Source organism: Ptychodera flava, chromosome 7 (assembly GCF_041260155.1).
Source record: "Ptychodera flava strain L36383 chromosome 7, AS_Pfla_20210202, whole genome shotgun sequence".
NCBI lineage: Eukaryota > Metazoa > Hemichordata > Enteropneusta > Ptychoderidae > Ptychodera > Ptychodera flava.
The window spans coordinates 34934412-35006500 of NC_091934.1; the positions used below are offsets into that span (position 1 = coordinate 34934412).

General features: G+C 38.4%; 1 protein-coding gene and 1 long non-coding RNA gene across 3 annotated transcripts; both read right to left on the reverse strand.

Moving 5' to 3' along the window:
• Positions 1-373: 373 nt before the first annotated feature.
• Positions 374-8649, reverse strand: LOC139137397 (uncharacterized). Its single transcript, XR_011553379.1, has 4 exons — positions 7957-8649; positions 1904-2086; positions 971-1103; positions 374-443 (listed from the first exon to the last, which is right to left on the reverse strand). It is a non-coding gene; the product is annotated as an uncharacterized lncRNA (long non-coding RNA).
• A 3228-nt stretch (positions 8650-11877) lies between these two features.
• On the reverse strand, positions 11878-41608 carry LOC139137398 (TNF receptor-associated factor 2-like). Of its 2 annotated transcripts, XM_070705453.1 has the most exons (9): positions 41522-41608; positions 28666-28866; positions 24522-24843; positions 23543-23621; positions 22671-22769; positions 15112-15276; positions 14772-14846; positions 14567-14653; positions 11878-14066 (listed from the first exon to the last, which is right to left on the reverse strand). In XM_070705453.1, exons 3-9 carry the CDS (start codon positions 24755-24757, stop codon positions 13056-13058), a joined length of 1752 nt encoding a protein of 583 aa, XP_070561554.1. In that variant the 5' UTR covers positions 24758-24843; positions 28666-28866; positions 41522-41608; the 3' UTR covers positions 11878-13055. The 2 variants fall into 2 exon arrangements, with proteins under 2 accessions (XP_070561554.1, XP_070561553.1); XM_070705452.1 differs by lacking the exon at positions 41522-41608 and having other exon boundaries at positions 28666-29077.
• Between the last annotated feature and the right edge of the window lie 30481 nt (positions 41609-72089).

Consider the following 72089-nt stretch of genomic DNA (forward strand, 5'->3'; position numbering starts at 1 on the left):
GGCCAGTTCATGTGATAAACAGAATTTATACATACACTCTATAAGACATTTGTATTAAAAATTGCAATCATAATAGCAGCGCTGTCGGAGAAAATCAGAACTGTCAAATGCTTTCACTTTGCAACTTTATAAATTTGTATAAATTCTAGTCCAGTGAAAGGCTGACCAATAACCTTCTGTTTCCTTTAAATCCCAACCGCGCATGAAGTGCAAGTACGTTATCAAGTGCTATGACGTCACCCCCTTTGCATCTGAAACCCCACTGACACTTCCCACAATACTTCGCGAACGTGCTGCAACACCTCTTCCTCGACGTCACTTCCGTCGCCATAATACGTGTGGATAGGATACTTTTCGTCAGGTATTTCACATCACCCAAAGCGGATGATCCTTGAAATAACTTGCATGATGACCATTCAGTTGATTAAACCAGACCTCTTGCCCTGCAATAATTATGTTCGAAAACTGAGTAAATTTCGGACAGCAAGAAAAGATTCAATTGACGTCTTGAAAACAAGGAAGTCTTAGAAAGTTCATGATATGTTTAGATATATCAAGTGTGATACAGATCATTGTAGAGAATTAGTGCATACACATCAATGGAACCCTCCAGAGTGGTTCCAAAACTGATATTCTCCCTTCGAGAAAACGACGTGATCATCATAAATACGATGTAGTCCGAAATTTAGGTCTGTGATTTTTTCGACACGTCTTCCGATGGTTGCTATCTATTAAAAAAATAGAAATTGTCTTTCCAATGCAAAACATTTCTCTGTCGAGATATGTCTTCCTGTGGCAACCGGAACAAGTTGTGGAGTACATCATGACAGTGGCCGCACATTTATGTTAACTTTCTACAATCATGGTCACAAGTCAATAAAACGACTCGACAGCGGCAATTTAAGAGGTTTTTAAAATAAAAAAGTATTCTCTTAGTCTCTTGGCTAGCGTAAGAATAACTTCATGTCACCTGTTTTCGGATGAGTAATAAAAGCCGGAAGATTGTACCAGTAGGTGAGGGCGCCATCTGGCTCCCAACGATAAGCCCTTTCATGCTTATTCATGTACTTGTCAACATCTGCCTTGTCTTCAGTAAAAAATACCTAGATTAGAAACAAGATCACACAATGATACTATCACATGGCACGACACATAGCTCTCGAAAGCATGATTACTCAAACCCCCACCCCCAGATTTCAGTGTTTTTAATTTTGAGTAAAGTATTTGAAAGGATTTTAGAGGCGAGTTCTAAGTTTTCCCTCCCACATAATGGTACAAGTGTCCGAGGAAAAATTGAGACCCTGAAACAGTTTATCGGCACCCACAGAGAATTTTGAATTTGATCCATCATGTTCTCATAGTCGGCTAATGTTCACTAGCTAGCATTGTAGGAGAACTTTGCCGTTGTAATGACTAAAATGGAGACATTGTCAAACATTCGATATTGAATGTCATCAAATGCGGGTACGAAAGTTATCGAATCCAAAACCGGGCGGTGGGTGGGGTTCAAAAGTCGTAGAGTGTGACGTCGGTCTTAATTTAAGGCTTGTTTATTCATCCACTGTTCGAGACTTGGTATACTTGTTACAAGTCTGTAGGTATATAAATATCAAAATAGAATAAATTGAAATAATGTACTTCAGCAGATTGTCACATAAAGTGATAGGCTATTGTGAGCATTGTTTGGTGAACACGTTGGCCCACTTGGCCAGCCAGTAACTGCAGCCGAGAAAAGCCAGGCGACTTAGGATCAGTCTGGCGACTTGGTAGAATTTCGCCGCACCAGAGATACCGGAACGAATTGCTATTTGAGATTCTAGAAGTTGTCTATCGACGTGGTTGCAGGAAATTCATGGCTCTGATTTAGCCTTACGAAGTTGGTTGAAAATATGGTTGGACTTACATGTTGCCAGGGAAGATATGCACCAGGCTCCGCAGTGGGATGATGTCTACAGTACCTTGCCCACACTCTTCTCAATTTGTCTACGAGCCCTGGATCCAGTTTTGGTAATATCTTTCTACCGTCTGCGATTACACTCTCGCCTCCATGGTCGGGAAGAGGGGGTACGTCACAAAAGAAGAAAATCTGGTATTGAATGAGAGAAAGATTACTATGATATTGAACTTTTTCAACAGAGCGTTATCTTAGATTACAACTTTAGTTAGAATAAATGCCGTATTCCCAGTGCTATTTTAATCACTGCCGTGCATGCGTGCTAATTTTGTCATTTTAGCTCAGCGTACAGTTCCCAGGTTTTGTCAAATGGCAAGTCGACATTACAATAACTCACCGCGCCATATTACGACAGGGACTCTGCCTGAACCCTCGAAGGTCAGTGAGACAATATTCTGCCGAAATGAAAGTTGAGCCTATTTATAATATTAAATATGTGGAAAATCGACAGGTTTTCCATCACAGGGTAGGGTAACTTAAGGTAGAGACACACGTTAGATGATACTTATTTTAAACCTCACTTTTTCACAATAAATTCACTTTTAGACCCCACACATTATATATTTTCTGTTAGCCCTATATCTCAACATTATGAAAAATATGTTTATTTTCCGAAATCACAGTGTTTGTGACCATTTCTCTCAAAAATATGCGTTTTTGAGTTTTTTTACCTAAAAAAAATTAGGTGTTACAGGACTATGGCGACTTGAGATCTTTTAACAGAAATCAACAATGGAGTAGTCTGGGGAAAAAAACGGTGTCCCAGATTTTCGGTAAATTGATAGAACAAGAGAAATTCTTGCTGAAGTGAACAAAACCTGGTAATTTATTCAAAACCCAGAGTTGTTTACTTTCACACCTTATTGTGCTGAAACAAAAGGGAATAGAAAAATCTGGACAACCGTTTTAACCGAGACTACTCTATTGTCTACTCTATTATCTGATGCAAACTCTAACGACCACTGATAATTGATATTTTTACGTGTCCCCGCTGATACCTTAACAGTTTTCAAGCCCACCCCCTACATTACTTATTCACGAACCCAGGGTATAAACACCTTATCGGCCATAAATTGGCACCCTGGCAGTGTCTGATTGCCATAGCACTGTCTCTCTATCTCGACTGTGGCTATACTTATTGTGTGAGATGTAAACGTCCTCAGGTAATCCTTGGCATTTAAACACAATGACCCACACAAGAGTAAAAAGAGAGGCACACGTGTTTTTTCTGGGTTGAAAAAGGTAAAACCTAATTCCAATATTTTCCATATGTGAAAAACGACCTACATATTACAAAGAATTATGTAACACTGCGGGGCTCGATATTAGCGGTATAGGCTACCGTTTTGTGATGTTGGCAGTCCACTAAAGGTTACCACGAATTTTGCACCATCTTTACGCATTAGACACGTTCATTAGTATCGCTGATGGCCGTTTTCTCAACGGAGGTATGTGTAACCAACACTTTGAACAAAAATTGCATTGAAGATACAACACTTATACACACACTACATGTATCATTTCTGTAACACTAAACCACTACAGTGACCAATTAGGAAGGATGCTGATAAAACCAGATATTAACTGAAAATGCTTACGTCTTTCAGTATATATGTGTTTTGTATATGAATTTAAACTTTTGGCCACATGTTTCCAACTTAATTGAAAGTGTTGATCAACATCATGTGCAATATTCTCCTCAGAGTAATTCCAAAGAGTTCATTGAGTATATGAATATGTAATTAGCTGCAATAAAAAATACTAATTCCCATGACTCCTGTCATTATATCATCAGTAATATAGCCAGTGTAATTGCCTTTGATCAAGTCCTTCAAGCTGTAATTACAAAACTGTGAAAGCTCATTAGATATACAAATTATAAATTAGCTGACATTTATAATGCAGAATATCTTTCACTTATACATTATAATTGTCTCATCAATATACATAGCAAGTTTCATCAACTGTTTTTAGAGTCCTTCCGGTCTTATGTCACTATTTGGGAAAGTAAATTAAATATGCGAAGTAAAAATTTCTAAATATAAACCTGGCGCGGACACCAAGGGCTCAGTTCTATATTGTTAACACCTATTACCTGGTAATGAGGGCTATAGCGCCCGTTTATTACCCCGAGGGGCCGTATACTTACCAGAAACACATCGCTATTCCCCGACGCTGTAGGTCGAGGGGTAGAGCGATGCGTTTCTGGTAACACACGGCCACGGGGGTAATAAACGGGCGCTATAGCCCGAATAAAGACCATGTTATAGGTGTTTTATAACACGCCACACGCTCATGTTGGTATTATGTTGTAGTGTTAATGTGTTTTGATATTATGCACCGCAACAATCCATTTTGACAAGTTTACTTGGCGATATTTCCAAGCGGTTACAGTTGTACGTGGTACCACTTTCTTTCAAAAAATTTCTAAGTATACCTAGCAACATCCTTGGTTGCACTTGAATCATTTTCGTTGATGAGCTAGCTGTTCAAGTTTCAAAGCTGTTGGAATGCTTGAAAATCTGTTTTAGAGAGACGCTCGTCGCTCATCCCAGACGCACATCACGTTCTAGTCACCCGCCATTGTTGCAAAGCTGCAGGCGACACTACTGTCACGTGACCGAACACTTTTCCAAATTTGGTCAAAACTATTTCCCTTGGGAAACAGTTTTTCAAAAATACTCTCTGACGTCACTTTTGTCGATTTTGTTGGACGACTAGACGTATCTCGTTACGTGACGTATACTGGCGAATCGCTACACGAATGAGCATGTGGTGTGTTATAAACTACAACAAGGTTAATCATTTCGATGTCGGCCATTTGTGAGCTTGGCCAGTGCCCGCATCGGCATCTCGGGCAGTAAACTTGCTACAAATAGGGGTAGCATATGATTGTGTATTCTCGTAAATATACATCCAGTTTGAAATATTTGTTCCCAACTTTCTCCTTTTTTATTGTATAGGCACAGTCGCCTTTCTAAAATTCCGCTCTGCGCCTATGTGCCCCATAGACGTGTTTGATATATACGCCTGAGGCATATGTACACATGGGGCATGTAGGCATTTAATATAATATATTATTACACCTCACTCATTCAGCGTGCACTGCCATTGGTTAAACACGACTCACGTGACATGTAAAAGAACGTGATGATGCCCTCTGCGAATGTGTGATGCCCTTCTGCATTGGATATTACATGGATATACGTCATTTTACTTACTGCGCATCCTTGTCTGCGCAAAACAAATTGTCGTTTCGCTTGTTCGGGAACTTATGGCTGTGAACGTCATGCAGAGCTGTCACAGGCTCAGTTATACGATATTTTGAATGCAAGTAAACAGCAAACGAACGAAAATGGCAACAAGGAATGCAGTTTCTGTGTTCAGCGACCATGCAAACAACAAATTTGGATACGCCACCGAGGGAGATCGGCAAACTTTAGCGGCAACCCTAGAACTCGGCACTGACAACATTTTACGCTGAGGTCCGGACTCAAAGACGAACTGTACTCGAAGAAGTCTTTGTGTTTTTGTTTCTTTGCATGTTTGCTTGTTCGGTGTAATAAAAATAATAACACATGAGAGCTTAGGCAATATCACGATTTTTTGCCTGCCCTCGGGCTGGTGGTCATGATCGAAATATTGATGATGCCCTCGCCTACGGCTCGGGCATCATTATACACATATTGACTGGCCATGAGGGCAACAGCATACGTCTGTACCCCGAGGGACTGTGAGTCACCCCCAAAAACAGACTGTTTCCCGAGGCCGTAGGCCGAGGGAAACAGTCTGTTTTTGGGGTGACTCACAGGCCCGAGGGGTTAAAGACGTATGCTGTTGCCCTAATGGCCAGTCAATATGTTTTGTAACACACCTCATCCGTAGTCATACATAAGAACGTACCATACACAAAAGTTGTCGCATGTGAGCTATATGATGTAATATGTTGGAGTGGTTCAGCAGAAAAAAGTTTTTTGCCGACAGGGTCGCAATACTTCTGCAAAACGTTCAATGCCCTTTGATTATCGTCTTCGTTCGTTTCGAGTCCTTGTTTGAAACCAGAGCATTCAGTTCTTCTTCAGAAAGTAGGATAAACCGAGAAATTTCTCGACTATCGTTTCGCTCGTCCGCAGATGGCATCTTTGTTGACATTCCAGTTCGCGCATGCGCCAATGTTTTTTTGACGTCAGCGGGCATCATTTTTCGGAACTGATGCCTGGCAGGCAACAGTTCCGACAATGATGCCTGATGACGTCGTTTACGTGGATCAGCACAAAAAGAACGCATCCCACGTGACTGTCAATTGGCGAATTAGAACACAGACTGCGGATGAGGTGTGTTACAACAATAGTTCGATCATGACAACCACCCCTTGGGCAGGCAATAAATGGTGATATTGCCCTCGCTCTCAAGTGTTATTATTTAAAGCGTGCGTCTATGCGGGTCATCAAAAGGTAAACCCCGCCAAGGATAGCTACGGGCAACTGGGAGCGAAAATGGATCTCTACTACGACGACACAACTTATGTCGAATTTTGAACGGCAAAATAAACCAAGTGAGTGTAATTCAATAAAATGATCTACACCTGCCTGAACTCTGATTATTGCTCATTCGTTGACTTCTTTTGTGAACAAATCTCTTCGTTTACGTATTCGCTGATTTTTCCAAGGAGTACTCAAGATTTTCACTCTGACCGGCCGTCACGCTATTCACCTTCAAACGCTCGACGTCCTTATTAGCATATCAATAGAAGTCAAAGTACGCTGCTGGAGTGAAAATCTTGAGTTTCTATGCAAGTTTACATGTTATGTACTAAATGTTTTACAGAAAATGATGCGATACAAGCTTTCTGGCAGGCTGGGTATCCGCCTTTCAATATAAGGAGCTTGTAGGAAAATATACAAGGGCATTCACCTGATAAGGTTAGAATTTATTTTCTATGTGCTCAAAGGGTTAAAACTCCCTTGTGTCTCTGAAATACAACAATGTATGATATGGGTACGCTCCAATAAACTTGGCATAATTAATTGTAATTTGCATATGATTTCAATCGTTTACCAGCTCGCCATTTGACTTGAAGCAAAGTAAAAACACACTGACAAAACCTGTTTATTTCAGTCCCAGACAAGTTAGATATCGCTTAAAGACTTAAAGTTGGTGTGGACAACACGGTCCAGTGACGAAGATATCAACAATGCTATGTTGGTGAGTGTTCAATTCATAGGACGTGGTGTTCTTTAAGGAAGTTATAAAATTTGTGTTCACTTTTTATGCTAAAATGAAGCTCATGTTCATACTGTTCTGTTCGAGTTATTCTTTACACTATACAGTGCAAACATCTCTCTGTATAGAGCTTTTCTAATACTGTAATTGACAAGCAGAAGTTTATTTAATATTTTCAGCACGAACTTAATTATTCAGGGTCGAAGCTTGGTTATAGAGCCATATGGCACAGACTGATTAGAAAATACAACTTAAATGTTTCCAGGCAAGTTTGTATTGAAACAAATGTTAATGATCTTGAAATACTCACTACATAACCTTTCAACCTACCATTGTTTGGGTTTCATATAAAAAAATAGTAACAATTTATTTGTTATCATATTTATGGGCATGCTAAATTTCAAACTTTCATATTGATAAAAAGTGCAATTGAAAGTGTGTATTGACACTCTTTCAAAGTTACCTTGTGTTTTGATAACATGTACTATTTTCTTGTTACAATGAAATCTCTGAGGGATTCTGTGGCTTGCTAAACTGAGGATGTTTGACACAGATGGCGTTCAAGAAAGACAAAAAAACGTTTCAAACGTGTACTTTACAGATTCTGAAGCTTTGTAAGCTTTTGGATTTTCTTCTTTTCTCCTAACCAGTAACAAACATAGCTATGCCAGGTAGCCTTCACTGTAGGACATAGTTAACCTATGCCCCACCCCCAATATAAGTAAAACCAACTACCTGGCATTCGTTACTCCTGCACACCATATTTTGTCTGGTCTTACCTTTGCTGGGTAATGTTCCAAAAAGACATTTCGTTGTGGGGCGTCATGGTAATTTCAGGTGAGTCATCACTGGCGGTCAGTACACCTTGAAAGACTTCTTTCCTTACAGCAAATCCACCTTCATACCCTGTCAAGGTGTACCCCATATCTTGCATGAACTTCGAAAAGTGATCACCGCTATGCAAGGGTAGTCCGCGGAAGAGGAGAGCACCGTGGATGTGCAACTCGCGTTCTATGATTTCACGGGCATCCTTCGCAAAATCACTGATCGACGTCGAGTTTCCGGCCGAAGGCTTCACGCTGTACAACGCTGGAAAGTTGTCTCTTGGACTTTCTATGTAATCTGGAAATTTGCTTCCTGGTCGGAGAGCTCCTGGTAGCCATCTCCGACCTGCTAACCGCGCTGTTGTCTGGGTTGGAATATGAACTCTAGGAGTGTATTTGAATTTGGTAGTGTGCCTAGATATGGTGGAGGAGCATCGTGAGAAATATATCGCACGCGACGAAATCGACACATTACGGAAAACTGCTGAAACTAACAACATAGTGTAGCTCGCTGTCCAGCTTTTATAGCAGTCTAAAACGTGGCCGTGATATCGCAGCGGTACTTGTGGCGTATATCGAACGCGATCGGGTCATTGGGGTTATCGCCACATTCTCGTGGCAATGACCCCAATGACCCGATCGCGTTCGATATACGCCACAAGTACCGCTGCGAGCTGTCAGGCAATATCGAGGCGATGTTCTCAATTCAAAAAACATAGCCGCTTTCGATGACATTTGCCCCCTGACACAGATAGAGGGCTCTCATTATGCTACTCCACAAACTAACCATTACAAACATATATATATATATATATATATATATATATATATATATATATATATATATATATATATATATATAATATATATATATATATATATATGTTTTCATAGCACAATTAGATATTTATCATATCAATATCTGTAGCAAATATCACCAAATTTTGTGGCAGTAATTTCAGAGTTATATACCTAATTACAAAGTTTATTAGATATCCAAATGAACCCTTAATTAGCTTCACAAAATACTAAATGCTTTACAACACAGTCTGATATCTTTTGGGTTAGTATCTGCAGCAGATTTCATCACATTTGATGCATTATTTCGGAATTATATGACCAATTACAAAACTTCAAAATATATAAATGAGCTATCTATTAACTTCATGATGCTCAATGCTTCTCAATACAATGAGATATCTACCAGATCAAAATCTGTAGAACGTTTCATTAAATTTAATGCTGTGATTTCGGAGTCATATCACTAATTACAAATTTCATTAAATATGCAAATGAACCCTTAACTAACTTCACACTACTGGATGCTGTACATCACAGTTAGATATCTGGAGCATAAGCTTTCAAAGACGCGTACTCTCCTTCATCAGATGCAAGGATGGAATGAACAATTGAAGCAGAAAACAACAGAAATGCGTTTTCACTCTGGATTTTCTGTGGTTTTCTACTTCAGGTGTCCTTTCCCCTTGCATCTGATGCAACAGACACACGTCTTTGAAAGCTTATGTTGATCATAGCGTGCTACTAAATCCTACTTTTGCGATTAAAACGAAAAGGCGGTTTTCCTGGCGATCGAACCGATTACCTTTGAGTCTGCGCAGTAGTGAGTTAGTTTCTGCCGAATTCATGATTCCGGGTGAAACTCCCCTGTATAGCCTTTACCCATAGACCCTGGGTCTATGCTTCACCCCACTCATGGCGTTCACCTCACTAACGTTTCATTAAAAAAAATTACCTGATTTGCCCCACTAGCATATTCAGAAATGTGATGTGAACCAAGTCTAAGGACGAGACTTAAACTTGACTTTTTTCGAGAGCAGCGCAGCCAGCGGTAGAAATTGGGTAGGGGACCAGAGTGAATTGGGATTTTGGAAGAATTTTCCATGTTAGAGCGACCTCTATTGAGAATATTTGTAAAAAGATACTTCCAAAGTTCAGTTGTAAAATTGAATTCAGAATAGTATAAAGAAAGTAGTTTATTTTTGCAAAGATTGGACACCATAGTAGGGGGTAGCAGGTTGTGCGTAGTAAACCTGTGCATTGAAAGTAAATTTCGAATCACGGAACAAACGCTTTTCTCCTAGCTCGAAGCGATTGCTCTTCGCCATCCTCACACTTTATTATGGGTTCCTGACGATGCTATATGTAAAATGCATGCATGTTAATTGGCAGTAGCTTCAGGTCTAACCTGTGAAAAACACGAATAAATGTGCCTCTCTCTCTCTCTCTCTCTCTCTCTCCTCTCTCTCTCTCTCTCCTCTCATCTCTCTCTCTCTCTCTCTCTCTCTCTCTCTCTCTTTCTCTCACTCTTCGTAAAAACACACGATATGAAGTGAATCTTGTCAAACTCTTTTTTTGGGGTGTTTTGTTTTTTCTGTTTAGTTTGGTGGAATTTGTTCGATTTTGAACAAGATTACAGAATGGAGTTTCGCAATTAGAAAAAGGGCCTTAGTTTGTAGTAACGATCGTCCAAATCCATACTCGGGGACATTCGGCAGTATCTTGTGTATAAAACCTCTGACGTTTCCGATTTTTACAAAATTCGGAGTATAGATGCACCACTTCAAAACAAAATGAATTTGTTTGTCTCTACACTAGTAGTCATGACATAATCGTGTACACATTTCTAATGTAGAAACAGAGAAGCGCACGCACACACACACACACACCCCCCCACCACCCCCCCACACACATATAATATATATATATATATATATATATATATATATATATATATATATATAATATGTATAGCTAAATCCTGGTATTGATGATCACGTAAGTTTAAACAATCCTGGTACATCCAATTATCTCCTCCACATCTTCTTAGATGACTTAGAAATCAAAGAAAACACCGAAAGTATTGACTTAGCCTCATACTTATACATATTTTTAAAATGGACGGTATACAAAGCTCTATTACAGAAGGGGAGATTTCAATTTTGAAATCATAAACTTTCCCTTTTTATCAAGTAACACACCATATGCTGAAGCTTATGGTGTGTACATTTCACAGCTCCTTTTAGTAGAGTTTGTGCCTGATATCTGGGACGAATATACCTAATACTAGTCCCAGCTCATAGAAGACTTTCGAATGAGACAGCTTTATGGCATGAAACTGGCGAGGCAGGTATTCTCGGAAGTAGATTAGGGAAATCATTCATGTTCTATGGTAGATGTGAAGATATTGTTTTGAAATATGACTGATCTGTCTTAAATGATGCCTGACAGCATACCGACTTTCGCTCACAACCGTAATTTGGTAGCTTTACCGGATTACATGGCGTTGGGTAAATCTTGACTGGTGTAGCGCGCTAGTATGGTACGCTTACCCATTCCGGACGCCTCGTACCGCCCTTACGTACCCTTATTGACTTTGAATGAATCTGATTTATTGGATCTATTTTGATGTCCATTAAGTCAGTATAGGAATTTATTGAAAACTTTTTGCGGCAGCCTATACAGTCATGTAATGTGTAAATTTTCTTGCATCGCGCCTCGAATCACTGCTGCACACGTGAACCTTTGAGAGCAAACTGCATAATTATGAGACTTGAGATGTGCTGTCAAGACTGCCAACGCCCTTGAAACAGCTCCTATATGTGATGTATGGAATTATGAGCAAAAGATCTCAAAACGATCTGTCTGTGTTTCTATCAGAATATTTATGACAGACAATCATATTGAAATAAAAAGTAAAAAGAAAAATTGATCACGATTCGATTATTTTACATTAGCATCACTGCTCATTAGTTAGTACTTTAATTGTACACGCGAAGGATGCGGGAATCTTTTTGTATCAACTCACTAATTTATTTATAAAATCTAATTCCATAAGTGCCGATACGGGAAGACATCTGTTTTTACAAACCATGGCCCTAAATATAGGGCGCAAATTTATTCTCAAAACTTAATAGTTAAGACTACAATGATGAATTGAAGATTGGCGTCATGGCATAAACGATATCATATTTTGTCCATTTGAATACATTCAAGTATATAGAATGGAAAATTTAAAGTCTAAAAAACTATAACTGCTCCTTGAAGTGAAAGTAAAGGACTTGTAATCAGAATTTCTCTAGATCTGTAATCTGTTTATTGACGATAAAATGTTAAAAATACAGCAGGTAAGCATGTGATTGTCTATGACTGCCATCGTGTAAGGATTACAACCCTCGCGGTCATGGCAATATATTTGCGTATTTAAAATCTACAGACACAGCTATTCACGGACAAAGCACAAAAGTACAAAGCACAGAAGAACAAAACCACGAACAGTATCATTCTGTAGAATCCAGTCCAGATTCACAAATCGACCGGTAACTTTGCTATTGCTACTCTAAATGCGAAATTATTGTATCTTTTTTTAAACTGGTCTCTAAGTGAGTTCAGTAATAGATAGTATTTCGTTTTAATCTCATTTAAACATTTACTTGCAACATTCATGAACACAGAAATCCTAAAATCGCCAAGGAGACGCACAGCAAAACACACACACTTGACTTTGAAACAATTATTTTTCATAATTGTCACTTTTTTGTTTGTCTTTATGACAACGAAACACGATAGTACAAATGAGTCAAGTTCGCCGCATAACACTCGCGTTTTCTTGCGACATAAATCGTATGCTCCAGATGCAAGCCCAAACAGATGTATACGTTTACTTCCTACCATAAATAATTTTACAAGTCTTTGCCTTCCTACATGTTCTGTACATTCATTTTGAGGGAACTGTAAGAGAAACTACTTTTTTGTGAAAATTGTGAGTTCATTTTCCCAAAACGATTAGTTCATCAATAAGAAAGTAGAGATTATTTCAACTGTATTTCCGATCCGGAAATTTGTGCAGAGCGCCTTGATTATAGTGTTGATCCCAAAAGAGTGTTGACTTATATTAGTTCAAATGTGAAACTTGGAACCGTGACGACTGAGTCGCCTGAGAGAGGCGCATTGGCATCGTACATGTAATAATCATGGCAATTCTTGCACACTTTGTGTGCAAGAACTGTTTCCTAAGATTCAGGAATGTCAACATGTTACAAATCACTGGTATCAACGATAATTCGAAGGAAAGCGATGTCATCTTCTACATATGCGTGTTTACCATTCCTTAGAGTGTTCAGCGGCATGAAGAGAGGACATCCAGATGCTATGTTCATTTCGCTGGTTGGTCGTCTGAAAGAGCTTGAAGATTTATCAGGCCGGAACGCATCGACTAAATGTTCCTGGTTGTATTGGTCAATCCAAAGAAAGGTCACTTTCTGTCCGAATGGCCAACGCAAGATGCCATCGAATTCGCCCTTCATTATCGTAAAGAACAGCGACACATGGTTTCCTTTGCCAATACCATCGCCGTTCAGATATATGCGTGCGCACATCTTATATCCGAACCGACTTGTGAAGAAAGGAGGTGAATACAAGGATGTAGTCCTGCCAGATATCGCGTCTTGTGTCTTCCTTTCGAAATCTGTTATCTTCCAAGTCAATATACCATCATAGGAAGTCTTCTCCAATGACTGGATTCGCAGATCTTGTTCGGCCAAGCTCACGTCCTTGAGGGCAATTATGCGATCTTGAGCTTTTATTTTCCTTTCAAGGGCTTCTATGAGTTGCCAATTTCGTTTTACTTCCCTGTCCGCCGTCTCAATGGATGATGATGTTCTTTCAGTTTCAGTGTTCAACAGTGCTACAGTACCTTCGTATGTCGTCGCCTTGGTTTCCAGGACCGTAATATTATTTCTTAAACTGTCCATCCTACGCTCCATTTCATCAAATCGCCCGGGCGCTTCTCTTCTCTCTGTTGAAGATGACTGCAAGATCTGTGATTGTATCCCTTTAATCTCATCTTGTAGCTCAGCGACCCTATGCCTCAGAGAACCGACGGCCGTGCCCTGTTCACCTACCACCAAGGACATATCACCGATAGTTCTCCTATCTCCTTCGTGTTTACCAGCGGCAACTTGTAGGTTAGTAACGCCTTGAAGAAGAAATTCCATATGCGGATGAAGAGATTGGGTGTTATGTTCGTCTTGTCTGTCCTTGTCCACCTAAAATCACAAAGAAAAACTTCCGTGTTTGCTAGATCGTGACAGATTCAGAATTGAACGCTTCAATCGTCACACATAATATATAATATGTTGAGCCTGACCTTAAATAGTCTGACGCAAGGGAGAACTCGACCATATGAAATTTATTTTAAAAATTCACAAAAATTATTTTAAAAAAAGGTTTTACCGGCACTTTCTTATCGACCTCGATTTCATTCAAAGAGAACCAATTAGACGATTATGCCAGTATTCTCTATTCGGTATCGCAGTTGAAGTTAGGGAAGCGGTTACATGTAAAAGTATTAAAAAGTAAAACCTGTCGAAAGTTTAAGAATTCATTACCGCGGCAGAAAAATAGAGTTTTAGATGCAACTTTTGGAAAAATTAAAATGTATAAAAGAGAGAGAAAGAGAAAGGAAAGTGGAGAAACTTAAAGTTAGACTCTTGAACAGACAGACACGTTGGATAAAGGCAGGAGAAGACAGAATATTGATCCTTACGATTTCCTGGCAGCCGAGGTCATTGAACTTGCATAGTTGTCTCGTTCTTTTACAGTCACCGTCTCTCAAGTTGATGTGTTCTTCCAGCTGTGAAAATACAGAACACCATCACATAAACAGAACAATTCTAAATACATTTTTCAAAGGAAAAAAATGAAATTGCACGTAATACGTGTAAAGCTGTTAAAATCAATGAGAGACTTACCTTTCCTCTGAGAACGCCCTCATTGCAGAATTGACAATTCACTAATACACCAAGACATTCGTTTTTCAAGTGAATCTGGAAAAGGGCATTTGGGACAGAGAATTAGTTACTGCAACTGACAATAGAAACGTGGCTATAGTTGAAAGGTTATTCGAAAGCTAACTTTGTCTTATTTTGTGATCAATACTACCATTTTTCGATATCAATATAATATACCCGTATATTAATTAAGATACTACTCAGTCGCATAATGATGTGATGACAACAATGAATAATCAATACATACTGTAATTATTTTTTTTATCAACGGTAAACATGAATATTAAATTGTCATAGTTACCTCAAGAACTTTACAGACCATTCTGGCTGTACAATATTGACACAAAACAATTCGCATTTCACACTCCTGCTCAAGGTGGCGCTGTAGATCTCTTCGCTTTAGGCTCTGAGAACATCCCTGTTTGAAGCATTCGATGAGGGCGTGCTCGCAGATTTCCTCGTGTTCCTATGAGAGTGCGGAAGACAGCTTTCATGAATATTCGTCAAGGTTAAACACTTACTACTTTGATAATGCCACCAGGGACGTTCTTCATGGTTGTAATAATCATGTGACCTTGAAGTTCACATCTGTTCGAGACCATACACGAACATTTGAGGTTAGTTTCAATCAAATACGTCTTTCTAGTATGAGCTTAGCGGAAACGCAAGGAATATTAACACGACTGGAACGAAATTGGGATAATTGGATATTGAAGTAATGTCAGTTTAGTCTGCAAATGTACACTCATCTGCTTTCCTTTTTAAGTTATGCACTTGTTTTTATGATCAATTTGTAATATATATCAACATTCAGCTAAAGAGCGCCTAACACTTTGGAGAAATTTGAACAATGTGAAGATCAAATTCACCCAAATTTCTCCCAATCGCGTTTATTGTGTCGGATACTCAAGTTAATTTCAAAGGTATGGAATTTTTCATAATTGTGGATGATCAACCTTCACACAGGTAAAAATAAAATAATACCCGCTGGTTGGTGAATACCCCTACCCCGCAGTCTGACCGAAATATTTGTCAGAATTGCTGTTATATTGGGAACACAAGAAAGAAAGAGGATAGATTGCTACAACGGAGACACACTAGTGACGACATAATTGTGAAGAATATTTCTTAAGGCAATATTCAAAAAATAACATTTTGTTGCTCTTTGCTAATTGGAACATGTCTTTCCCTATAACACAAAAATAATTTAGGCGTCAAAAGATGGCCATCACGTATATTCTAAATAAAGTATATCGAAATAAGTCCATTCATGATTCGGAGAACTGACTGTGAAGTTTCCTTTCATTTGTTGATAAGCGATAGACGAAGCAAACGAGTAAAAAATATGCAATCTTTATGACTGTCTAGACATCGGAATGATAAGCGTCTAAAGGTAACTAATTTAAAAGAAAACGTAATGTTCATTCATTGAAGTTTCCATATTTACACTTCGGGGTAAATACGTTGTTAACCTTTAACCACATCCCCATCTGGAATTGAATTCACTTTCCGTAACAGATGTACATAATTTCCCACAACGATATTTATGGATATCCTGGCTCATCGCCATGCTAAAAGTATTTGAGTATGTACATTTGTTACGAGATAAATATCAATGCACCTTGGTGGGTTTCCGAAAATAACCAAAGCGTAGACAGACTCGCTCGATGATTAAGATAGAACACGCTTCAGTAACATGTTTTCGGACTCAAATTTCCCCGATAATTTTGACGTCTACCGGTAGTAGAGGCTCGTTAAAACCCCTTGGAATGAAAAAAGCTATCATTGCATTTTCCCGCATAGAGGTTATACACAGATAGCAACCATTTGAATTTGCATAAAAATGTGTCATTTTGGTTAATTACATCTCACGATATAGGGTGCCCTCTAGTGACACCTTAAGTGTTCAAGTTTGCCATTCTGCCTGTTTCCGTTCTGCGGGGCACTCGTCTTGTGTGCATCCTGTTTTTGCTACACTTATTTGCACGTATGGAATTTCATCTTTCTCTCAGTAGTGGCTTGCACTGTGGTTCGTCACTGCTGTTTTTCTTGTTTTGGTGGAGTCTTAATAAAGTACTTCCTTATTTACCGCCAGACACTGCAGACAGTTGTCTTGTACTTTGTGTTTGTGTATGTGTTGGGTGTAATTTATTATACATGTATGATTTCACATGCTATCAACGTTCCTGTTACGCACCTGCTCCTTATATTACAGTTTGTGTTAAACAATCTTTAGTTAACAACGCTTGTAATGCTCTGACATAGGTGCACATACATGCATACAAACAAGTACACATGGGATTATTTTAAAGGCACATGAGCTGCAAGTTTTGGCATTATTTTCATGATTTTATATATAGATTAAAATTAGTTCATAGAAATGTTCTTACTCAGATATGTTTACTCAAGTATAATTATCCACTCAGTAGGACTGCATGGGGAGGTTTCAGGAAGACAAACAATAAACGGGTGCCGCTCCCAAATATGGTTGCCTACGTACAACTACATGATAAACAGCGTAAATGGTGCATGTACACATTTGAATCTTTACATGGTGCAGCCGACTGAAAAGACGGGAAAGGAATTCACTCCTTTTTGACAAAAAATTTTTTCGTTTTCACATAACATGGTAAGATTTTGAAAATAGCGGCAAATTAAAAAAACAAAAATCTGTTCAATTTCTTGCACATTCTGACACAAGCAAATGCGAGGCATAGTTAATGACTATATTATTCAATTTGCAGATTGCAATGAATATCTGAGGAAATTGGAGGTTGGACAAATTTCGCAGAGTTGCAGCTCATGGGTCTTTAATTGCTCTATATCAATCAGCTGCGGCTTCACAGGACGCCTGCCATGTCAGACCAGGTGCCTGTGGTGGCAGGTCGTTAGCTCAGAAAAGATACTGGGGTACTTGGTTTGGTCCTATTTCATGAAAACTATAGACGATATTGTATATTACAATGTATCATTTTAAAGCCAAATAAATTGTCTTTCCAATGGCAGAATAAGCTAGGCTATGGTAAGCTCAGCAGATGACTTACAAGACGACACATTTAACAAAACACATGCGAGTCGGTAATACTATGACTTCACGGTACCCTTCAAAACATGCAAGTAACAGTCATTCAATCCAAATATTTTGTCTGTTAAAAGTCTAACTCATATTTTTGACGTGTCCCTGTACCAAATAAAATATATTTTATAAATAGCATCGCCTTTTGTAAAGTGTCTAGGAAAATAATTGGTAGAATTTGAGATTAGTTTTGACTGCAACTTCGACATAAAACTTTGGGGTATGGCGTAAGTTTTGGTCTCATTTCATGAAAACTGTAGAAGATATTGCATATTGCAATATATCATTTTAAAGAAAAGTAAATTAACTTTCTAATGATACCGCATATGCCTCGTTATGTTCAAAATAAGCTCAGCAGAAGACTTACAAGAAGACAGGTTTAACAAAAACGAATGTGATTCAGTAAACTGTGATTTTGCGAAACCCTACAAAATATGACTGTTACAGCTACAGGATCCCAATATTTTTTGTCAAAAGTTTATTTCAGGTTTCTAACATGTACCTGTAGCAAATAACACAAAGTTAATACACAGCATTGCCCTTTGTATTATGTCTAGGTAAATAATTGGTAGAATTTAGATTAGTTTTGACAGTAATTTGCGACATATGGGTATGGGGTAAGTTATGGCCCTATTTCATGAAAACTATAGAAGATATTGCACATACAATATGCTATTTTCAAGAAGAATAAATCACCTTTCTAATGATACCCCATAAGCCAGGTCATGTTAAACAGTAAGCTCAGCAGATGACGTACATGAAGACAGGTTTGACAAAAATCCATGTGGGTCACAAAATCGTGATTTTGCGGTACCCTTCAAAACATGACCGTATTTTGTCTGTTAAAATCCTATTTTTTATTCTAGGGATCCCAAGGCTTCTGAAAAATACAGTCCTGTGGGTGGGGGGGAGGTGCACGTAGACGTCCCCTCTAGCCCACGGCCTAATAGATTGTTAGTAATGCTTGCTGTATAAGTAAGACAAGGAGGCATAGACAATTTTCCAAATACGTCTTATCAAATTATTTATAAAAGAATATTTAAAAAGTAAATTATAAAAATAGACAGTCATCAACAATCTATTTACTTTACGGAGAAAATGGCAATATGACTATGTGGGCGCGTTTTAACGTCTTCTTTTTTAAGGCTGTGCATTAGTTCATTGCATAACAATAAAATGCCCATTCACGATATACCAATGTAGCAAAACTTGCAATGCAATTTTAGTGAGTAGAGACAATAACGCATTGTAAATACCCAATTTTGACATTTATTTCTCCTTCAGCACATTGCAATTAGTAAATAACATCCATAAATCTGTTTGATTTGCTTCATTGGGAGGAAACAATAGTTATCGTATTTTCTTCCGGTAAAAAATACTGAATTACCAGAAAAAATCGATTTAAAGTTATCCAATTCTATGACGTCATAATTTTTTCTAAACACTTATGCATTTTAGAAAGACCAGTATCTCAGCTTTCTAAAACCATAAGGTATATGGCATTTCAAGCCAGTTTACTTCATCAAGGAAAGAATGTTGTACCCCTACCCCTAGCTTTTGCACACCCCATACAGATACACGCAATTCAAAATTGACTCCAGAGAAGTAGTGCATAGTTAAATATCTGATGTTAACACTTTTTTTCTTGTTTAATATGTCGGAATAAATAATTTAAACACAAAAAGTTGTCAAAATTTTGCTTAATAAAAAGTAAATCACAATTGTTACATGGTATTTTGGGTAAAATATTTCAAAATTGTCTAAAAATTTCAATTAAAGTCGGCCTATTCTATGTACACAAATCAATTTTGCTAAAGTTGGTATTCATCAGAAAGAGCAGTAGCTGAGCTTCCAAAAATGTAAGGTTTGTGCTATTTCATGCTGGTTTACTCAGTTTAGGGGAGGATATAGTACCCCTACCCCGACCCATTTTTCCGCCATTTTTTTACGGTACATACAAATCAAAAACCAGTGCAGACAGGCAGTGCATCCCAAAATATCCAATGTTAACATCTTTTTTCTAGTTTAGCAGATCCCAAAGAACAAAAAAATACCCATGTAGTAGGTTTATGGGGGGTGGGTGCACGGTGGGCCCCTCCAGCCCACGGACTATTACATATAATTCCAAAGTACACAAAGACATGTGTAATGAGTCAATTAATTGTTAATTTGCATATCTAATACATTTTCATAAATGGGTGATTAATCATGAAATACAGACTCAAATTTGATGACACTTGGAACAGATGTTGATATATCTGAACTGTAATAGTATTCAAGACTTTAGCAGTATCATATCCATTAATTAGTTATTTGCATATATTTACAAAATTTCATAATTAAGGTGATATGTTTTGAAAGTCAGCAGCAATTTCATCAAACATGGTACATATATTGATCTCTTAGTGCTGTATTAGAGTGCAAAGATATTTAGAAGTGTCATATCAATTAATTGCTAATTTGCATATTTGATAAGTATTTTTAATTAGGGTGAATTCTAGAAATGCTTTGGGAAATTTTAAGGAAACCTTGTACAGATGTTAAGCACATAGTGCTATAATAGTGTGCAAAGACATTTGGCAGTATTATGTCAATTAACGGCTAATTTGCGTGTTCGATAAACTTTCATAATTAGTGTGATGTCTAGAAATACTGTAGCAAATTTGATGAAACTCGTCACACTTATTGATCTCACAGTGTTGTAATAGCCTGCAAAGACCAAGCGCTGATTTGCATATTCAATGAATTTTCATAATAAGGGGTATATGTCCAGAAATACTGCATCATATTTATTACAAATTGGTACTGATTTTGATCTCGCAATGTCGTGATAGCAAGCCAAAATAGTTAGCACCATTATGTCACTTAATTGCTAATTTACATATTAACGAATTTTCGTAATGAGGGTGATTTGTCAAGAAATACTTAGTTAAGTTCGAGAAACTTGGTACAGATAGCGTGAAACGACATGCCGCAGTATCATGTTAGTTAATTCCTGGTTTGAATATTAAGTAAATTGTCGTATTAGAGTGATATATCCAGAAATACTTGGTACAAATGTTGATCTCACAGTACTGTCATAGAATGATGAGACATTTGGCATGTGTATTTGCATTTTTGTATTTAGGGTGAATGTCCAGAAGCACTTCATCAAATTTTATGAAATATCGTATGCAGATAATTATCTCATAGAATTATAATAGATGTAAACACATTTAGTAATATCCTGTCGATAAATTACTAATTGCCTTATTTAATGGCCTTTTGTAAAATGTCAAGTGCCATTTCTCAGACATGTCTGGACCTGTTGTTTGCAGATCTGTTGAATTTTGACATTTCAAGAGCCAGCAAATGACAAACCTAATTTTGCCTGACTTGTATAAGGACATAACCCTATGCCATGCATACCAATGTCTACTTGTTTACAGTACAATCCAGTACGGGTATTAGTCACAGATAGTTATTTGGTACCCCCATTCTTTTGTCATGTGGATCATCTGATTTCAATTTAGTTACTATTACTGACAAAGCCAAAATTACAAGCGGCGACTATGTCCTTCTCAATTATTTGTTTCGTTGGCTAAGATATAATACGGTGTTTGCAGCTCCGGGGCCTGTAATAGGTCACAATAAAAACGAAAAAAGAGTAAGAGTTCACGATAACTTAACTTATTTTATTGTCATTGCTATTTTAAGCTCTACAAGCTTTTTTGAATAAAGAATAGAGGAATTAAAGGTTTCTTTCCTTCATTTAGGAATATAGTGTCATGTGGGACTAGTGTCAGCTAGTGTTTACAGGAATGGATATCTTTCTATACGAATTGTGATCACTATTTGCAATGCAGCAACATAAACAGCTTTGGCATGACCTTTTTAGTAAACAGAAAATAAACTTTGAGAATAATGGCTACTATGCGGTGTTATAGGGAAACTGTACGAAGCCCAACATGATGTTAAAGCATGTGGGCTGCATAGAGCATGACCGATGACCTTCATTTTACTGTCAAAGTTTATATCATCGCAGGACATAGGGCCGGGGATGAAAATGTGCAACGATATATCCGGCACTGAAATACGAGATGGAAGTAGTAGAGCTTATTGAAGCTCAAAAGGGCCACGACGACAGTTCCATGTGTGCGTTTTGTGAACCTTTACATTTAATTGGTAAACATGTTGATAATCCACTTATTAGTATCGCAAATGTCAACATCTCGCCAATACTTCAACCGAATTCTGATCTTTTGACGATTGGAACTAATTTGAATTGGAAAATTGGATGGTAAAATATTTCAAATTAATCAAAACTGTCAGGTGCCCTATGGCTAAAGGTTGCAATATTTCAAAGTACCCATAACAACAAGTGCATCGGGAAAAAAAACAAAAACAACTAGATAAGCTTCGTTTGCTGATTAAATCAACATGAATACAATATCCAATTATTGCAAATTAGTTCCAATCATGTTATAGTAACATTGTTAGAGAAAACAAATTTATCGCCCTGACAAGCAATATTCGCCTTGATGGCAAGCTCTGCGACGAACTCAGCAAACCGCCAATTCGCACAAATTTCTCTAGCCAAAGTGCCCCGACGCCGCCACAGAATACACGTGCATTGTTATTTCAATGGTCGAGATTTGAGGTGAAAACATACTTGTCCACGTCAAATACGACTACAACCGAACCTGCATGAAATTATTTTTCGCTGCTGCAAGGGTCAATAAGCCACATAGAAGTAATTAGTTCCGAATGAGAAGTGGAGGGGATTAAGTTTCCCTTCTCCTTACCATGTAAACGATAAACCTTCCACTCCAATCACATCCGGAATTCACGCAACGGGTGGGTAAATTCCTCATTTCCCGCCCGATTGCAAAGTCGGGATTAATCTGAAAAGTTATAAACAAACAAAACAAAACTGAAATGCAGAATACCTGTTTGATAAGAAAATAGTTTTTTGCATAACCCAGAACTTTAATCAGTTTCGAGAATTGGCCTAAAATCATTGTGAGAAAGAAAAGGAGGTCAAATCTTCTGTACATTACATTTTTGCACGAAGACTCATCTTCGCTTGCCAAGGCCTGCTGTTCGGGCAGCTGGATGCTTCCCGAAATCAGGCCTTGGCCGATCGAACCCACAGATCATGGTTTTTAAAGCGAAACATGGTTTACAAATGTACCTCGATCCAAACGATCGTCAAGTCCTCCGCAAACTTTGTTTAGAATGCAAAGTAAGTGACTGGGAAACGTTGATGTGAAGATTGTTCGTTGATCTACGTCGCAGTTGCACACTCTGCACTTTGCCGGCGGCATCTCGGATTTCTCTGTTTATGTGACGCGTGCTGTGATTGGTCCGCCTGATTTTCAAGTTCTATCAGATTTCCTTCGCACAGTATATCAGCGTGATCACGCACGGCGTAGTTAGTGGAAGACTCCTGTCTGGCTAACGAGCCGTGCGAGCGGACGATGACGAAGACTACACTCGAAATTCGATATCGTTTCACTTGCAAAATTAGGACTAACGATTGCTAAAATCCTAAAACCTGTAATAAGGCTGGAAAAGATTTGGTTTTTTTAACTATCTTTCCACCGGCACCGTAATAGGCAGATCTAATGAAAATACTACCAACTGCATTTAAATGGATATAAAATTATTATCTTACTGTGTCAATTCGCAGGATACTTTCTTCCGAAGATGGGTCTTCTGTAGAACAGATTGGACAGCCATAACTACCACTTTCCCTTTGTGAAGAGACTTAAATAGCCATAACAGTTATAATGTCATCGTTTGTGAGTTCCCCATAGATAAATATTTTATCATCGATAAGGCTAGCGAACGATTGAACAAACAACTATTAAAGCTCCATAAGCTGTATCTTTTGGCTATTTTTTCAGAACTTTGGTTTGTGGTTTCCCTACACTTTCTGCATTGAATCCATAAACTGTAATTTAATGCCAGGTACTTAGCATATAAACACAACCTATATGAGTATAATCTGCATTGTTATAGTCGAAAATTGTATTCAAGTCCGGACTAGAATTCATTTGTAAACAATAAACAATGATCAGTCGAAATTTCAGCATGACAAACGGATTAGGGTCAGACACGGCAGTTGATATACAGAAGCAGAATACTGAAAAACTTGCCACAAACAGCTTATGTCCCTTTAAGTTTGCCTGTAAATTTTCACCATCGGGCAATAATTTGGTTCAGTTTTTGTATTATGAGAGGAATGATAAAACATGATTTGACAAAGGTGTTTATTTTCGACGTGTGCAGGTACCCCCGAGTGGATTTGAATTATAATTGTTTCATACGCCCACGCACAAAAATGCCCGTAACAAATTGGGATTTTATTAAAAAAAACTTGGTGATTTAACAACAGGATCAATGTCTCCAAGCTGACCTTCAACGTTCATTGTGTGGCAAGATTATAGAAAAGCCGAGTGAAATTACAAAATCTATACGATATATAGAGGAAAGCCAACGAGTGAAAGTGAAAATCAACGAGTTGCATGTTAATTTAGACCTTTCCTCCTGCCCTAGCCCATGTTTAATAAACTTCCATGACCAACACGTCCTCATTTATTCCCTTAGTAAAACAATGAAAGCTGCTGTTAATGAACTCATTAAATTCTTACCTAATCATATCATCGATGCACGTCTTGCAAAATCGATGACCACATAAATTTTGCTTTGGCTCTCGGAGAATCAAGAGACAAAATGTACAATTAAATTTTTCAGATATCATATCAAATGCTAATTTCGAATAACCAGGCATGTTTAATTCCTCTCTTATTAAAGTACATGTCCTAAGGGATATCCTTCGTATAAGATTTTCCTTATCTTTAGTTCCTATTGGAATGTCTTCATACATGAGTTCTTGAAGTCGACATGGCAGTATGATGGTTGGTTTATCTATTCGTTTGTTTCAACGATGCTGTTGGATGCATCGTTATACACCTTAGAAAGAGAGAAAGAGAAAAATGTGGATTATATAAAGAGAGACTTCTTCTAAGTAAATATTATTTGCACGGGAAAGGTAAACTTGTATTAGCTGTGTCAATTTGAAAAAGTATACAATCTACTTCATCATCTGTCTCTTTTGACTCAGTTCTTTATAGCCCTCTCCTATTAGTTCAAGATGGCGGAGGTTAGTCACATGACAGAACATGCTACAACAAATATGGCTGCTATCATGAAAACGCCGGTCAAAATTCGACTGGATCAGAATTATGTTCGAACACTGGTATCCGTACCAAACACATTGGCACACCAGACGGGAAACATAAACTGAAAGGATTAATCCAGAAATACGGGGAAATAGAGGTGATTGAAGGCTGGCTGTGATATCGCAGCATGCAGCAGTACTTGTATCGAACGCGCTAGGGTCATTGAGGTCATCGCCGACTGTGGCGTGACCCAAATGACCCGAGCACGTTCGATACACGCCACAAGTACTGCTGCGATATCACAGCTAATATTGAAAGCAAACTTTGTTGGAACTGTGAACGATGATTGATTTCGATGGATAGAATGGTGTCTTAATTTCGTGAAAAATGGCAGGCATCATGCCGACGTTCTAAAAGTATCAAGAGGTTAGTCTCGCATGCCAGACCTCGAAACCTGCATGCGACGCGAGCGGCGAAGCTGCGAGCAGCGCGAATAACCGCAGGTTACGAGGTCTGGCAAGAACCAACTGCTCAGGAATGTGATGACGTCAAAAGTGGGCTGTCTTTCCTATGCTAATAAGTATAACTTTGGACCACCGCGTACAGACGGAGACGGCCATAACGCATTTTCACTGTACTTGTCCACCACGTTTCACATATCTGCGCCGAAAAAACACTCAAGCAAAAATCTACGGCGAGAATTTATTTGTGAGGCCATTTACCACCAGCTCATCGGCAGTTGAATGGGGCCAAAATCTGAGCTTCGTTTGAACGGAGCAAAATGAAAAAGCAAACTCCATAGAGGATGTCGACGATCAACAAAATGCAATCGCAAGCATTGAAGCAAGGCCGGAGCAATCTTAAAATTAGAGATTGGCCATATCTTGTCGGCAAATTCACGGAAACGTCGTCTCCTTCCAGATAATCTGTCATGGCTACCTCCTGCTTCGGTTTCAGGCTGTCCATCACCACTTTCTTCAACGGCATAGATCATTTTTGCAGATTTTTTTCATCATGGTTACTGGGGATAGCGTAACCGTGATTTCATGAAGCCGTACTGTCTGAGGTCAACGTAAGGCAGTTTACTTCGAATGAAACATTTCTGGATGAATGACACAATCATTCAGTCAAATTCAAAAGGCTATTTTTAGACGCTCCACCTACATTTATGAATAAACAACAGATGTACTCTTTCATCCAGCCGATTTTCGAAGCATTCTATTTGACAGTATATATAGCACGTCGGTTCTAGCCAGACCTCGTAACCTGCGGTTACTCGCTGCTCGCGGCTTCGCCACTCGCGCCGCACGCAGGTTTCGAGGTTGGCATGCGAGACTATCAAGAGGTGTGCTAAATCACAGTGGCTTAATCATGGAGGTAAAAAGTCTTTCTTTCTACCTCCACGGCTTTGTGGTACAAACAAGAAGTTGGTGTCAAGTGAGCTTGAAAGTGCGAAACCCACAAGAACATGGAGAAAAAGTTACAAGTGTTACTTTCATCCAATCACAGCTTGTTTTATTTTAACCCAATAGCGTCCATGTTTACATTTGCCGGTACCTGACCCTATATTTCCCCACACCCTCTACCGGGGAAATGGGTCAGGGAACCAGACTACTCTCCTATTTGTTTTGTACACTGATCCCCCTTTTCAACCTTGTAAGAAACCACTTATCAAATCACCATGCTTTTCCCGATGACAACAGATTATACAAGGAAGCTATGACCGATCAAATTAAGCCAACCAGGGAATCTATACAAAACTGTATCACTGATATCAAGCAGTGGATGACATCGAATTAACTCCACTTAAATGACAGAAAACGAGAAGCCATACTAAGGGACTGGTCAGTTTCTTCGGCCTGGGGGGGGGGGCCGGTGGATTATTTTTTGCCGACGTCAAAAAGTGGCTGACCCCCCCTATTCCAAATTTTGAAAACAGGGTGACCCCCCCTATTCCAAATTTCAAAAACAGGGTGACCCCCCCCCCGGCGCCGACATAGGTAAAACAAAAGGTGGACATAAATTATATATATATATATATATATATATATATATATATATATATATATATATATAATATATATATATATATATATTATATTTTACATTTTACATATATTCATATTTTAAATAGTCATTCTATGTTTTAATGAAATTGTTGACATGTCAGTTGTAAGATAGGAATTTCAAAGTGTCAATCTTAAAGTTTGAATACAGTACATTTTGAATGAGCTGTGAATGTATTTCACACTTTCTATGCTTAACCAGATGTCCTGAACTGTTGTACAGAAATGGATGACAATCATTAATATCAAAGAGGAAAAAGCAGTGAATCAAAAACTTTGATGGGTGTTAAGACTTGCCAACCATCCAATTCAATCTCCTGAGGAGCCATAGAGAGCTTTCTTAGCCAAATCTGATGTGTACAGTGTCTGAGAGGACCTTCTCTTGTAACATTGAAACCATAAAAGTACAGCTAATAATGACAAAAACTGCCTTTTTTAACTGTTATTTTGTTCATAAAAAAGCATCTTTCTACAGAAAACCTGTGACAAAAAGGAAAATAATTGCATAAATGAGAAGGAAAGATATCTTGTCATTTTTCTATCCCTAAAATAAGTCACTGTATCAAATATATATTGTGAAATATTTGTGCATGTTGCTTTCTCATACTGAATTCTCATAGAGAGAACAGAAAAGTGTCAGGAATTTGTCATCCTTTTCATATGAAATGCAGATTTCATAATGGTACACTTTCACTTAGCAAACATCAAGATATCTCTGATTTATTAAAGTATTGCGCCCGAAGGGCGCGCCGAAAAATATGAAACATCCTGATATCTCTGATATATATGCCTTGTATAATAAAGTCATGCACCTGAAGGGCATGCTGAAAAATGTCTGATATATTAAAGTAATGAGCTTGAAGAGCACGCTGAAAAATATTGAACATACAGATATCTCTGATGTATGTATGCTTGATATGTTAAAGTTGGGCATGCTGAAAAATATGACTGATTATTAAAGTTACGCGCCGAAGGGCGCGCCGAAAAATACAACTGAATGATGAAATTTGTGGCTGACACTAGCATTTTAGGCAATGATTAGCCTGTTTCAAAATTCAAAAACACACTGACCCCCCCTATTGGGCATTTCAAAAACATGGTGACCCCCCCTATCACCAAAGTCAAAAACAGGGTGACCCCCCCCCATGAATCCACCGGCCCCCCCCCAGGCTGAAGAAACTGACCCAGTCCCTAATGTCATCACCCAGACAACCTGCGAAATCATCTCCTCCTTCGTCCATAAATATGCATCTTTTGATATAATTTTCGACTCATGTATCAAAACTTAGAAGTCACTGTCGACTCTAGCTTATAGTATTTGCAAAGCTATATATACAACTTATTATGAGTCACCCGGCCTCTCTCCACAAGCTACACATTCCCACGGCACTTGAGCTGTCTCATTTAGACTATTGTAGCCTAAATGTATGCTTTCTGGTTGCCCTAAACTGCCGACAGATAAGCTGCAAAGAGCTCAGAATGTTGCCGCTCATCTCGTCCTCAAGTATGATCATGTCCAAACCCTGGTACAAAATTTCAGTAGTTACCTCAAAGTTCTCGCATTCAGTGCAAAGCTGCATCTATCTGCTTCGATTCAGTTGTGGGAATTGAAGTACAAAATCTCTCTCGTCTTCTCCATCAATATATTCCGAGAAGAAAACGCCGCTCTTCCTCGGATTCTCGTCTCTTTAGTGTTCCAAGAGTTTCCACAGAGACTTTTGGTGAGAGATCTTCTTCTTACATTAGCCCTACGTTGTAGAAAAACGTTCCGTCAATTCAAGTCTGGTCTGTCTCTGAACTGATATATTATTCATAAGATGACATCATCGTATAAGGCAAATTGGGAGGAGTTACCTCTCGATCCCTAAAGATATGTGCATAAAACTCACATGGCGTTGTTGATAACATGTCAAGTGCGATCACTCCCACCAAAGTCAGCACGACCTCTGTTCATCTACTGGATACACTATATACAGGGAACGTGAATTAAACATTGCCTTCCATTACGCAGGTCGATATACTTTCTGATCGCTGATGTACAAAGCTTTCAGTCCTCTTTCAACCACAGTCCCTCCACAGGGGATGGTAGCCGTGGTTCACTTTCAGGCTTGTTCCTTCATATTATAAGAGTAATATGTTGGGGAGATTTTAATCAGTACTGTTTTGTCTGAAGTGATGAAATTAGAACACTGTGGGGCGACTTCGTACGTCAGTGATTTACCGATTTACCGCTGCCAGTTGGTGTGCAGACGAACACATATTTTCCCTGAATATAACTTTCGACAACGTTTCTCTGGTAATCTCGCATGATTTGCGATGGTCAACCGATCAGTCTTAAAACGCGGTCGATGTGCGAACTTTATGCCATAATTGCTAAGCGTGTACCGTACTCGATGTCGAAGTGGATGCGTTCTTCTTATCGGCCAGAATAATTCGGGCAGGGCTGTCAATCATTTTTATTTGATTTACGTCACTATATTTACAGTCGGTCAAGCCGCCGGTACTGTGTAAGGAGTCCAAGTCGAAGACTTGGTTAATAAGGTCGGTAAGTTTTTAAAAAATAAAATAATTTGTAGCAGTTTGTCTTGTGTCTCTCCTGTTTCGTACAAAGCTATTTGGAATTTGGCAGCCAAGGCCAGGTTTTCCAAGCGATTGAACACGTTACCTTTGAGTCTGCGCAGCAGTGAGTTAGTTTCGGCCGGATTCCGTGAGAATAATAGAATTTATTACACCTCACTCATTCAGCGTGCACTGCCATTGGTTAAACACGACTCACGTGACATGTAAAAGAACGTGATGATGCCCTCTGCGAACTTGATGATGCCCTCTGCATTTGATATTACATGGATGACGTCAGTTTACTTACTGCGCAACCTTTCTGCGCGTAACAAATTGTCGTTCGCTTGTAGGCCTACTTGCAGTCGGCAGCTATGGCTGCGAAACGTCATGCAGAGCTGTCACCGGCACAGTTAGACGATATTTTGATGCAAGTAAACATCAAACGAACGAAAATAGCAACACGGAATGCAATTTCTGTGTTCAGCGACTATGCAAGCAACAAATTTGGATACGCCACCGATGAGATCGGCAAACTTTCAGCGGCAACCTGAGACTTGGCACTGACAACATTTTACGCTGAGGTCCGGGCTCATGCAGAAAGGCGAACTGTACTCGAAGAAGTTTGTTCGGTGTAATAAAAATAATAACACATGAGAGCTAGGGCAAGATCACGATTTTTTGCCTGCCCTCGGGCTGGTGGTCATGATCGAAATATTGATGATGCCCTCGCCGTATTATTTAACTCACACCCCCAATGACCTGAGATCAGATTTCTCACACGAGTTGGGGATATTTTGTCTCACGCAGGCTCGTGTGAGACAAAATATCACCAACTCGTGTGAGAAATGTGATCCCAGGTCCTTGGTGTGTGAGATTCTTTTTCTCACATGACCACGAAAGGCAGTAAATTCACAATAGGAAACATTGAATGTTTAACTGTATCAGCGACTATCCTACTTTGCGGGCCATACATCTATCCGTCGCGAGTTCCACTGCCGATACTTCAACTACTGCTACGGACGAGATGTCCAACAGAAAAAAAAAAATTGGCCAAGGTGCCTATGTTCACCTGTTATTTGGAAAATTCGGCCGTTTTTTGTGCTAGTCTGTCACCAACAACGTACAACATCATCCGAATTCTGGCTTCACTGCTAGAATATATACTTATATCTTTAGGCGACTGAGGAAGAGACCGCTCTGGTTTTGAAACGTTGGGACAAAGGGTGACGGTTGTCGAAGACACATCTGACTACGCCCACGTCTCGCCATGGCTTACTTTAAAATTAACAACTCGTTTGTTAATTTTCACACTAACAGCCAAAATACAACTCAGACACAAAACACACCAAAGCACATACAAGACGAGATGGGTGATGTGTGAAGCCACTTTCCCTTTATTCCATTAAAATAATAACAAGAGTCTTATTCATAGGCATACTAACAGTTATGTGTGGTTCGATACACAGCGGCCGCCGTGACATGCATAGAAAATGCATAGCACGGCAGCCGCTGTGTATCGAACCACACGTAACCGTGCATACGATGCATGTGTACAAAGATAGCTTCGACAGATGGCAGGCCTTGACTCGTAATGTTAGTTTCGGACAGAGTCACTGAACCGACATCGACAAACATTAAACCCATCGAAATGTAACAAAAATAACCGTATGTATCCTCCCAATCTCATTAAATACAGTGTATTCGTGTAGTACTTTCTTTGATTCAACCTCTGAGAACTTCACCAATAGTTAATCACAGTCCTTTCCCGGATGTTCTGAGACGTGTTTATAAGATTTTGTCAAATTGGCCAATCTGTGATTTGATTTTAGTTTTAATTAAAATATTTCGCATGAAAATGCAAGTTTTATTTGATTCCTGAGAGGGTTTGCTCGATGTTGATACCATCTATCGTTCAAAGTTCTCACCATATCAATCATTTATGATGTCCACCTTAAAATTTAAAAAGAACAATAACAACGTGAACAATAGCCACTTGCCATTCCCTAATACCCGTTCATGAATGTACATAAAGAGGAGATGGTACTTCCTTTGAGTATGCATGGCAAACAATTTTTCGTGAATATAAAGCGATGTAAGAATTTATTGTACTTGCGCAGAGAGAATTAGGAATAAAATAAAGTGTTCATCATTTAGTACATACAGGCTTGTGCAAGGGAAGAGAGTATAATTATTCTAGTGAAACATGCAAATAGACGAAGCTTAAGCTCAATTATTTTCAAAATTGATTTTGCCAAGTAATTTATGAATAATTTATTTAGGTTTAGGGCATTTAGGCAAAGTAATTACAATGGCAGTGAGTTGTTCAAATTCGGTGCATGTAAAGGACCGTGGTAGTAACTGCATGTCATTTTGTTTCCATGATTTCATTCAAAATGAATGACTGACGGTAAAAATCAGATCGATTGACACCCCTGTTGATTCTACAATCTCAATTTTTTCGAAAAAGAATTTAAAATAGTTCTATTATAGCTCTAACTTCCGACTGATATTGCATCGGAAATTCTCCGATTTCAATCAACTCGACCGGATAAAGAGACAATCATAAATATTATTACTTGAAGTTCGTAAACATATTTCGATGTATCAGAAAGTATATGCGGTCGAAAAACCTACCATACGCTTACGAAGAGCCACGGTCTTCGACAAAAGGCAGGTGTAGGCTTTAAAGAATGTAAATAAGAAGGTAAACTCTCTGATTGTATAAACTAACCTACCTTATTATGTTATTGTATGTTCATCCCTTGTCGATTGAAATGGTCTGACTCTACCTCCGTCTTTGTCGATCGACCTATCAAGCACATTTTGGACAATCCACCATAGAATTTCCTTGTGATTTTCTAGTATCATACACATTGTATTATACTGTTTTTCATAGGTTCACTAAGGAAAATAGTTGTGTCCTGATGAAGTCCAAATTATGGTTAGGCCAGGAAGAAAAAATAAATTGTTCATCGGAATAGACGCTTCTACTTTGGCATATTTGGAATTTTTTTTTGATCGCGGCAAATTCTTACTTCCGCATTACAAATATTTTTAGTACTGCCGCTGGTGGCGCCCTACACTTTGTCGGGTTTTTGCGGGGATTTTGAATGAGACTTCCAACGTGTTTGGACTTTAATAGTTGACCGCCAACACGTTGTTGTGACGTCTGAATTTGGCGAATCACGGCGCAAAGTGGGTCGATTTGGCCATAAATTCCCTCGTTTTGTAACGATTAGTACATGTCACATCATGAGTATTAATTTGATCGCCAACATTCGACCGTGATGGCCAACAGTTAGTTCCAAAGACGCTATTCAGTGTTTGTCCTGATATTACGTTCGGCGATTTGTTCAACACGATCGTGACAGCAGATGGACGGTGCATCCGATTGAATGAAAATTGCATCGAAAGTATAAAAATTTACGGCAATGACAAAACACATGGTTGCGTCGATGTTAAAGTATCATTTGAAGCTTGTGTTTCTATTGTGGAGTACAAGACATGTTTTTGAATGATGACTATATCAGTACAGTGTTGTTAGACCATTGTGTAAAATGTGTAGAGACAGTGGTAAAGAGGCCAAAACATGGGGCCAAGTAAAATGGAAAAACTCAGATGCTATTAAATTATTATTAGATGCTATTAAACTCAGATTATTATTAGATGCTATTAAAGGACATACTGAATTGTTGGATTTCAGTGATTTGCTGTACATTTCAGTTTTATTCTGAGAGAATGTTGAAATACTCAGAATATGTTTTGCAAACACTATGTTATTGTTGGGAAATATAGTATTGAATTCAGTTACCAGTATCAGTGTTTCTTGTCTGAGATATTTCTGTTAAAAAGGGAAACAATTATCTTGCCTTGTCTGCATCTGTGCAAAAGTGCCAGAGAACCGCGTTTACCTTCGGCCTAAAAAATGAAAAAAAAATGTGTCGCTCGCTGCTCCTGGAACTTGGTCCAAAAAATCCGTTGAACAAGATTTTTTTTTCTCTGGCCTTAGACGGGAATATTTCCTCTTGGAACCCAGAGGGTGGTTTAAAGGTATTCAAAAGGACCAGCAGGATAGATCATGGTGCCATCCGGCAGTCCAGGATTGTGAAGCCAGTATTTGACTGGGAGAAATTGGAATTATTACAAAAGAGCATTGAGGAATCAAGCCAATATTTGACAACTACTCAACAATTGTCTTGGGAACAGCTTCTGATGAAATTGAAAGATCCACATGCGTACAACGAGGTGATGCCAATATGGCCATTTGTAGTACTTCAGAAATATCAGCAAGTGGAACAAGAATCACCTGCAACAACAGATGAAGAAATGGCTGCTATGGCAGACCTGCTACAGAAAGAGAGAGTGTGTTCTGAGGTAATTTGGTTAACTGTTTATCTTAATTTTAACAAGTCATAATGTGACAGAGTTCATTCAGATACTACTAATTCACCAACTTTTGAACCGTTTTTGTCAATAAAGTAATCATTACAAGTCAGCCAGTTTGAATTAAACCTATCAAGTAAAATGATAATTGAAAGGTGACCCATGTTTTATGAATGTACAAATACAATCGTCAGTGATTTTGTTTCCACTTTGTCTCATACAATTACGTATGGTATATACACAATACATTTTCGTCAGCAATTTTTCAGCAGAAAAGATTGAGCACCAAATTTGTCAAACACACACACAGGCCTGGAACAAAATCCATCATAGCTGATATGCCTTGAAAACAGTAAATGTACTAGGCCGCTTTATTTCATTTTTATACTTGCCTAGAGAATAACGTGGTCGTGCCTCTGACTTCCCATAGTGACTATACTTAACAGAGTTCTCAAAAAGTGATAAGGGCAAAGTGCCATGATGTCAGTTTTTAGCTACTATAGACTATTGTTACGTGCTAGAAAACGAAAAAAAGGTGAACCCAGCAGTTTCTGTGTAAAACGAAATTTATTACGAAATAAAACTAATACTAAGTCAGGGATAGAATACAAACTGTAAAAGTGTACAGACTACTTATCTCAGCTGGGACGACAAAGCTCCAGTCTCAGAGTTGTAACAGTCAGTCGGATGAATGGACAGGTTTGAAGTTGCACAAAGTCCACAGTATGAATCCAGCGTGGCAGTGAAGGTCTGTCTGTCTGTCTGTCTGTCTGTCTGTCTGTCTGTCTGTCTGTCTGTCTGTCTGTCTGTATGTCTGTCTGTCTGTCTGTCTGTCTGTCTGTCTGCATGTCCGTTTGTGAGGCGTCCGTCTACTCAAATATCTTGAGAACCGCAGTACTTACTGATTTGATAAATGTTTTTTAGATGAAAAATATGATTTTGAGAATTTTTTTTAATTTTTTGATATTTTGAAAATATCCAAAATTAGTGCCAAATAAGGCGTTTTTGGTGAAAAATCTTCTTCTTCATAACCGCTGGTCAGACAGCTTTGTTATTTTGTATACAGGTCCCTAGGGATAACCCAACTTAGATTGTTCAAATTGTGATGAAATGTGCAAATCTGTATTTTTAAGGAATTTTTTGTCATTTTTGGTCAAAACTTTATTTCCGCTCGTCTGACAGCTTTGATATTTGGTATACAGGTTCCTACAGATGAACTAAATATAATATATTGAATATATGACGAAATCTGCAATTTTGTATTTTTGGTGCAATTTTGTTCATTTTTGGTCAAAAAATGTGTTTCTCAAAAACTACTTGTCTGATGCCTTTGATATTTGGTATACAGGTTCCTAGGGGTTATCTTAGTGTGATATATTGAAATTTGACGGAATCTTCAATTTTTGTATATTTGGGTCATTTTTTGCCATTTGTGGTCAAAATATTTGTTTTTCAAAAGTTACTCATCCGATAGCTTTGATATTGGTATGCAGGTTCCTAGGCCTTATCTAAATGTAATATATTGCAATTATGATGAAATCTTCAATTTAGTATTTTTACAGCTAATTTTGCCATTTTGGTCAGGCCATCCTGAAATGAGATATCAAAGATATCCACCTTCTCCACCAATACATGTGTCACAAAAAGTTATTCTCTACATAACACAGCAGAGCTCTGTCGACTGTAGGTTCGCTTGTTTTTCAAAACTGCTGGTCAGACAGCTTTAATATTTGGTTTACAGGTCCCTAGCATGACCTTAGTGAGATAATTTCATACTGTCAGGAAATACTTAGTTTTGTATCCATGTCTATAGTAGCTTCAGGGACTTTTGCCCTATGTTTGTAGACTTTTGATCAGATTCAAACTCAAAGTAAAGTAGCCAGTAACCTAGCGAAGACATCACAGTCACAACCCCTCCCCTTATAAACATTAATGATATTGCTAATATTCAGAATATTTTTTTTATTTCTGCCTTAATTTGCACTCATTAAACGGCAAGCATTTAGTAAGCTATCTAAGCAAGGTCAATTTGTATTCACAGGGAAATACACAAGGAAATACAAAATAAACACAAAAGACAACAGACAAGGGTGTCCAACTGAACATCGATGTCATGGTTGCAGCATTTGTCAAAAGGAAGCTAGTTGTTGGGAAGGTTCAGGTTCTTCAAGGAGCAGATATCACATATACGCCATATATTGGTCAACTGCATGGAATATGGAAACAACATGGAGATGTGTGTACTTTGCCTATTGTACATGTCATTTCCACATTTAACTTTTAAAAAAGTGGCAGAATACCATCGTATGCAAAAGAAGAAATAAACGTACAATATCTCACTGACATGTCAACGCTGATTAGGAGATCATTATCTGATGTGTTTATTATATTATTATGTAATACGCTGTTCAAAACTGCTAACATCGTAACAAATTTTACAATGTTCTGGTGGCGTGCAGAAGAATTGTTTCAGTACTTCAAAACATGTCGCCAAATATTTCTGATATAATACACATACCGAAGTCCCTTTCAAGTGCCTTGACATGTAAGAAGGAAATTACTCAACCAATATCATGACCTCATGTATAGTCGGCTGCATTTATGAAAAAAAGGACCTTACCCTAAAAAATTGCTACAAAAGGTTTCTCAACGGTTTTTCATAGAGTCAAATGTGCTTAATATGATACTAAAAGTCACCAAAATCTGACCACGGAAACGTGTCATTTTCAAGATGGCGTCCAAAATGGCCGCATTTTAAAGAGCGGTAGGATATATCGCGTCTCGATTCCCGCAATATCAAGCAAAGTTCACGGTGCGCTATGTCGCCCTAATATTTCTTGTGTGCATCACACCCGGAATGTGCTGCTTCAGAGATGTATTTCATCATGTACCCCAACTTATTTACACCAAGAGGTGAGTTACCGACCCACACTTTATCTGTGTATCAAAATTCGGTCTTCGGTCTTTGAAACAAAGTGGACTGTTTCGGTTTTTCTCGAGGGTCTATGGTTTAGATAGGTACGTTCAAATGCACCGATCGGGCAATTTTCGAAAATGCTGGTTTAGGGGCCCGTTTTACCACCGCTATCAGTGCTAAAACAGTATTTTAGCATCGATGGAATGAGCTCTCGTCCAATCAGAATGGCGCATGGTAGCATGATATAATATAATCACTGATTTTGTTTGGATTTAAACGCTAAAAATAAATTATTATTATTATTACTATTATTGTACTTGGGCCTCAGCCCAAGTACATTTGTTTTCATTCCGTGGGAAAAAACTCTGTAAGGTATAACCATTTCTGGCTGAGAAAAGGGAGGCCAAAATGTCTTGGTTTCATCTTTCTTAATGGCGTAATGATGTTAACAGAATGGAAGTGCTGCTCTCAGCCAGTCTTGAATAAGTGAGATGTGAATATTAATGCTTCTCTATCTGAGTTTTTGCCACAAAATCTTCTGAATATAATCAAAATGTGCATCGAAATGCAACAATTAATGCACCCTCCGTTTCCTAGGCGATGGCGCGACCCTTGCTACACCCACTGGACGAGCCAAAGTGGGAGGGTAATTTCAGTTTGGTCGAACAAGAGGGCTCGAGACCAGAATTTAACATTTAAACTTGAAACATGTTTAATCGCTGACAAGATGTGGACTAGTGTTAATCAAAGTAAAAGTGTGAAAAGGAAAGGTTTTATATCCCGGACACAATGAAAAACATTACGACTGGAAACTGTACCCCCAGTTGAGAATAGTAATGCCCACAGCGATGGAGAACACTTATCCTTGAGCTGAGAAAACCAGACCATCATTTCGAAATAGAGCTGCAGATTCGAGAAGCTCGTTCAAAATAGCTAGGTACACCCCATAAAGGGGTGGTTTCGAGTTTTGAGGGCAAATTTCGCCTCCTTCATATAGAAATCGTACGTTTGTTTTCCAGGAGAACACACCATTTGACACAAAATTGCATGTAAAGGGGTAGCCAGTAAGCACATGGTCAAATCTGGCAAAAGAAACAATATGAAATGTTGGGTAAAGCCAGTCCAAAATAAACTGATTTGAACTTTTGTGTTTTGTAATTTATACCACTGCAGTAACATTACCTTTTTTGACAACATCACACAATGTAATACGTTTTGAAACTGAATACTCTGACGTATTCTGTGTCTCCTTTGCTAAAAAATACGGTTATGCCGATTACCATGTAAGGAGATGTTGACGTCAAGACAGATTTGTGGTGCGTTTGGTCCTGCATGGTGGTGCATGAAGTTTTGTCAAGGTAGCTTGTGTATTTATTCCTAAATGGGAGAGATTAGGGTCGATCTACGAAGGCCGAAGAATGTTATGATACTCTAAGCGAGCTGAACTCTAACGCGAATGGTTGGATAATTTGGAGGATGTCTAGAATGATCTCATCTCATTAAGATTATTTGGCGGTCAGTATTGAATTTCAACTGCGTCACAAGTTTGCAAAATGAGTATTCCGTCGAACGGTCAACGAACAATATTTTAGAAATCTGGAGACATGGCACATCGCATTTTTATTTTAGTATTTTATATTTTACAAAAGATTTAAGAAGCAATGATTTTGTCGAAAATTCTGAAAAAAATATAGGAAGATTTGATCGCGAACACATTTTCACTTGGGGTCAACTAGCCCTGCGTACGATGCTGTGTGTTCCGCTACAGCTAATCGCCCGGCTCACCACAGCCCTGCAAAGACCCGTACGTAGGGTCGGTGACTTCAAATCCATTTTGGGACTTGACGTAAAAAGCCAAATTACTGCCGAAATTCAGCGTTCTTGGGCCCAAGTCGTATCCCAGCCTACCTCAGCTACTCGATCGCTTCCAAAAATGACAGTCTTTTATTCACTTCTCGTAAATAACCGTCGATGTCGGCAACTCTCTCGCTAGCCCTGCGTACGATGCTGTGTGTTAGCTGTACCACATAGCATCGTACGCAGGGCTAGGGTCAACATGGGGTCGCAGCCATGTTGCCTCAAACTTATTTCTGTCTGCACTCAAAACTCAAAAATGTCGGATATGAACCTGAAAAATCGATGCAATTTTGTCAAACTTCGGCGAAATTTCAGCCTATAGACAAAATTTCATCTAGGTAAGGTAAATTTACTGAAATTTGATCGACAAATAATCCTGAGCTTGAACGTGACAGCTCGCCTTCTCCGGGAAGTCAAGCATATAGCTGCCATACACAGTTGCCCATATGGCCAGGTTTATGAGATTGTTTTCAAGCGACGGCGGCAGACCGTACGGGGCTCTGGATATGAACCTTCCGCCGTTGTAGCTGTATAACTGTTGCTTTGTTTTTAGTGCCAACGGACGAAGTCCTGGGGAGTTAAAGGTTTGGTCATGTCAGTCCGTCCGTCCGTCTGTTCACGCAGATATCTCAGCATACCTCCGGTCAATTTCTTTCAAACTTTGCACAAGAATAGTACCCAACCCCATACAGATGCAAGTCGATTTGTTTCACAATGCGATCGAATTTGGCCGTGTTAGAGGACTTTTTAGTTTACACCTCCATAGACTCCCATGTATAAGGCCAAGAAAATAAAAATTTAGTTTCTCATCGTATTCATATTGCCTCAATGCAGTGACACAGTTTTTTGTCCCCACGGATAAAGTCCAGGGGGCTTATAGATTGGGTCATATCCGTCCGTGAGTCCATCAGATGAGTCCATAGGTTCACGCAGATATCTCAGACATTTTGACAAAATATCATGTGACCTTTGTGACCTTTGACCTCAAATATACATTATTGTCCATAACTCAGTAACCACAAGTGCTAAACCTTTCATACTTGGTATGATGGGACACCTTATGACGCCACATATTGTACCCCATTAATTATGCGCATATCTAATTTTGAGCGAGCCAATAGAGCTAGAGGTCTGATTTGGTATATAGGGATAAGTTAACAATATAATTTGTTTGACAAAACGTCACGTGACCTCAATGACCTTTGACCTCATATATACATATTTGTCCACAACTCAGTAACCACAAGTGAAACACCTTCATATTGGTATGATAGGACACCTTATGACACCATATATTGTACCTCATTAATTATGCGCATATCTTATTTTGAGCGAGCCAATAGAGCTAGAGGTCTGATTTTTGGTATATAGGAATAACTTAGCAATACAATTATTATGACAAAATGTGACGTGACCTCAATGACCTTTGACCTCAAATATATATATGTGTCCACAACTCAGTAACCACAAGTGCTACATCCTTCATATTTGGTATGATAAGACACCTTATGACACCACATATTGTACCTCATTAATTATGTGCATATCTAATTCTGAGCAAGCCAATAGAGCTGGATGTCCGATTTTTGGTATATAGGGATAACTATAGGGTAGAAATCTAAATATGCCCATCTAAATATTAGACATCTACCATCGAGAACAAAAGAAATTTGCTGTAATTTGAATATTTAAGGAGTTTAAGCAATTTCCACTCTAAATAAAGAACCCCTGCCTCAAACTCCACAAAAGTTGCTAGACATATTTTGCCGTTGTCATGCCATTGCTTCGTTTAATAACCAGTTAATCAAATGCCTAATTGACAGGAGGAAATTCAAGACCATATTTGAATAGTAGTATATATTGTCCTCAAAATTACTCTATCACGGCCAAAGTACTCATTGCCTTCAGCAATACTGCCTTGTTATTATTATTATTATTATTATTATTATTATTATTATTATTATTATTATTATTTAAACATATGTGTGATGTTACATACGTAACCTATATGTGTGCGCTTGAAATCATGTGTGTGTGTGTTATAATGGCACGGAGCCATGCAAAAATTTCGCGTCGGCGGGGAGGGAGTTGAAAAATTCGGACATGAGGAAGGGGCCACTGAAAATATCTGAATGCCCGAGGTTTCTTCACGGGCGTAGACAATTACTATTTTTACCGGTATGGGCCACAGTCACTTGTGTTTTATAGGGTCTACGCCGAACACCTGACCACCTGACTATCGTAACGACGAATTAGGTTTTTACACTTCCCTATTTCACAATGCCGGGCTCACAATTTGATAAGGTTTCACTTCAGATTTCAACGTTCTTTTATGTACTAGCAAATATTCAAACAACACAGTTATTTCGAAGGCAAGTGAACTCGGCTGAGTAAAATCATGTTCATAGCAGAGAATACAGGTAGCTGCGATATCGCAGCGGTAGGCCTACCTGTGGCGTGTATCGAACGCGCTCGGGTCATTGGGGTCATTGGGGTCATGGCGATGACCCCAATGACCTGAGCGCGTTCGATACACGCCACAAGTACCGCTGCGATATCACAGCTAAGAATACAGGCCGGGAATACAGGCTATTGCACAAATGCTATGCATCTTTCACTCATTATAATTACAATAGTCCTTCCACTAAGTGCAACAAAATATCAGTTTGACATAAAACAAATCTTACCCTGCCAAATGTCCGCCAAAGCATTGAAACCCGAGCAGTTCAAAGCCTGTTGCTACGACGCTGTTCAACTGGGTGTGACTGCACTATTGCTGCAGTTGCTATGCGCGCGATGACCCCTGCGCACAATTACTGAAGAAGACAAAGCAGGTATTTAGTGTGCTGGTGGTGGCGCTCGGATACGGATAGTAGGGATTACCAATGGGAAAGCTTTGCTCTCATTTTCGACGATACCGGGTGAGAAATGTGGTACTCACAAACATATGGTGAGAATAATGTGGCAACCTGATTCTCATCTGTGTCGGTCACAGGCGCTTGGCACATTGCTGGGATAATAATCGTATTTAATATGTAGAATGTCTATATACGACTTGATTATTCAATAAAAGAATCACCGTACGTGATATTAGTTTAGGCCTATAGGCCTACATGTTGACTGGCATTATATCTATGGCTGCCTGGCTCGGGCGCGGCGAACGCACTGCTTAATCATCAATGTGTAGAATGTCTAAATGACTTAATTATTTAACAAATAACAATGGTACGTGATATCACTGTGCACTGTACATCTGGTACATGTCGGCTAGCTTAACTGCGAGGCTGTAGAGCTCTTCAGGCTTGAGCCCGGCTTGGGCCCGTTGTCCACTGCTGCACTGGACAACGGGCCCAAGCCGGGCCCAAGCCCTGAAGAGCTCTACAGCCGCTCGGTTAAGCTAGCCGACATGTACAGTAATATCACGTACCGAAAAAGTTAATGCTGCCACTTTTGGTTTTGAAGGGAAACAGTCGTCGGAACTGCGCCTGTGCGAGTTTCTTGATTACAAACAACATAGTTCGTGCACGATATCTAGATGCACCCCATAATCATAGCTGCAACATTTAAATAATACGAGGTAAATTATGACAGACATGTTTTAACTTTTATCAATCACCATCGTGCCTTGGATACAGTGTTTGCATTGGTCGTATGGGCCCCATACGACCTTTGAGCACAGTTCCGACAACTGTAGGCCTATCCCTTTATGTATTAGTGATTGCGTATATATTGTGATATAGCCCGACAATTGCTTAGAATAACGACTAACAATTACCCTGACAGGCATGCGCGATATAATAACCCTACACGTGATGCATCATGAAAATGATCTCCCTTGTTTATTTTCCTGACCTTTGAGGAGGCCGTCCACCCCCTTTGAGTGAATGCATTGTTTTAACAACTGCTCAAAGGCCTGTGTTGGCAGAAGATTGTCTCATCAGAAAATTTACCCCAAAGATTACAATTTCAAGGAAAAACAACAGGCTATCACACCTCCATAATCATCTTACAGACTAGAACAAAGGCGATCCAATCGCCAGAAATGCCTTTAACAACTGCTCAAAGGCCTGTGTTGGCACAAGATTGTCTAATTAGAAAATTTACCCAAAAGATTACATTTTCAAAGGAAAACAAAAGGCTATCACACCTCAATAATCCTCTTACAGACTAGAGCAAAGGTGATTCCAGGGATCGCGAAAAGTGCCTTTGAGTTATTAGCAATGACCGGACGTAAAATCTGACCTCCAGGCTCGGCGTTGACAGATATATTGTCTCATTCTGTTTGACATTGTACTTAGACGGGAGCGACCTTCCTCCCCGACTGTCTTTAATTAATATTAGACGCATACCAAATTCATGACGACAAGCACATTACCACCAAATTTAAGTTGTGTAGTTTAGTGAGTTAGACAGAGACGCCGTGGGAGAACACCGGGAGACGTTTCGAGACCACTGACAACAGTGACCTGATGACTATTGTTAGACTACCCCAGTCATAGAAGTTATACCGTGTAACTTGTGAGTTACTCAGCTAATCAAGTACGACGACTCAGAGAGTATTTCTGAGTACGTACCCGTCGGCGTCTCCCCTACTCCAACGTTCTACCCAAGAGTGTACGTATTAAAGCAAAACATAGCTACCCTCCGAGTGGGGTGCGGGATTGCTGGATAGCTGAATAGCCCCCTAAATAGCTAGGTAGCTAATAGCTACGTTAGCCATAAGAATAGCTTATATTTAGCTGTTTGTGGCTATTGAAGCTATTATTAATTTCCACAGGACACTTTTAGCTGCTAATAAACGTAGTAGGTAGCTATTCAGCTAAAAACAAATGATTATTGTAGGGCTGGTTATAGAGCTATTCAAGCTATTAGCCGTTTTTAGCCGCTAATAGCCACTCTTAGCTTACTATTAGCTGGCTACCAGCTACAAACTCCTGATGCCGAAATGGGCCGGCTATTGAGCTATTCAAGCTATTAGCCGTTTTTAGCCGCTATTAGCTGTTATTAGCCAGCTATTAGCTGGCTACCAGCTAAAAACTCCCGCAGTGGGAATGGGCTGGCTATTGAGCTATTCAAGCTATTAGCTGTTTTTAGCCGCTAATAGCCACTCTTAGCTAGCTATTAGCTGGCTACCAGCTAACAACTCCCGAGGTCGGAATGGGCTGGCTCCTGAGGTCGGAATGGGCTGGCTATTGAGCTATTCAAGCTATTAGCCGTTTTTAGCCGCTAATAGCCACTCTTAGCTAGCTATTAGCTGGCTACCAGCTAACAACTCCCGAGGTCGGAATGGGCTGGCTCCTGAGGTCGGAATGGGCTGGCTATTGAGCTATTCAAGCTATTAGCCGTTTTTAGCCGCTAATAGCCACTCTTAGCTAGCTATTAGCTGGCTACCAGCTAACAACTCCCGCGGCCTAAATGGGCTGGCTATTGAGCTATTCAAGCTATTAGCCGTTTTTAGCCGCTAATAGCCACTCTTAGCTAGCTATTAGCTGGCTACAAGCTAAGCAGTGGACTTGTCTGAAAAAGCCTGACAACTACTTATTACCAAGGAAGTTACGAGCGTGACTTTCACTTAGGTGTACAAAGAATTAGACATCTCATAAATATACTGAATAAGTATTGTAGAACCAAGAACGTTGTATTGAGTTCTTTATGGAAGATATTTTTCATGCAAGTGTAAGTTTCTACTAACCATCGCACATGGCATTTTTTCTGCATTGAGACACGTCCCTCCACAGAGCTGAAGAAATCACAAATTGTACGTATTGAGGATTTCATTCACTAGCATGAAACGAAATGATCTGGGAATCTTGCGATTTGTAGGACCAAGAAATGTATTAAGTCACATGGCTGGTTGAGCGGTAGAGTAGTTATGGTCAGTTAGTCTCTGTTTGAAAAGGTTTCATGTGATTGCTTGTGTCTAAAAAGTTTCATGTGATTAATTGTACCATGGATGTACATCCATGATTGTACCGACATTCACGCAGATGCTAATCAAATACCAGTGACGGGTTTTGCATTGTCTTTTGTTCAAAAACTTATTAAATATGCATGTCAGTTTGCAGCTGAACACAAAAATTGTTTGTAGAAGACTTCCCACAACTGACAAGTACACAAGCGTTTGGACGATAAGCTGTTGTTTTGGCTTGGCCTCTGTATTAAATGAAAGATGTGCAAGAATATGGGTAGAACCAAGAAAGTAATATCAAATGTTCGGTTACTTCAGAAATACAATGCATTTCTTGTCGAGCGGGGCTCTACGGAGGAAATGGTATAAGCGAAGGGTAGAATCACGCCAAAAGATCACGCTGTACATGAGAATTGGTAATGTTTATGCCACTTTACAGGTTTTAACAGATACTAATCCCTGCGACAAACATGAATGACTGATTACACAGGTTCTAAATCAGACAAAGAACTGCGACCAGTAAGTTCATGTGGAAAAGCGGAAGCGCAGTTGCGAGATCACTGAGATCGGCAGTGGGAATAATAGGCGTAAATAAGAGAGATATCGACAAACAGGTGCTGCATTGCAAGAGTAATCGCACCGTAAGACATTTGGAGACTTCTCGAGTTTAAAGCAAATGTTGAAATGTAATAAAAAAGTCAGAAAATACACGCACGAATTGTATGTCACCTCATTCGGCGTGTTAATGATGAGAGTATCAGTTCCAGGCAGGCAATAATTAATACGGAAAACATGACAGTGACTTTGCATGAATATGATTGATAAGAAATAGCTGATAGCCAGCTAATAGCCAGCTAACATTGGCTAATAGCGGCTAAAAACGGCTATTAGCTTGAATAGCTGAATAGCTAAGGATTTTGGTATCATAGCAGAATAGCTGAATAGCTGCTCAACAACCCCGAAGCAGCTATTAAGTTTCCGTCATTAGGTCCCAAACATAATAGCTGAATAGCCGCTAATTATCCCTTGAGTCATTGCTGTAAACCCTCTTAGCTGAATAGCTGCTAAATATGTCAAAGCTGGCTATTTTGGCTATCCAGCAATCCCGCACCTTTATGTACCCTCCACTCTACCACGCTACATGACTATATGCTCACATATTCAGAGTTGGGACTGTTGATGCTTTTGTGAAGTCTGGCGTTTATAAAATCTATCGTTTTTATTTCTGTTTCTTCTTGTGCCAATATTGACTGCTTTTGAAACAGATTTCTAGCGTTTCGCCTTTTCCCAGTTCACAAAGGTTCTCTGTTTAATGACACTCTTAGTTCTGATGTATGACCAGTACGTAGTTGTGCAAACTAGACTATTGTCTGTGGTACTGTTTGTTCGCTTTCGTTCACGTTGCCTACTTGATGTATTATGTACTATTTCTCCGACGATGTGTTCTCTTTTACTCTCATTGTATCATCGGTTTTGCTGTTTTTTAAATTGTGTGACTGTGTACAATCGGTTTTGTCGCATGTTCTATTGTATTGTAACGTTTGTACGGTGGCACGAGTTTCTGTGCAAGTACTGGAATGAACATGTAGGTTTTATGTGTGTTCTGATGTCGAGAATTTTCTTTATGTTAGGTTGTATCGATGACCTATATAGATAAAGAGCTCTAAATGTGATTTCTTGAGATGAGCGTTCAAACGAGAATTTTAAAGTAGCATGCCATTTGTTATATTCGATATGAATACATTGAGCTCATGTTGCGTTTCAATGAAAATCAGAAATACATCGTCTCTTATGTTGTACATCATCAGCAAAGCATCTCCCGGCTCCATCGAAACAGGGAAGAGAGTTGGTAACTAAACAAACCACGGGAAGTGAAATTTCCACAACATTGTTTGTCTTTCAATTTGGCATCGATGAATTACCTGTTACTACAAGCTGCTAAATTTGACCATTTAGGTCTCTATATTAGATCATCATGATGCGGTGACTGAAATGCTTGGCTTTGATAAAACCAATCGTTTGAGTTCTGCTTATACGCTCCACTGATAAAGATACTAGTACTGGTAGTTTAACATCTTTAGATTAGACTGTATGTATAGTATACCTGTCGTCATCGTAATGTCTATCATTCAACACGACAGGCGTATAAAATGCATTTCAACATGATATTTATGGCGCACATTACAAGCACGATATCTGTGGCACGTTTTACTGGTACAAACAGTGTAGGGACAAGAGACGCCATTGACAAATTTAAAAGCATCTGCGTGTGAAAGGAATAGGAGAAACTAAAGGAACAGGATCCATTAATTTCGACATGTAATCAAAATAATAAGACTAATACCATAACACTCTTCTGTTACAGTGTTACATTGTCTTTCTACAAACGGCACTGTAAGGCCAAAAGAAAAGAAATGTTTCTGGTCAGCGCGCGCGTCACTTGAACAACAGCGCGTCACCCTTTTGTTTCTGTTTGTGGCCGGCGGCCGTGGCTGACACAAAACCAAAACGGTTGAAGAGAAAGAGAAAATTCTTTGAGGGCATGATCATGACTGCATGAACAGTATATATGTGACTATATTGATAAACTATAAAACTGACCCTCTTCCCTCCCTTGAGAAAAAATAAATAAAAATAAATAAAAAATAAAATGCGCGTCGCCGCACCATTTTTTAAAGAAAGACCTGACCAGAAACATTTCTTTCTCTTTTTTTTTTGGCCTAACACAGATTATGGGTTTCTGTTGAGAGCATCGTGGCGTCAAAACTTGACACATGACTGTGCAAAAAGGATGATTCACAGCGAGTCATCAAAGTTGAATAGAGATTCTCAAAATGAATTTTCGTACTTACCAGAGACAGTGTCTCGCAGTTACACCGATATCATCAACTTTACGATATGCTGGTAATTTATTAGCAGTTTTCTGACCGTTAATAACGTGTGCAAAAAGTTCCTGGAAATTCCCCTCCATTTTGCAATACTTGTAAAACCAGAGGGATGTATATTTACCAAATGTCAATCACAATTGCCAAGAAGTTGCCATAGACCAACACAAAAAAGGCTTATTTTACTTGTTTCTCAGGCCCTTGTTATGACCTTTCGTTTCCCTTGTCATCTTTGGTTTCGGTTTCGATGACCTCTCGTTTCGAGAACAATGTCAATATAGAACAGGATCTCCCCATCCCGAATCTGAATTCTCAGCTTTTGTTTCAAATGCAGGCATATGTCAAAATTGAGCCAGCAGTTTGTACAGGACGGTCGAAATTGGGCTTGGGGAATTTGAAAATTTTTGATCATATAAATATATAAATGGAGACTTGAATTTTTTGAGGTATGAGGAGCATCTGAAAAAAATAAAAATTCAATCCCAATTCCCCCACTATTATTTGTGAACGCAGCCTTAGGAGCAAGTTTAAAAACGGTTGTGGACTGGTTTTTGTGGAATGATTTACAAAAGACACTTTAAGGTGGTCATAATTTAAGAGATATGAAACTACAAGCACTAACCAATATGGCGTCCAGTGTGAAACGGTATGTAGCACTGCTAAAATCCGATTTTCAGCTGATTTCTATCGCAACATTAATTTAATCGTTGTTTTGTACCAACGTTTCGGGGTATTCGTGCTCTTAACTTTACAGAAGTGGGTGTCTCATGAGTTTTTAACGGATGTAGACGGTAGTCAACAATACCAAGAAGCCAAGATTAGAGTATGCTGTTTAGCCTCGTTTTGATAAAATAATACTATATCTGGTAAATATTTGTCACGCGAATATATTTACTATATTCGGTGAGTTCAAGAACCAATGCTAATAACAACAAAATTGAACGATATCACACGTCTACACCATCATGGATCCAAGAACTGTTACAAGATTAAAATAGAACATGGTTTGCATATTTTGTTCGTACAGAATCCTACTCACAACAGTGCGGCGTGCAACTGTGTGTGCTATGTAACATATGTAAGCCTGGATTCAGATCAGAACCAAAATGGGTACAATATATCGAAGGTTTTTTGACACGGGACTTTTTTACGTATAGTCTTTTATGCTACATTGCGATTAGTTGTTGTATTTGTATATTGTATATTTATTTCATCAGATGACCAAAATAACAAATAACACCAGGTCAAAGTCAAAACGTCTACATCTGATGGTGTTACAAAAAATAGTGCTATTTGAACTAGTCTAGTCTGTGGCCCGGGAAAATAGTAAAACCTATTTTCTGGTCATGAGGGCTATAGCGCCCGTCTATTACCCCGTGGGGCCGTGTGTTACCAGAAACACATCGCTATTCCCCGACGTCGTAGGCCGAGGGGTAAAGCGATGCGTTTCTGGTAGCACACGGCCACGAAGGGTAATAGACGAGCGCTATAGGCCGAATAAAGACCAGGCTATATAGGTGTTTTAAAACACACCACATGCTCATGTTGTATTGTATATAGTTTTTATGTGTTTTGATATTTTGCTCCGCAATAATCCATTGTGACAAGTTTACTGGGCGATGTTTCCACAGCGGTTTCAGTTGTACGTTGTACCAAGTTCAAAAAATATTCTAAGCATACCTAGCGATATCCTTATTTGCACTTTAATCCTTCCCGTCGATGAGCTGTTCAAGTTCCTACGCTGTTGAGATGTTGGAAAATGTTAGAAAATCTGTTTTAGAGAATGTGTCGTCACCTATCCCCGACGCACATCACGTTCTAGTCACCCGCCATCGTTGCAAAGCTGCAGACGACACAACGGTCACGTGACCGATACTTTTCCAAATTTGATCAGAACTATTTCCCTAGGGAAATAGCTTTTCAAAAAATACCCTCTGACGTCACTTTTGTCACGGTCGATCCGGTGGGGACTAGATGTATCTATTTTCTCGTCAAGTGACGTATTCTGGCAAATCGTGACACTGAATGAGCATGTGGCGTGTTATAATACATTATAATGTAACTGAAGAAGTGCGCATCTGGAATATGTTACAACAGAAGCCTTCCAGTGAGGCAAGCCTTCTTTTAGTTGCCATAGAGCAACAAAAAATAAACATGTCGAAAAGGCTTATTTTACTTGTTTCTCACGACATTGTCATGACCTTTCATTTCCCTTGTCATCTTTGGTTTCGGTTTCGATGAACAATATCAATATAGAACAGGATCTCCCCATCGCGAATCTGAATTCTCAGCTTTTGCTTCAAATACAGGCATATGTCACAATTGAGCCAGCGGTTTGTACAGGACGGTCAAAATTGGGCTTGGGGAATTTGAAAATTTTTGATCATATAGATATATAGATGGAGACTTGAATTTTTTGTGGGTATGAGGAGCATCTGAAAAAACGTAAAATTTCAATCCCGATTCCCCCACTATTATTTGTGAACGCAGCCTTAGGAGCAAGTTTAAAAACGGTTGTGGAGTTGTTTGGATGGAATGATTTTCAAAAGACGCTTTTTTAGGAGGTCACATGTTACAAAAGAGATATGAAACTACAAGCACTAATCAATATGGCGTCCAGTGTGAAACGCTTAGTAGCCCTGCTAAAATCCGATTTTCAGCTGATTTCTATCGCAACATTGATTTAATCGTTGTTTTGTACCAACGTTTATGGGTATTCGTGCTCTTAACTTTACAGAAGTGGGTATCTCATGAATATCAAGTGTTTTAACCGGATGTAGACGGTAGACAACAATACCAAGAAGCCAGGATTAGCGTAAGCTGTTTAGCCTCGTTTTGATAAAATAATACTATATCTGGTAAATATTTGTCACGTGAATATATTGACTATATTCAGTGAGCTCCAGAACCCATGGTAATAACAACAAAATTGAACGATATACACGTCTACACCATCATGGATCCAAGAACTGTGACAAGATTAAAATAGAACATGGTTTCATATTTTTTTGTTCGTACAGAATCCTACTCACAACAGTGGCCGTGCAACTGTGTGTGCTATGTAACATAGGTAAACCTGGAGTTAGATCAGAACCAAAATGGGTACAATATACCGAAAGGTTTTATTTGCATTCATGTAACTTGATGTTTCGGATATTAGATAGGAAATAAATGATGTTACCTCTTTTGTGACAAAGTATTCAAAGTAGTCCGGTATTGTACGGTATCTAACAAAAATACTCTTAAGCTGAGAAAGTTGATAGCTTCTGACATAAAGTGTACATGATGACCTCGTGTTGAAAAGCACATGTCATTACTTGATTCAACATTGATATGGTTATTGGTCAATTTTGATGTTATCTCTCCTTTCCTCGATTTTGTCGTTGTACTCCAGTATTTCTCAGGAGAAGATGTTTTGGCGGACGAACACGAATATCAAGCCCTCCTGGCAACCTGGCGTCAGCTGCATCTTTTTATACTGATTGGTAAGCTGTCCAAAATGATTTTGAACGCATACCAATCAATGCTTTAACTCATACATATACATGCAGAATCCTCATTCCTGGTTACTTGTACTAGGCCGCCTTTACTTTTGGCAATAGTGATCGTCGTAGAAATCTCGTAGATGTTTCTAACACTCCTCTGCCTTGATCGAGAAATTTTAGTAAATCCTCTCTTTTCAATATACAACACGAATAGAAGCTTTCATAGATTGTTAATAATCGCGACAAATGCAACAAGCTTTGATGCATGTTTGTCCTCAATTTGTTTATTTGTATACGCAGTTTCATCTTCAATTAATGCACGTGTTTGCTCGATGAGTATAGGAATGTAGGCATTTTTATAGCCATATATAGGGTACTATAAGCATCCCCATGGGCACAAACTTTGCACCACTTCTTGCACAGTTATTCTTGCATTGTAAGAGGTTCAGTTCATGCGTCTGAGTCTTCACAGATTGGGATGTAAAATGTTGCCAAGCGTTTTAATAACTCTTATATTGATTAGCTCATAAGTTTAAACAATCCTGGTATACCCATTATCTCCATCACATCTACCCAGATGACTTAGAAAGCTAAGAAAAAACTGAAAATATGGATTTTGCATTATACGATGACATATTAACGTATATGCATTTCACAGCTCCTTAGATACAGTAGAGCTTATAACTCATATTAAGACTTTCAAGTGAAACACAGCTTTATACCATGAAACTGGCGAGGCAGGTATTCTGGGAAGTAGATTAGTGATATCATTCAAGTTCTAGACACAGCTTTATACCATGAAACTGGCGAGGCAGGTATTCTGGGAAGTAGATTAGTGATATCATTCAAGTTCTAGGGTAGATGTGAAGATATTGTTTCAAAATATGACTGATCTGTTTCTCATATGGTGCGTGACAGCATACCTGACGGACTCACTACAGTAATTTGGTGGTTTTACCAGATTATAATACATTTTCACTTTGGGTCGATCGTGACGGTGTAGCATAGTAGCAGGGTACGCCTACCGATTCCGGATACCCTGTACCACCACTAATCAGTGGTTCAAGACGACCTGATTGTTATTGTCACATTCTATTCGTTCCTTGGACCTGTTAAATTATTTTATTTACCTTATATGACACTGATTATTGGACCTTTTATAATATCAATGAATTCAATTTAAGAATTTCTGGAACTCTTTATCGCGGCAGCCTATACAGTCATGTGATATGTAAATTTTCTTGCATCGCACAGAACTTTCTTGAATCGGTGTTGTATCAAGTGAACTTTTGAGTGCAAACTGCATAATGATGAGACTAGACTATTTGCTTCCTGTGAAGACGTTTGTCTACGAATATTCTAATATCTCATATGTGATGAATAGAACCATGACCAGAAGTTCTTAAAACAGTGTCTTTGTATTCAGAATATTTATTACAGCTATAATCGTGTTGAAATATAATTAATAATAAATGATCGTTATTCGAATATTTTACAGCTCTAGTATCACTTCTTATTAGTAACTAAGTTTTATTGTACATGTTATGGTTGCGGACATTTGAAGCAGCAACTCCAATTTATTTGTAAAGTATAATGCCATAGGTCCTATTATCGGAATACATAAAATTGTGAAGATCTGATTTTACGAACTATGGCCAAAAGTAAAAGTCGATAATTTGTTCTCAAACTTACTAGTTTCAGCTGATGTGATGAAATGAAGATGCCTGCCACGTAATTAATGTATGACATCACATTTTGTCCATTTGAATACAAGTCGAATGATATATTTAAAGTCTAAAAATTAACGTATGACTCCTCTTTGAAGTGAGAGTAAGGTATTTGTAATCAACATTCTCTAGATCTGTTTATTGATGATAAAATATTAAAAATCAGGGAGTAAGTATAATTGTCTATAGCTCCCGTTGTGGAAGAGTATGAAACCTTGTGGTTATGACAATATCTTCTTTGCGTATTTGAAGTCGATAGACGCAACTGTTCACGGACAAAGTACAACGAACAATAAACAAACTACAAATTATTCATCTACAGAATCCAGTACATTCACAAATCGACTGTTAAGAGTGCTATTCTAGTATAAATTCGACATTACAGTAATAGATTATAATTCATTTCTACATGCCTCATTTAAACATTTAAGTGTAACAATCATGAACACAGAAAATCCTGAAATCGGCAAGGAGCAAAACACAGCAAAGCACGAAATGCATACAAAGCATTTGAAACAATTATATTTGTCACTTGTTTCCTTTCTTTTTATGACAACGATACACGATATTACAAATGACTACGTTTGCCGCACAGCACACGTATTCTCTTTCGATATGAATTATATCACCAAGATGCAAGCCTAGGTATTAACAGACCTTTACTGCGTACCTTACGTAATGTTACAAATCTTTACCCGTCTACAAGTTCTATAGATTCACTTTGAGAAATCTTGACCAGAAAAAATACTGTTACCATCCCACCTTAATGAAAAATGCGAGTTAAAGTTTTGCTAGTTAATGTTTCCCCAAACGATTACTCAGACATCGAACATCAATAAGAACGTAGAGATCTTTCAATTGTTTTTTCTAATCAGTAAACTTGCGCAGAGCCCTTAAATTATAGCTTTGATCAATAACAGTATTTAGTGCAAATGTTCGAAACTTTCATACCGTGACGACGGCATCACTTACGAGAGGAGCATTTGCACACTTAACGTGCTAAAACTGTTTTCTAAGATTGAGGAGTGTCAACATATTACAGATCACTGGTATCAACGATAATTCGAAGGAAAGCGATGTCATCTTTTACATATGCCTGTTTACCATTCCTTAGAGTGTTCAGCGGCATGAAGAGAGGACATCCAGATGCTATGTTCATCTCGCTGGTTGGTCGTCTGAAAGAGCTTGAAGATTTATCAGGCCGGAACGCGTCGGCTAAATGTTCCTGGTTATATTGGTCAAGCCAAAGAAAGGTCACCTTCTGTCCGAAAGGCCAACGCAAGATGGCATCGAATTCGCCCTTCATTATCGTGAAAATAACGACACATGATTTCCTTTGCCAATACCATCGCCGTTCAGATATATGCGTGCGCACATCTTATATCCGAACCGACTTGTGAAGAAAGGAGGTGAATACAAGGATGTAGTCCTGCCAGATATCGCGTCTTGTGTCTTCCTTTCGAAATCTGTTATCTTCCAAGTCAATATACCATCATAGGAAGTCTTCTCCAGTGACTGAATTCGCAGATCTTGTTCGGCCAAGCTCACGTCCTTGAGGGCAATTATGCGATCTTGAGCTTTTATTTTCCTTTCGAGGGCTTCTATGTGTTGCCAATTTCGTTTTACTTCCCTGTCCGCCGTCTCAATGGATGATGATGTTCTTTCAGTTTCAGTGTTCAACAGTGCTGCAGTACCTTCGTATGTCGTCGCCTTGGTTTCAAGGACTTTAATATTATTCCTTAAACTGTCCATCCTACGCTCCATTTCATCAAATTGTCCTGGCGCTTCTCTTCGCTCCGTGAGGATGACCGCATGATTTGTGATTGTATCCCTTTAATCTCATCCTGTAGTTCAGCGACCCTGTGTTTCAAAGATCCAACGGCCGCGCTCTGTCCTCACAGCCAGGACATGTCACCGATGGTTCTTCTATCTGCTTCGTGTTTACCAGCGGTAACTTCTAGGTTGTAACACCTTGAAGAAGACATTCCATGTGTGGTAGAAGGGATTGAGCATTATGTTCGCCTTGTTTGTCCTTGTCCACCTGAAATTTGAGAGAAAAACTTCATGTTTTGCTAGACTCGTGAAGAATCATAATTAAACTATACAATCGTCGCTCATAATAAGATGTGCGTTAGACCTCATCGTATACTATGAAATGAGTCTGACATACGGGAGACTCTGATATATATATTTGATAGATAGACCAGTGAAATTATTCGCAGAAATTTTAAACATTCAGGATATACCGGCAAACTTTCTTATCGAAATCAACTTCCATTCAAAGAGAAGCAGACTAATCAGACGATCATGAAAGTAATCTATACTCAGTATCAAAGTTAAATTAGGGAGCAGTTTCTTGTAGAGGTAGGAAGGGAAAAAGTGAAACCCGTCGAAAGTTTAAGAATTAATTTACCATGACAGAATAATAAATTAAAGGATGCGTCTTTTTGGAAAATATATATCTTTAGAAGAACTTGGAAGAAATGAGAAGAGGGAGAAAGGAATGCGGAGAAACGAGAGTAAAGACAGACACTTGAACGGACAGCCACGTTTGGCAAAGGCAAGAAAAACAGACAATTGATGGTCCTTACGATTTCCTGGCAGCCGAGGTCATTGAACTTGCATAGTTGTCTCGTTCTTTTACAGTCACCGTCTCTCAAGTTGATGTGTTCTTCAAGCTGTGAAAATACAAAGCATCATCGCATAAACAGAGCAATTCTAACATACATTTTTCAAAAGAAAATAGAATGAAATTGGTTATATCGTTACGCGTAATTAATTAACTGAGAGACTTACCTTTCCTCTTAGAACGCCCTCATTGCAGAATTGACAATTCACTAATACGTCCAGACATTCGTTTTTCAAGTGATTCTGGAATAGGCGATTTGGGATGCAGAATTAGTTACTGCAACAATAGAAACGTGGCTAGTTGAAAGGATTAATCGAAAGCTAACTTTGAATATTTAACTTTTGTGTTATTGTGTGATCAATACTACAAGTTTTCGACATCAACAAGTATGCCCTCATATACTCCTCAGTCGCATAATGATACGATGACAACAATGAATGATCAATATATATTGTAAACATTTTTTATTGATCAATGGTAAACATGAATATTAAAATGTCATATTCACCTCCAGAAATTTGTTTACCATTGTGGATGTACAATATTGACACAAAACAATTCGCATTTCACACTCCTGCTCAAGGTGTCGCTCTAGATATCTTCTCTTTACGCTCTGAGAACATCCCTGTTTGAAGCATTTGATGAGGGCGTGCTCACAGATTTTCTCGTGTTCCTATAAGATTGGGAATAACAAGCTTTCATGTACATTCGTCGAGGTAAACGCTTTATACTTTGATGATGTCACCGTGGATGTTCCATCTGTTTTATACAATCATGTCACATTGGAAGAGTACCTGCTTACGTTCGTACATGTACATTTTAGGCTAGTTTTAATGAAATGAAACTTTGATAGTTATTTGAACTGGTTCAACGCGGGGAATATTCACTTTGACAAATTCGCAAACTTTTGAATAACAGTCCGACTGCAATAGTTTCAAAAGACGAGTTCGAGATTCAGGTTCGGATCCCAAAAAGGGTCTATTGCCCGAATGAGTGGGATGATATTATGAACATTCGAAAGACAAAAGAGAAACTGCACATATAGGAGACATAAGTGTGGTGAACATTTGTTATCACAAGACTCAAAAACATATATTCTGTGTTGTTCTTTACTGCTGCCATGTGGACGACTTTCCCTTTGACAAAGAGAATATTCTAGAAGTCAGAATCAAAGTTCCATTGTCCCGCGTATCTGAAACAAGTCTTTAGAGTACAAAGGGTACATTATCGACTGGAAAAAACAGCCGACAACTTCTCGTCCTATCATAGAAGAATGATATTATTAAAAAATTGACTAATTTAATTATGACTGTAGTGTGCCAAAAATGCAATAACTAGGTATGACAAGCGGCCCGAAATATGGACATCTATAACTCCATTTTAGAATATTCCATGAAAAATTTCAAATGTATTTATTTTCCGAGGGCGGTTTCCCTCGTAACAATCTTCAAAATCGTGTCTCAGAATTTTTTAAACCTTCTTAAAAAATTTTTATGCCAGAAAAACTTCAAAAAGCAGTGAATTTAACCCTAGTTGATTTTTTAAAATTGTGCTCAAAAAGCCAAGTAAGATAAAAAAAATCTAAGACACACTTTGGAAGAGCGTTTGACAGCTTGCACTCAAGTAAGTTGGAGTCAGATATTGAGACAAACATAGGGAAAAGACGTGATAGTTATGTAAACAATGGTGACACTGTGGTTACCAAATGTTTCCCTATATCTAGGCTTCCAGAAAATGTATAATTTACGGGGGTTCTGAGCTTATTAATCACAAGAGAATTGTTAGATTAAAAATGTCGATTTCGTGTCTTGGAACCTTAAGCATATTTATGAGGCATTTTCGTATCAACTAATTTCCTCTAAAGTGACTCTTTTTTGACAACTCTTTTTGTCAGACCATAATTCTCTAAGTCTAAAATATCATAACTTTCTTCATTTTAGATGTTTGAACTGATGATCTGTTTGCAGGAATTTGGAATCGAATTGAGGAGTGTTTTCTACGCTTTTAATTTCCTCTTGCACATGTCTATTTGCTCCTCTTCTATTTTTACAATTAATTTCCCATTGTTCAAGCTAGTCATTTCTGTAATAGTTTCAGATATCTTTAAGCCTTAAATTCTACTCTTTGACTATTTTTCATAGAAGAGGACACTTCCTTCATTCTTTGTATTTTCATTGTAACGCAGAACTTCACTAAGAAATTGTGTTTCGATGTTGGTAAATTCACTCTTGTAAGTCTAAGTAACTTCCAGGTATTCACCATATTCTCATACACTATTGGGATTTGGGTATTGTTGACTTTGAAATTCAGATGGAGAGAGTGATAATTACCATTCAGTTTATTGTCAAAATTCGCAATAAATACTTTGATAAGCTGGTCTATTTAGGGGTTCCCTTATCTGGATTTTCCTCAAATAATTTCGTAAGCCACTTCAATTGGAGTGCATTAATTTTTCTTCAGTGTCGATAACCTTTGTCGACAAAATGTTTATAATCTAGTAGAAAAAATATGTGCACAGCGCCCTCTTCTGGAATCGTAGCATGTTGGAAGACATGATAAAGAGCAAAACGTACTGAAGCAAAGAAATTTGTGATGACTTTTTCGGTTGAGGAACCATAAACCATAAACAAACGGAACACAGGGATTGATTTCAAGTAATTTACTGAAACACTTTATTTCCCTTCTGCATTTTGAATTTCCTGTCTTACAGATGTCTTTCACGCTCAGCGACCTATCTGAAGGTTATAAATATCAAATCCCCAAGGATTTCTATTCTAACTTGATACGGTGACCGGCTTACTCACTGTTGTGATTGTACAAAGTTGCTCTGATAGCTCTCAGTCGAAGGAGCGTAGAAAGCTTTAGTGCTACGTTTACAAAAACAACTTAGAACCTCAAACTTTTGAATGTTTACTAATGAATAAATGACAGCTTCTCTTACACAACATACCTTATGTTTAATTTGTCGCTTTACGGAGTTTCGAACTGAGTAAATGTTACAAGAGTACACACACAGTACTAAGGTTTTGTTAGCATACTAAACAATGTATGGTAGGAAGTTGAATGGTCAATTTGCTCAGAGATAAAGCTGATAAAGCACCTGCGACTGTAAGCAACAACCACACGATGGTTCGTTATACTTACTACTCTATAATGCGCATTTTCTCTCGTTATCAAAAGAGTTTCGTAAAGGATTTTTTCACAGAAAGAGAAATTATTATGTAACAGTAATGATTTGATCTGCATGTTTTCAGTTCATGTCCCGATATTTTCGCCTCCTAAAGTAACACGCTTTACTACCATGACTTCAGTTTATTTATGTGGGGAAGTCGGTCAGGTATCTGGCAATCATTGAATGAAAGGTGGAAGAGATTGACGCATAGGCTAATCTATGTGATACACCCTTGATCTCCATCACACGAATTTGTGTTCTGTTGTGAGTTCGAGCCCGATTGAAACCATCGTATTCTCTATCCTTGGTTGATAGTTCTGCGGGTGGACAGAATTGTCCCCGAGGCTGTCTTCCGCCCAGCAAAGCGATGTATTCATTGCTTCGCTTCGATAAAGTTTGTGTGTGCGATGTATGATAGTGTGTGTGCGAGCGTGAATGCTTCACGAACTCTACAGCGAGTGGAGAGGGCGCAGTTAGAATTGTAACAACTTTAGGTCGGTTATTGAACCAATCTTTTTTGAGATTGGGGATTTAGCCGACCGGTCTAGTCTGTTGCTTTCTCCGCTAGGTGATTGGGTACCGTACGTTGTGAGTTCGAGCCCGATTGAAACCATCGTATACAAACACATGCATGACTTACTATGACTCGTTGAAGCCACACATGCCACCTCAATGTCGTTTGCAAGGTCGTTTGGGCAAGGTTGCAGATCGCGATGACCTAGTATAACAAACGTTTGAACTTTAATAGGCCCTGTATATATAAGGCTAATAATATCCAAAGGTAAGGGCATGTCCCTTTATTATCTAAAAATGCAAGAAATGGTGATTCAAGGGCATATGTTGCAATGTCTATGATGCTAACCAGCGCTCACTCGATATATTGTAAAAAATTAAGTCAAGCGGTGTTATAAATACCTTCGCAATCCCTAGGTATTTGTTTGCGAAAAGTTCCTTTGAACGTTTTGACCTAAACCTAATAGATGTCATTCCATTCAACAGTTAATTTTTGCCGGCTTTATAGAGGCTGTTATCCCTGCTGTAAACTTTATTAGCCGTAAATCTTATCTACAACGTAGCTTGTAGTTTCAGGTTGCAAACTGCTACTACACGGTACATGAGAAGACTTGTGTTCAGTCTCCTTTATTTTCTATTCCTTCAGCCATTTTGGAGAGTAGATATTCAGTTAAGTTCGATAGCCATATCCTTCAAAACAATGTCTATCCCAGTTTTCAAGGTATAAGAATACATAACATAGCTGCAATATGTGTTAATTTTCGAACATTTCTAAATCAGGGACAGGGTATTCCTGTCCGGCCAACCCTTGTCTATCTTAGCTGCCAGTACACGACAGTTCAGAGAAGCTTGCATTCAAATACCGAGCCAGATATAGATTTTGCTTTTATCATGTAGTTTTTAGCAGGCAAGGAAAAGTCATCATGTCTCTATTTTTGGTGATCAGCCTGTGACTGCCTCTGTGGACTGAATATATACTTAACTTTTTAAGTGGAAAGTTGGAAGACGGATACTTGAATTTTGCAGGTATTGTCAGGAGGAAACTATTAATAATCTAAGAAAATTTTCCCGATTCTTTTGTCCCCTCTTGAGGTATTTGTGAATGTAGCCTTATGTCTAATAGAAAATTCTTAAGGCTCTCATACCAAAGAATTCTCAACGATGCCTAGACAGTACAGCGAAGACTCAGTACGTGCTCGGCATTACAACTAATCAAATATCAGCCATTCCAATAGGATGACGACATGCCATGACAGACCAGAAGATTAAGAGGTGGTCTGTGGTGGCATGTGAGGGCTGACACAGTTTCTTAGGGGTTAAAATACAGTGGACTGAACTTAATAATTGTGTCATGGGCCGGAATTAATACTAATTACCTTATACAATTGAATTCTTCAATAAAATTATTCTAAGACGACTCTTATTAGACTTTTATTAGACTCTAACTTAGAAGTTAGATATATTATCCGATAGGATGGCATGTCGGGCATCTACTGACCCTCACCTTATGATAGCGAATTGCTCTAGAAACATTCAATACTTGGAACAGTGCCAAGCTCATTATATGTAACAAGTTTTGTTGACAGGTCATGATAAATCCCGGTAAATTATGAAAACAACAAGATTGGACACATGATATCCGGTGTATGTTATGTGGACAAGCTAAATTGAGTAGTCAAGATATTTTTAAGTGATTTTTAAGTGTAAGAATGAAAAACTGTAACAGAAGCACAAAAATGTAGCCTAGAATCATATTCCGTTCGCTTGCCTCCGTACCCCGACCCACTCCCGAGTGGGTCGGAGGTACGGAGGCAAGCGGACGAAATAGGATTCTAGGCTACAAAAATGAAGCCACCTTAATGTTTCGAATTGCGACACTGGGCAAGTAAACGACAGCAAAAGTGACAAATATTTAACAAATCAGGGCATCAAATTAAATAACATGTTATAAATTCAGATGTAATAATATGTGACCAAAGGCAACGCCAAAAATGAAAGCTGTTATGAAAATAGGGCGCCCAAGGGTGTGCCGACATTGAGAGATATCTAAAAATGGGCTCTTACTATTCAACGAAACGAAACGAAGCCAAGCGAAAATAAACGAAACAAAAATATCTCACCGTACAGTTCAATATTGAAGCGTGTCAGTTTATCATCCAATGTTGAACTCAGACAAGAATGGACTATTTTAAATCGAATTTGGAAGACCGATATACTTGCAGTACCACGACATCCAGACACTTGTCAGTTATCTTTCGATAGAATTCAATTTGCTAGCATGTGGGTCATTTTCGTTTATGATGTTTGTCCGTCAACAGACATTTCTCACACATTAGTGGACTGATTTCATTCAAACTTGACACATGCACATACTACTATGTTTACATGTCAGTGCACAGATATGGCTTGGCAGAGCTTTGTCATTCATTTTGCATGTATTTTGGGGGAATGTCAACATGAGGCTGAGGTGTCAGCCTTGATTGTAATGCTTTAGTAGCTTCAGCTGACACACAAGTTGCTGCTTGTAAGCACCACTACAGTCGTTATAACAAGATGACAGTGTTGTGATGTTTAATCTCAATTCTGATTCTACATACCGGTATGTGTCAGGACATACTGATGTATGTCAGTTTGTTACATGATATGATCTATTATAGCAATCTGGCAATCATTCAGTTTTAATTTTTGTCAGTCCAGATCTATTACTCAGGACTTTCAGGATACTGTGCCACTAGGGAACAGTACTGCAGTATTTTGTCTTCGAATCACATCTAATCCAATCATCTTATGATCGATTGGGGTCTGTGTCATATTATTATGACTTGCTATAAAAAATGAATGAAAATATATAAACTTGTGAGCCCTGTCTCCAAATAAAGCCAGCTGCACCGAATCTGCTCTTTGTGTCGTTTGGCTTTGCTTTGGTTCCGTTTCATTTAGTTTGGTGTTGTTTTTTTTTATTTCACTTCATTTCGTTTCATTTCATTTTGCTTTTTTTTAGTTCACTTCGCATCTTTTCCTTTCGCGTTGCATCGCCTAGCTACTTTTCAACCCTATTTTGGCTTATCCATTTATTGAACCACTTAAAGTTCTTTGTCATTAGCAGAGTATTATGGAAAAGACTGTTCACCCAAGGTTGCTTTATTTCCTGATATTGCTTCCTAAATCATAGATGGATGACAGGAATGATCTCTTCCATCAAATCATTAGAGATTTTAATGTCATCTTCAATTGTCAAAATTATTTGAAAACATAAACGTATCAAATAAATGCGAAATTTTTAAGAAAGCAAAGCATTGATTAAAGCAGTAGATACTTCATACAAACTTACATTCGCTTCATTGTTGAAGAGTATTTTCCAATCATTGTGAATACACAATCGGAAAGACATGAGGATCAAAATTTCGATGATAGCTCTGTTAAAGGGGCAATCCTCAAAGGGTGGTTATTTACATTGACTGATTATGTGGTTTTTAATCGTTTGTCTCCTTTAAAAGCTGCGCTCAGCTGGTCAATTCACTCAGACATTTAGCTGATGAGAAATGTGACCCTTTAAGTATCAATTTGGTGTCCTGCTGAACGATGAAATTTGTTTGGGCTCCTGATGTTGTTTTTGTGCGTACTAATCATTTAAAATATTGCTAATGTCACTTATTTTTTACAATTGTGTGTATATGTACTTGTTTTCACTTAAATACTTAAATACTTTTTTACCCAAACTGAGCTTCATATCTAATTGGTACACGTTTCTTCATTTCTCTTCGTTTCGTTTTGCTTCACTTCATTCCATTTCGTTATATTTCGTTTCGCTTCGTTTCGCTTTGCTTCGTTTCGTTTCATTTCGCTAAATAGCACAAACCCTAAAATGATGCGCCCGAAGGATACAATGGGTCGCTCGTTTGGCATGACGAAAATGAAAAGTTACGATTTTAGTAACTATCAGTGCATTCATTTTACTTCATATCGTCTGGCAATATTTTTCACTTTTTCTGCCATCCGTGGCTATTTGAAAGGTAGCCTCCCGGAATCTCTTCCCCGAACAAAATCTTTCGAGGGCCAGGATATCAAATGGTCAATCCCTTAATGTCCAACAAGATGTGACACGATATTATAGATTGTATCCAATGTTATCCGACGAAACAGCGTGTCAGCACAATGAAAACTAATGTTGTGTTAGCAGTACAACTAATCAAATATTTGCCGTTTCAATGGATTGACGACATGCCATAACAGACCAGTAAAGTGAATAGTAGCCTGTGGTGGCAGGTCAGTGCCTGACACAGTTTTCTTAATTGCTTAAAAAAAAACGGATAGGTTTCACGTTAGAACCGTGCACAAGGCCGGGATTAATTACAACTATATTAGATGATATCACTTTATTCTCCATTAAAGTTGCTTTTGAGAAAACGCTCAGCATCTTGATGCAAGAGACGATTGAGCAACTGTTTCAATATCGCCCACAAACCGGTATTGAACTTTATGCTGTCAGTCTAGCATCTATCGATAAGTTCTCACTGAATGCGGCATGCTATTGAAGTGCAATCACTCTATTGGAATTTGCGGAAATCAAGTAAAACACTTTCCGCAGCTGAACTGCTTATCTCACAACACATAGTTTGAACTACCAAAGCTTGAATAACAAGGAACACACAACTGTACGCCCAAACCGTCTGTTACTAGGGATTGGACAGAAATAACAGGGGGGATGAGGAGTGGGCCGGTGTTTTTTTTGGTGGGGGGGGGTCGCTACAAGAAGGGAAGATGTGGCAGATACAATGCTTTTCCAAAAATATCAAATCGTAATACATTGGAATTAATGTACATAATTAGACTAGGATAGTTACAAGTGCATGTCTGCGCAAGAAATTTGATATTTGAATTTCACCTAAATGTTGATTCACCTACATTGTAGTCTATGAGGAAACTATGAATACTTTTTACAATACAAAACTAGCTGTATGTGTGTATTTATAGACACTTGATAATTGATATTAATGTGCTAATTTATACTAGGGTGGTTACATGTGCATGTGTGTGGAAGAAATTTGATTTTGGAATATCACGAAAATGTTGATTCACTATACATTGTATAGACTGTGGGGAATTTATGAGTAATGTTTTACAATACAAACAACCTCAACCTGTGCTTTTATAAATGTTTGACAGTTGATAAAAATGTATGTGATGAGAATGGGGTGTTTAAAAGAACAGATGTAGCTGATATATACCTATCTGAGCTACAATATTATAAGCACCCCTGATTACGACTATGGGAATATTGAAAGTTGCAACTATTAGCTGAGTACAACATAAAAAAGGTGAATTGATACTCTTTGACATAGCTGAGCCCTCAACATCTTTGGTTTAATCTTGTATATGCAATGATCTTTCAGGGCAATTGTTAGCTTTTTTCTTTATTTCTCTCCTCCTTTGGGTATGTTAAATTCTGCTGTTACTTTAAATATGTATAGAAAAAATAGATGACAGATTTTAAAACCTATGTGATAGATTGAAATATATATCTGTGAAAAATGTTTGGGTTTTATTTGTTGTGATAAGAAAATGGTGATTTCTGGTTAATACAGTTATGTAATAGAAATTGTATATGTTCGTGTTGTTTTATGAGGGCAATAATATTAATTCTAAAGGGCCAAAATCTTTTTGCCCTAATATCCTTGGACACAAAAAAGATACACGGAAAATAGTAATCTTCCAGCCCATGCCCGGGCACACGTATGTAATAAACAGAGAGCTGAGAGGTACCATTTCAATATTTCTGATTCTTGACAAGCTTATTACAATCCAAAGAACAGATTGGTTATGTCTCAATGTTCATCTTCACTTGATGCTCACGCAGTATCACTCAGTGATATGTATATAATTGAAATCATGATCAAACTCGCACTTAGACTACATTAAGTGCAGCAAATTTCAAACAGTGTCAAAAAACACTAAAATCCTGGAATCTCGAGTTGGAGTTGATCATATTTTGAATTCTTTTAAATTTAACTATGCTGGTTGCTATTATGATTGAAATGCACCAGTATCGCAGTTTGAATCTCAAATGATGACTATGAAGGAGTTTAACGGTTCTACCAGTGCCCTAATGTTATTAAAACATTGCGATTTATCAGCTAAAGCATAAGGTTTACATGTGATTTCCTTTGCCACGGGCTCTGACGTACCGAAGCAAGGCGAATGAAACGACACAAATGTCTTGTGTTGTTTACCCTTGCATTCTTTTGTTTCGTTTCGTTTGGCTTGTTTCGTTTTGCTTCACTGAATAGAATATGCCATGAGATAAAATAGTGTGCCGGACATCAACCATTTTTCATAGTAGAGTATTCACAAGAAAGATCGTAATGGAAAAGAAATGATTGAATTTCTAAGTTGTAAATTCACGTCTAGATATCATCCTCCTTAAATTATGCACTTTTCCTAGATGATTTTATTTCATTCAAGAAGGGGAAAGAAACAAGGTAGCATGTGACCTGACCCCTAATAGAATGTAGGAGCAAAAGATTGATGCAAGGCCAATCTCTGTGATTGACGCGTATGTGTGTTTATACTTGGCACGGCATGCATACAAACACAAACACAACTCATATAAACATTAACCCGTTGACTGGCTAGCTACACATGCCACCTCAGACCAGTACGGTAGGACCGCAGGTTGTTTGCTGATAAGGCTTTCAGATAATGGTGCCCAATATCAGATTTATTGAATTTTAAGAGGCCCTAATTAGTAGGATTAATAATATGGAAAGGTAGAGTGATGTTCCTTTATCATCAGAAAGTGCAAAAGTATTATAATACTGAAGCACAGGCATATTATCCACAATTTCTATGATGCTCACAAAAGTCACTGAACTTTGTTTTGTATCAGAAAATTGGCTGTGCGGTGTAAAGAAAATTTGTATCAGAAAATGGTATCTGAGAATTTGTATTAGAAAACTGGGTGTGCGGGTGAAGAAGAATGTGCCCAATTCAAAGCTTGTGATTGTCAAGTGTTAAAGTTCAATGGCATATTTCTTTTGGTCGACATTTGCATTACTTTACAATTTTTCTTTTTTTAAAGATATTTTGACATTACTTGTGAGCGAGAAAAACCGAATGAAGGCTCTCTAAATATCGTACTCCTTAAAATGACTATATTAATGATATTTACATATTTCGCACCTGATGGAATATTTCTCACTACTTGAACATCTACTTAACCACAGGCTGTCAGGCTTTAACAGAACAGAGGGTAGCATTCACCCATTCAAGCGATTTTAGAAATTTTGTCAATAAATACCTAGCGGACCCCTAGGTTTTATTTGCAATATTTCTCTCGAAAATTGTCATTCTAAATAAACCTGGTGGTCCTGCTCTAATGCTATAAATAAACTTTGCCGGCTAAATCAGATCTCTTTCCCATTATGCAAATTGATTAGCAATACAATTCAGTATACAATGTAGTTTGTATTTTTGGCTAGCCAATCGCAACACTACACAAATGTACACTCTCCTATACTTTCTAATTCTTCAGCCTTATTTGAAAGTTTTGTATTCACTTTATCACAGTGGCCTATACATCTATATACGTGTTTAAAAAAACTCCTTCACATTTTCAAGCTATAACAATGTATAATATTGCTCGAATATATCTTAACTTTTTAAAATTTTTCTCCCTCGGATACCCTTTCCCTGCCAACGCCATTGTCTCGTTTAGCTGCCTATACACTATTTTAAGGAAGTCTGCTTTCAAATACCATGCTAGATATATTTTCCTTGCAGATATCATATAGTTCTTTTTTAGCATAAAAGGAAAAGTCACTTAGTTTCCATTTTTGGTGATCAACTAGCCACCACCTCAGAATGAAGATACTTTATTTTAGGTGGACTTAATATTATCATGAGTTGGAAGAGAGGTACCTAAGGTTTCCAATGTTGCCAGGTTGGAACTTGATAGTATCGCAGAAAATATATGTTCTCGATTCTGCAGTCCCTCAAGAGGTGTTTGTAATAGCAGCCTTATGTCTAATGGAAAAATCAGAAACGCTCTCATACTGAATAATTCTCAATGACTCTCAGGCAATATAATGAAAATTCAGGACGTGCACAGCAGTACAGCAACTCGAACACAGACCTTTTCAATGGGATGACGGCATGCCATAACAGACCAGTAAACAAAGTAGTGGTCTGTGGTGGCAGGTCAGTGCCTGACACAGTTTTTTTAAACAGTTCAGTAAAAATGGATGGCTGTAACACGCCAGAGTCGTGCATAAAACAGTAACTATAATAATTATATGAGAAGATACTTGATTCTAGAGACGATCAAGCAATGTTTACTGATGTCATCCACGGGTAAGTGTGAATTATTATATTATCAGTCATAACATGTTATTATTATATTGTCGGGAGAAATCTGTTGAGACTCCAGATTTTCTAAAGCATTATTATTAGCACAGACAACCATATTCCGTCTCTTGGCTTGCTGCAAATATGATTAAGATGAATGCAGATGCAGGCAATCACTGCCTGGTTAGTTCTCAAGAACAGTTGTTCAGTGAATTGGTTTAATCTGTTACCCAAATAGCTGTTACTGATATATTAGAATATTTTATCAGGTAATGGTATTATATAACTAATACAATCAGTGACATCATGCTGAAGGTGTTCGAGTTATAGGTGCGTTCAGATATTATGGCTGGCGATGGGCCAGCATAAAACCTAGTTGTGTTATATGAACATGAAGGTTTGACATTGACATCGTTCTATGGGTAATTTCATTGAGATATCTCAATGTTAGAATGTGTCAGGAACTTGAAACCCATGAGCTCTAACATTGACAATACTACCGATTCTATCCGATATTATCCGATGAAAGAGAATGAAGGCCATCTGCCATATACCAGCCCATCCAATGTTAGACTGTAACTTAGAAGTTAAACGATGTTATAGTTAACTTTTTATTCTACATTACCTTATAAAACAACATATCGAGCTAAAACCCGTCTTACATTAGACTCTGACTTAGAAGTTAGATATATTATCCAAAAAAAAGGCATGTAGGGCATCTACTAACTCCTTATTTTTCGAAAACTATACCTAACTTAGAAGTTACACAATATCATCGATATAATCGAATATTATCCGACTGAGTAGCATGTCGGGCATATGCCATTTCACAACCCTTGTAATATTAGCGTAATACTAGCATCCATTTAGAAGTTAGATGATATATCGATTGTATCTGAACATGAATTCTACTATTAAAGTTTAACATTAGACAGAAGATGTTTAAGCAGATGTTAGACAAGCCTTTTTATTTGATAATAGAGTATAAAGTCAATAATATCTTCGAATGCCCGAGTTAGAGTATCATGTTTTGAAGGGTGTAGCGGATGACAGATGCCTAACATGCTGATTTACTATTATCATATTGAAGGGCATGTTGCACCTGCCATTCCCATCTCCACTTATATTAGACTCTTGTTAAGGAGAAAGATGATATTATGCACATTATTCATATTATTATATATTCTAACAAAGAAATTATACGATATTGTCGATATTATCTGATATTACCTACAGGACCTATAAAGAGCATATTGGTCATCTGCCACTCCCCCCAATTTTTAAATCATGAAACCTGTTTAAATTGTGCACATGCGCAATGTATAGCCATGTGACTAACTGCTATCTTGTTGCTATGGAGCTGTGGTTGAGCTCCGTATAAACTTTTAAATCCGAGCCATTCTCTATAGTCTGTGGGCCAGGCCTTGAAAAGAGCTTAGAAATGGCATTGAGTTGACAGAGGTCATCTGCAAAAACTGATTTTAGTTAAAATGATTCATTATGAGGTGCCTAGACATATTTGAGAAGATCAATATCAGGTATTCGAACAAGGCATGAAATTAAACCAAAACGTTTCATTTTTTGGGTAATTCTACCCAAAATATAACAGATTAGTATAAAATTGAAGGACAGGTTACTCTTTCCAGTGAACCAAAGGAAATTGTATATAAATATACAAATTTGATGTTTCACTTCCTAATTATGAGTAAATATAGTAAATTTTGTCCAAAAATGCCATTTTTTGAGTTTTTTACCCAAAATAATGGTAATGACTGTCAGGGAGAGACAACTTCAGTTTCACTCACATAGTACAATAAAACATCAAAGAAGACTGAAATTAAGAGAAAGAAGTATGGAAATTTTATTTCTTATAATTAAGAATTTGACAGAAAACTTCCCTTTTTACCACTTTTTGCCCCAAATTATGCATAAATGACGTTACGGGTGTATGATTCTGTTCCAAAATATGGAAAAGTTAAGAACTACAAACTTAACATGATAGGACATTATGAATGTCTAAAGATGTCCAAATTTAGATAAACATGAGCAAAAATATTCAAATTCATGTTTTTTGCCCCAAATCTTCTGAATTGAAATGTTTCATGTGATATAGAATGCAAATCTCTGGCTGATGGTTGCAAGAATACATACAAATATACAAATGAACCCATGTTCATTCATAGAGATTTAGTTAAGGTGTTTTTGTCAAGAAGATTAAGAAATTATCAAGACTTTTGGAAGAGAAGATGTCATCAACAGGTGCTAAACAGAATATTGAGTTGTAAAATTCAGAATGGCTGATTTGACCAGTCAAGTTTGTAATTGTATTTCTGGAAATTTCGGTGGTACTTTACTAGCAGTATAGATTCGAAACTGCTATAAGCTGCACAAAGGATAGCTATATGTTTATTTTCATACAGTGTCTATTCGGTATCACTTTCATCACTTGAAGTAGCTGCTATTTTATCATCTTCTGCCTCAGCTTTGTTTCCACAAGATACACATTCACAGAGCTCTGTACACAGCAGTGATGCACTTTTGCAAGAACATCTGGAAGTCTCACACGATGATTTCTGGCATTTACATTTGATGAACTTCATCACTGAATCTGGAGCTGGAGGCAAAGTCATCCACTGTATGGTGAGAGTGGTATCAGAACACAGCCATCCATGACCATGTGGGTTTGGCGCATCGACTGTTTGCAGTAGACATCGTCTGTGAACAGCAGCCTGGTAATTTGCCCGTTTAGTGTGTTGTACCAAGCTGTCCTTGTTTGGAGGGAGGGAACTGTCATTCATGCCGAGTCGAAAGCAACTGTATCTTGCATCATTGATGTTGTTACATTGATTTTGGTCATACACTTGACAAACAAATCTTTCAATTCGCTGCAGCAATTGATCTGTGATTTCCCACTCCATACCCAACTGATGAAATGTTGCAATGTGGCTTTCTTCACTCAACATTATTTTCACCAGCTTCTTCTTACCCTTTCCTCTGAAAGCACTGACGGTGTCGCAGCCTGAAAATACATGGATACCAACGAGGGCCTGTGCAGCTTTCTCTCCTAACCCATCTGCTATTCTGTTAACATGCAAGATTCTGGCATTTCTACCAGTTATGTGTTGATACAGGTTGGCTTGCAGACAATGAATGATGCTGATGGCCAAAATAAGCACATCTGTATCAGGGCTTCTAATGATGACAGTGTCAGTATCTTCATAACTTGCAGCATGTTTTGTGTGGAGGAGGAGACGAGTGTCAGCCTCTTCATGGTCACATCTTAGTTCTTGCACTTCACTGGTCACCATTAAACCATCAACTGCTTGTAGTCTGTAGCAATGTTCACCACTATTCACGTACAATGTGACATCCTTTAGGCGAGTAGCTTGATACTCTTTCCACGAGTCTAACAGGAAGCACAGCAGTGTTTCTTTGTTCTTACCAGATGCCAAGAACTTCTTGAACTGCCTTGGTACTTTCATAGCTGCCCTATTTATTCTCATTTCATCATAGGAGCCAGAGGTTGATCTTCTCGTTCTCTCAGCATTTTTGATTGAGACTTCTCTGTATCTGTCAATCACAAAGTCCACTCTGGTTGCTTTGAACTTTAAGCCAATGGAAATTAACTGGTCAAATATATTGGATGCAAGCTCACCAAAAGTGGCAGGTAGTTTGCTCTGCACTTGAATCATGGCCATTGCATCAATGATGACTGCTGTGTTGCCTGTCACTTCAACATCAACCACTGCATCAGGAAATTACTTTCCATCAGATGTGCCATAACAGCTTTGTTTGTTTTCGTCATCGTGGCGTCAAAATTGGCAAATGTTGTTGGTACAGGGCTGAGTGGATATGTCAAGACTTCATGAATGTCAAGATCACGCACCTGTGCAATAACCAGCATTCTTCCAAGGAGGTTTCGATTTTCCTTGATAGAAAGACTGTTCATTGTAGCTTTGGACTTTGACTTTTTGTACATATCAGAGAAAGTTTTACTTTTCACCATGCTCATTTTTTCAAACAGGTCTTTGGTACCTTCAGCCAGACGTTGTTGTTGAAATTCTTGGTAGGCCTCTTCCCCTTTTGTATATGCTTGAAAGAGATCAGTCTTGATATCTTCAGAAGCTATTGTGCCAGCTGTTAAGTGGATGAGGTTATCTTCATCATCTGAAGTAAATGGTGACCCCATTGATGTTAGAGTTGACATGATTTCTTGTACATCCGATTCATCTTTAGTTTTCCGTGATGTTGACAGATCTTTATGACTCTCCTCTTCTTCCGTTTTCCCTGCAAGAGCATAACATACATTGGCGATAGCAGCGCGAGAAGGATGGCTCAGTATCCATCGACTCATGGCTCCTCTATTCTGTGTAAATCCAACCATGCCACCTTTGGTCTTCGAGTCTCGATTGAAAGTCTGTTCAATGACCTGGTCACAAGCAGTCATGGTAAACGTACTATCTGACCGCTGAACGGCAAATTCACCTTCGCAGAATTTTTCATACACACTTGGATGGGTAACTTTGAGGGCTGACATCTCCTGTAAGTACACAGGTAAGTAGCGGGAATAATTTACCCTGCCATATGCAAAGT

Coding starts and splice junctions, on each gene's coding strand:
- LOC139137398 (XM_070705453.1), bottom strand. CDS start 24,757: ATGTATGAAGACATTCCAATAGGAACTAAAGATAAGGAAAATCTTATA. Junction 15,277..22,670: donor GAAGGTTTATCGTTTACATG/GTAAGGAGAAGG, acceptor GCACTCTCATAG/GAACACGAGGAAATCTGCGA. Junction 14,847..15,111: donor TGGTCTGTAAAGTTCTTGAG/GTAACTATGACA, acceptor GCCCTTTTCCAG/ATTCACTTGAAAAACGAATG.